At 41.4% G+C, this 72,089-nt stretch overlaps 2 protein-coding genes across 2 annotated transcripts; one reads left to right on the forward strand and one right to left on the reverse strand.

Annotated features, from left to right (window-relative positions):
• Positions 1–30,863: 30,863 nt before the first annotated feature.
• Positions 30,864–36,326, reverse strand: LOC110520047 (nuclear receptor subfamily 4 group A member 2). The gene is made up of 8 exons (XM_021597025.3): positions 36,134–36,326; positions 35,437–35,542; positions 34,332–35,203; positions 33,592–33,721; positions 33,263–33,426; positions 32,678–32,880; positions 32,336–32,514; positions 30,864–32,220 (listed from the first exon to the last, which is right to left on the reverse strand). The coding sequence occupies exons 3-8, from the start codon at positions 35,199–35,201 to the stop codon at positions 31,964–31,966; spliced, it is 1,803 nt and encodes a 600-aa protein (XP_021452700.1). The 5' UTR covers positions 35,202–35,203; positions 35,437–35,542; positions 36,134–36,326; the 3' UTR covers positions 30,864–31,963.
• An 8,784-nt stretch (positions 36,327–45,110) lies between these two features.
• Positions 45,111–56,886, forward strand: LOC110504153 (glycerol-3-phosphate dehydrogenase, mitochondrial-like). Its single transcript, XM_090230592.1, has 6 exons — positions 45,111–45,228; positions 48,589–48,713; positions 51,071–51,164; positions 54,577–54,741; positions 55,771–55,915; positions 56,741–56,886. The coding sequence occupies exons 1-6, from the start codon at positions 45,111–45,113 to the stop codon at positions 56,874–56,876; spliced, it is 783 nt and encodes a 260-aa protein (XP_090086718.1). The 3' UTR covers positions 56,877–56,886.
• Positions 56,887–72,089: the final 15,203 nt, after the last annotated feature.

Genomic DNA, 72,089 nt, shown 5'->3' on the forward strand with positions numbered 1-72,089 from the left:
ATTAAAAACACGTTTATAAATTAATGACTAATTACATGAGCACGCCACTCTTTTTGTTCTAGTCAGTACTAATATTACCATGAACCAAAATGAGTCCTAGGCAAACTCTGTGTAGAAAAAAAGTGCTGAAAATAGAAGTTTAATGAAAAATGAAGTTTAATGACTGTTGTGTATTTATTTGATTTCCTACAATCACTTCCACCTGTTGATCAATGACCATCACTACTATAAAGTGATATGAACAAACATCGTGTTCTTTAGATAACACAACAGCTTAACAATGTCGACTAACATTGTACGTGGATAAATACCTATCAAAATACCTTACTTATACTGTAGACCTGCTCTGCTTAATGTTATCAAACAATAGACCGCAGCGAGACAGTCTCTCATCATTGTCAGTGTATGTTCCCAAGTTAAAATGTGATCAATATGGGTCAATTATTCAATTAAATCCATGAGCTTTATACCCTTTGGAGTTTAGTCTATCATCCATTAAAGAAATTGATTGCTCATTAGGGATATTCTAAGCAAGGAATATTATTTTGAGTTTAATAAACCTACGTGACTTTTTCTAATTACTCTAACAAGAGGCATGCCAAAACCTTTCAGAAAATGATCCGTTTTTTTGATCTCCACATAACATGTTTATATTTCTTTTTTTTGGGTCCAATTACAATGATCACTGTGGTCCCAACAAAGCGTTTGTATTAATAAAACCGGATATGGTTGCAAAGCATTATGGGTACTGTAGTACAGGGTTTATGTTAAAACCATAGCAATTATTTCTCCCAATGACATTAGAGAATCATTTCCCCGTTGTTAATATGTCTGTTGCAAAAAACTGTCAAGTACAACGTTTTAGCAAACTTCCACAGACGACATACGATGCAAGAACCTCAAAGGGTTCAATTGCGATTATTATTATTATTTTTTAACCTTGCGCGTCTATTTGCATGTGTTCCTTTTTGTAGGTTGTGTTGCGGAAAGTTGCTCAAGCTCATTGATACTGCTAGTTTTTACTTGTCTGGCGTTATAACTTCAGTGTAACACTGTCTTCTTCAGTTGGTCTCACATAACCTTGTCTGTTAGCCTCAGAGAGTCATGTGATGTGTTACAGTTGTGGCATGACAGAGTACATTTTGAATCAAGTTTCCCGCCATATTGCTAACTTTCATGCTCCTTATAAACATGTTGCTTCATCGGTTTCGCAAGTTTAGCACTACCTGAAAGATTAGCGGAATGTGGCTAATTATAGCACCACCGTTGCGCTCTGTTGCTTGTGTGTGTGGGGGGGGGGGGGGGTTCTTTCATTTTGTGCTGTCTGCATGAGTAATTACCTTGCTGATTTCTCAGATGCAATTGCGTAGCTTCCACATTAGAACATTCCTAAGATTGATAGAGGCCTCTCTCCTAAAGGCCCCTCTCCTCTCTCCTGTTGTAATTCCACTGTGCAGGTCATTCAAATAGCAAAATGCTAAAAAAGTTGGATTTGCTTCTGTATTATTGGATGGCCAGCACAGTGGCACCTTTTCCGATAAGGGTGACGGGGTGAGAATCTTCATTTCTGTTTTTCCTCTGCTCACCTCCTGTCCTGAGCTCTTCTTTGCATGCAAACGTGAAATGACAGATGTGTCTGTCTGCGTGTGTGTGTGTGTGTGTGTGTGTGTGTGTGTGTTTGTGTGTGTGTGTGTGTGTGTGTGTGTGTGTGTGTGTGTGTGTGTGTGTGTGTGTGTGTGTGTGTGTTGTGTGTGTGTGTGTGTATGTGTATGTGTGTGTGCATACGCTCCTGTGTGTATGCCCGTGTGTGTGTGTGTGTGCGTGTGTGCGTGTGTGTGCGCGTGTGCGTGTGTGTGTGTCTGCACGCTCCGCGATAAAAGAAAAACTAGTGTGAGGTGGAGAATCTGTGACTCGCACTGAATAGTGTTGAAGCCAGGACAGACAAAGACAAATGATGAGTTCTCCTATCTCCATAGTGTTGTACATCTTTTAATCATAATGTCCAAACAATGGACAACACTAGGCCAATGGGGGAAGAACAGGAACAGGCGAACCAACAAAAAAAAAAGTGGTGTAAAAATGTTGCCCCAAAGTCAGCACAGTGACACTTATTGTTTGTCCTGTCATGTGTCACTTCCCTGAAATGTCATATCTGACCCTTGGTGCCCTTGTTTTGTTTTTAATTTAATCCCTGGTGTGACAGAAGGATCAGGACTGTGCTGTGATCCCGATGTGTCAGATTACTTTGGTTCGGGCTTCAATGCAAAACTACAGAGACAATGTATGTCTATTTTCTCCCACTCATTTCACACTGTCCATTTTGCTTTCTGAATGTATCGGTTCCCTTGATACACTCCTTACTCATATTTCACTGTCATCCATTACATTGACACACTAATTCCTATTTTTGTATTACAGTCTATATGCAGCAGTGGGAAGAATATCATTTTCTGAAAATGTGTTCTCTGTACATTGCAACTCTATCTTGATGAATATAACAGTAAATACCTTTTTTTTGGGGGGGGGGGGGGGGGGGGGGGGGGGGGAATTACCTAAGCCTTTCCTGTTCAGGGATTTACTTGAGGGTATAAATCTAGCATAATGAAATAGAGAGGGAGGAAACTGTTAGATACAAAGCAGAAGATGGGAAAGCCGTTATAAATTAGATTTAAATGGGAAACTGCATCAATCACAGCTTGTCATATTGTTTTCCCTCTCGACCAACCTCTGCTGTACAGAGGAATATATATCTCTATCTCTATCAATGTTGGTATTTCTATCCATACACAAAAAAAAAACACATCTTCTCAACATCCAAAGATAAATAGCTGTGTGTGGTTGTGTGTGTGCGCGCATGCGTGTGTGCGCGTGCATGTGTGCGTGTGTATGTGTGCGCGTGCGTGTGTGTGTTTGTCCATTTTCAACATGTTTACCTTCCCTTCCCTGTTTGTCCAAATAATCAAACGCCCTTTTCAAACATTGTCCCTCTAAAATTGCTCATGCAAATATTACAGTATCAAACACCTTTGAAACGTCCTCGAAATCCTTGCACGGTTGTTACACAGCAAAACAAGCAGTGATGGAGTAGCCTGAATCAGCATTACACATCCATATTTATAGGCGATGAGCTGAATTCAGGCTCTTTGAAATGAATTCACCATCTGTAAATGACAGCCATTTGCATAGCGGGCTCAGTGTCTCTAAACCAGCTGTATGGATCATTGCAATAACACTAGCCTGTAGCTAAACATCTGGAGCAGAGGAGCTGGGCATTCCCTAAGCAGGAGGAGACAGATGGCATGTACTGTGCCTGGTTTTGTGAAATCTGTGGAAAAGGTATTGCACTAATTGGTTGCTGCAGGAACTTCACTGTACATAAACTACACAGTTGTACGCACGGGCCTGTTTTGAAATTTGAAATTTAGATGATGTTTGCATGCTGTCTGAATTGTGATCAAGGTATGGATTTGGTGTTGCTTTGTTACTGTGTTAATTCCACACCTGACTGACAGGGAGGAATATGAAGGAGCTTTATCAGGGTCATCCCTTTGTAGATCTTTCCCTGGTTCTGGAGCTTTTCTGCACAGATAGCAACACGAGCGTTCCTTATAACGAGTGGTGAAGGGGTGGGGGGGCTGTCTTAGTTTCTTGTATCATGGCTTAGTTGTGAGAATCAGTTCAATATACAAATTAACACTCGGGGACATGTTCCACTGAGGAACTGCAAATTGACATAAATGTCATTAGTCCTCTTCATTGTGTTTTTCACTAGTATCATTTGCCCAAGGCATAACAAATGATGGGCTTGTGTTTGTATGAAGGTATTGATCAGTGCAATATTTGGGCAGAGATCCCTCTCTATTTGGGGTGGCAGGCATGCTAGCAGGCTAGCATGCACTAAAGCTGTCTCTCAACCTCACGCGGTGCCTTCTCCTTTTTGCCTCACTGGCTTCCCTAACTGCCCTGCTTTATTGAATAAATTCAAGCTGTCACTTCCGAAGCTGGAAGAATAACTCAAACACAACACATAATAATGCAGGAAAAGTGGATACAATAATCTTGTCAAGGCTGTAAAAGTGATTGTTTGAAGCCATAGTGTGCAATCAATACACTAATTCCACAATTTATACTTCCAGCGATTGAAAAGGAAGGAAGCTCTGATATGGTATTTCTTGGCTCACTGACCAACTTTGACCTTCTATATATGTGAGAGTAGGATTAGCGTGTTGTTCTGCTTTAAGAAATCACCTATAAGAATTGGGAGGCAATGTCTGACATTTCCAGTTCAGGTCCGAAACCTAAACTGATTAATTCCAGTGAGCAGCAGCTCTTGAGCTTTCACTATCTTTACGACTGCAAATCCCTGACACTCAGCTGACTGAGTGAAACATAAAAGCTGTGCAGTGATTTCCTCAAACTTCTTTCTTTTATCCTTTCTTTTTTATTGGGGAAGTGGTTTTCTTTCTCACCCCAGGGCAATAGGTATTTTTCATAGAGGCAAGACCTCATCGTGGCCTTACACATTCCTGTATGCTTATGCTTAATTTCTGACAGGTTGCCAATCACAAATGATTATGTTCATCGTGTCTCTTGATGGGTCATGTTTGCCAACACTTTATAGGTATGCAAAGGTGACCCGTATGCAAAAGTAAAACCAAATAGCGCCTTCACGGAGCACCTACGCTGATGGTAAGACATTAGAGGTGACATCTAAACGTTAGAAAGACATTTTGTTTGTTATGTTTGTGTCAGGTTGGCAACGTTGTAGCTGTAGCTAGCTGCGGTTACCGTAAGATGAGAACATAGAGGAAGATCCATGAAATCCTTAGTCAAGACCTATAAGCCTCCGGAAGCCTGATTGCAATTTGCGCGGAAATCTTTTCAAATGTTTTTCTGTCCCCTCTAGTCTTGGTAATAACTTAATGATCACAGAATAATACAAGCAATTTACCTCCATTTAATTCAACCATATGGCATGCACATTAGCTAGTGATTTCCGATCACAGAAAGACACAGGGACAAATGTTGAACTATAGTTTTTTTTTTTAAATAAACGCATCACCATTATTCAGCAGCAACAAAGGGAACCACACATACTGTTTGTTTGTTCTTTTTTTCCCAGTTCATTTCCAGAGACATTACAAATATTAGGTGGCTCCAAACCAGGCCCACATCACAGTGACTTAAACTTCTTAAATGAAAAAAATGGTCAAGGAATACTTTAATTCATGAAACCAGATGATCATCAGTCTTGGTTAAAACGCCAATTTAAATCCAGCAGTACGCCTAATCTGGGTCAATGGAATAGGTCCAAATGCAATCAATCTGTCTACACAGCAACTGAAATGATTTTAATTTTACATGTCATGAATCTTGCCTGTTTTGAAGTACTTGGATATAAGCTCATACATTATCTGATCTGTCCACAACATGTGAAAGGTCTCTGGTCCAAATCCCAGAGCCGACTAGATTAACATTATGTCGATGTGCCCTTGAGCAAGGCACTTGACCCTAGTTGTCGATCTGTAAGTCGATCTGGATAAGAGCATCTTATCTAAATGACTCAAATGTACAAATGTAACATTTGAGAGGCTGTGATTTTCAACTCATCTATACAAACGTCAACTCTTCTAAGAAATCAGGACACATAATTACAACTACCATACTGCGATTACAGCAAATTGCGGATTCTATCCGTTCTAGTCAATTACCAACCAGATGTATGTTATATCATCTCCTGTTTGTACACAAGTAATGGGAACTGTTGGTAATAGGAAAACAGCGATTTGTAGTTCCGAAGGGACCACAGTTCAGATGGGAGGTCAGTGAATGGCAGTTGAGGTGTGGCACCTTCTGGCAGCAGGGTAATCGCCAGTGATCTGAACTCTGAACCACGTCAATGGCCCTCATCCCCTCATCCATCCATCTATTCCTCCATCCTGTCAGCCAGTCCGTGACAAGACAGCCCACAATCCCACCGTCCAATGAATCTAACTGGCACCAATGGAGCTGGCCAATTATGAGCTCCCATAGAAAATGGCAGGGCTCTGTGTGGTCTGTCACTTAGAGGACGATCTCAGTGAGAGAGGAGGAGAACAGGGGACCCCTGCCATGTCACGGAGGAGAGGAGGGACAGGGGTGTCATAATGATCACTAAATGTCTGTGGTGGTCATTTACAGCAGGAGATTGGCAAGGAGACTCCTGACTTTTGCTATATTGACATTCTGGCCCGAACTCCTAGTGGAGTGCAATAACAACAGTGGACATGCTAATCAGGAAGAAGGAAAAAGTAGAATACGGGTGTATTCTTTTCTTTCATTGCAGACACATTTAGAAATCTTATACTTAAAGGGCAATTCCAATGCTTTTCATCCTGATTTTCAATATCTCCAGCACAATACCAGTGTCTACATAAGTAAAGCTGTGCATTTCTATGTTGAAAAATATATACAGTTAAAAAGTTTTGCCCAATGAAATCATCAAAAGTTTAATCATTTTAAAAACAGTGATATTCAAACACTGTGAGATGACGCTGTAGATAATGAACATGAGGTTTAAAAGTGCCGCAATTGCCCTTTAACCTCTCTAGGGTACGTGGGATGCTACAGTTGTGTTTTTTTGTGTCTAGGAGCAGACCTAACATAATTGCATGGTATGCGCCCTGCACTTTCACTGGATGCTGGTCAGGTGGGACGTTAGGCGCCAAATTCAAACAACAGAAATCTCATAATTAAAATTCCTCAAAAATACATGTACTATATACAATTTTAAAGATAAACTTGTTGTTAATCCCACCACAGTGTCCGATTTCAAAAAGGCTTTACGACAAACGCATACTATGCAATTATGTTAGGTCTGCACCTAGACACAAAAAAACACAGCCATTTTTCCAGCCAAAGAGAAGAGTCACAAATAGCAGAAATAGAGATAAAATTAATCACTAACCTTTGATGATCTTCAGCAGATGGCACTCATAAGACTTCATATTACACAATACATGTATGTGTTGTTCGATAAAGTTCATATTTATAATCAAAAAATCGCTGTTTACATTGGCGCGTTGTTATGTTTTGCCTCCAAAACATCCGGTGAAAGTGCAGAGAGCTACGTCAATTTACAGAAATACTCATCAGAAATGTTGATGAAAATACAACTGTTATGCATGGAATTAAATATATACTTCTCCTCAATGCAACCGCTGTGTCAGATTTCCAAAAAGCTTTACGGAAAAAGCACACCATGGAATAATCTGAGTATAGCGCTCAGAGACCAAAACAAGCAATACAGATACCCGCCATGTCAACAAAAGTCAGAAATAGCATTATAAATATTCACTTACCTTTAATGATCTTCATCAGAATGCACTCCCAGGAATCCCAGTTCCACAATAAATGTTAGTTTTGTTCGATAAAGTCCATAATTCATGTCCAAATATCTCCTTTTTGTTCACGCATTTAGTACAGTAATCCAAATGCGCAGGCACTAGGACAAAGTAAAAAAAAGTTATATTACAGTTCGTAGAAACATGTCAAAATATGTATATAATCCATCTTTAGAATGTTTTTATCATAAATCTTCAATAATGTTTCAACCGGAGAATTCCTTTGTCTTTAGAAATGAAAGGGAACGGAACTAACTCTCACGGGCGTGCGCCTGACTGAGCACATGGCCTTCTGGCAGACCCATGACTCAATCAGCTCTCATTCTATCCCACCTCACAGTAGAAGCCTGAAACAAGGTCCTAAAGACTTTTGACATCTAGTGGAAGCCTTAGGAAGTGCAATATGACCTCACAGACACTGTATATTGGAGAGGCTAAGACTTGAAAACATACAAACCTCAGATTTCCCACTTCCTGGTTGGATTTTTTCTCAGGTGGTTTTTGCCTGCCATATGAGTTCTGTTATACTCACAGACATCATTCAAACAGTTTTAGAAACTTCAGAGTGTTTTCAATGCAAATCTACTAATAAAATGCATACCCTAGCATCTGGGCCTGAGTAGCAGGCAGTTTACTCTGGGCACGCTTTTCATCCGGACGTGAAAATGCTGCCCCCTACCCCAAAGAAGTTGATGTAAATTGTAGGCTAACATATTTTTTTTATCAGAATGATGGTCCTCTGGACAAATACAAGAGAGAATAGTCCAAATCTGAGACATTTCACTTCTATGGAGCAAGAGAGGATTTTTTTTTAATAAGCAGGCATACATCCAAATGTGCACTCATGCAAAGGGTTGCTGGGTTCACAGTCATGTCAATACCACAGTGGCTTGGGCATCACACATATTATTTGTGTTCGTGAGCACGAAAGACAACTTCTTCAACGTTGTACCTGTGAAATGTGTGTGTGTGTGTGTGTGCATGTGTGTTCATGTGTGTGTGAGTGGGTGTGTAAGTGGGTGTATGTGTTGGTGGGGGGGGGGTGCGTGTGCACGTGTGTCTAAGTGTGTAAGTGTGCTTGTATGTGTGCATGCAAGCGTTCTTGCGTGAGTGTGTTGAGTGTGTGTGTGTGTGTGTGTGTGTGAGAGAGAGAGAGAGGGGGGAGGGGGGGGGGGGGGGCTGTTGTTGTGACAGACAAGGGACAGGGTAGCTCACACTCAAGGTCCCAAATAGATTAGAGGAATTTTTCCCAGATACTGCTGTCCTTTCAGTGCCCCAAGCTTAATGAGCACTTCTGAGGATAATTAAAATTGATGATATAGAATGACACAGACATGATTTCTGCCCGCAGCAATAAGTCTCCAAAGAAAATCTAAGCAAACTGTCATGTCACCACAGTTATGTTTTACATGATCATTTCACCTCAAGGAGAATATTGCAAGTAAAGACACTACCGTAGATTCAATTAAAACACTATTGCTTCAGACCCAAAGATAGTAGTCTGTTATTTGAACTTGTCTTCTTGTAACCCACCATCTTGGTCAGGCTAAACATGTTTCCATTTCACTATTCAGTTTTCATGTTAGCCTAGTGGTAATAAATGTAATCTATTACTTCAGCTCACAAGGGGAAAGTGTTTACTTGGATTCTAGAACCTAAATAACTCTCTTGTTTGAATCATTAGCATCAACATGTACTTACTACCTGAACTCGAAAAATGCTTTGCGAGACACTAATCTATGTAAGACTTATTACATTTACTCTTGCTAAATTACACAATTATAACATTTACTCAGTGACAGACAGACACCCTGTTTTGCAGTGTGGTGAACCTGCCAATTCTACACAGGTGAAACGTCTATAATGTCAAACTAATTACAGCAGAGTACCATGTCAAAGTAGGAACATGTTCAAAAGCTTAAATTTTAATTAAGAAATTACAGCCGTTTTATCTCAACGAACAGATTCAGGTGAAAAGGGATAGATTCGCAAGAACAGATCTGACATTCTTGTGAATTGTAAATTGTAAAAGGACAAAAATGATCCTTTCTCAAATAGACTCACAAACAGAAGATCAGTGACAGAAGAGCAAATGATCCTCATGTTACACTACAGTTTAATACGACATCATTTGTTCAAATTAAACTGTTTGATGACTATCAAACAAGCACTGGAATGTCTATCTGTCATTCCAGTGCTTCAGTGTGCACAGCTTGGCCCAGTGTTTAGCCACAGCAGTAGTAGAGGTTCCAGACCCAGACAGCTGTCTGACAGGATAGTGTATGGACAGAGGGCCAGACAGAGGGCCAGACAGAGGGCCAGACATGGGGATAAGAAGGCCCTAAACCCCCTCCGGGGCCTTCTGAAAATAAATATTGATTGGGGACGGTTTTAATTACTTCCTTAAATTGAGCAATTTTGGTATTCCCACTCGGCTCCTGGTGGAAAATCTATGAAGGATTCCACCCGGACGAAGAGGAGAAGAGTTGAACATGGACCACCATAAATCAAGAGGGATACATAATTCATTGAAAGCGTGTGAAAAGGACAAGACAAGATGCTTTGGATCATTGCAAATAACATCTCTCAATGAATTGACATCTCCCTCCATGTTAAAACAGGCCTTCTGTTTTAAATCAACCTTAGATGCTCCTGTTTGAAACCAGCCACACAGGCTCTGTTTTAAACCGGCCTTACAGCTCACACCGGTAGGATTGTCAAACATGCATTTGCCTGCCGACAATACTTAGCACCTCTGAACAGTGTCGGCTGTCAATCTCTTTTGTGTTCAAGTAGCAAAGACCTCGAAGTCATCAGCCAGGTTAAAATACTCCAAACCAGAAGGTGGCAGTAGTGTTGTTTGTCAATGCATGTCCGTGTGATGCTTAGTTTATGGTCTATATTGAACTAATGTAGCAATTTTGTAGAAAGCCCTTGATGATACTATCCAGATGGCCCAGCTAGATAACTACCTAGCAAGATGATGAAAAAAAACAATTTATTTCACTCTCCATAATCCCATGAGCCCATAGCCAAATTTTTTGCTAGCTCGCTAATGTTAGCATATTCGCAAGCTAGCACAACATAGCTAGCCATCTAGCTAAAGACGCTGCACTAAATCGGTAGGTAACACAGGCAATACTAGCTACAGGGGTTAGCTAGCTTGGAAGAAGTATTTATCCCAAAGCCTACATTGCATATGAAGTGTGACTGGCTCATGACATTTAACCGTGGATGTACGGAGAAAATGCAACATTTTTCCTTTTTGTTGTCACTCCTGGTGGCTCCCCCATGTGTGGGTTTGTGCTCTCTGATTGGCTCAAAGTCAAGTTGTTGGCCACTGACGAGCACTGCGGTTTTAAAAGCAGAAACGGCAGGTTCGGCGCTAACGGGTCGGCACACAACCGGGACCGCTTTTGTTCTAGCAAGAGAAGGAACGGCCTCCCACTGGGATAAGTACCTATCGGCAGTCTATCGTCAGAGAGATTCTCGGTGTGTTTCACGCTTTACGTGATCTGTTTTAAATCAGCCTTTAAGCGCTCCTATTCGGCAATTCATCTCATCTGGACAATGTCTATGTAGCTACCAGAGGCTGCATTTCTGCATTTCATCAGGCTTCATATTCTCACCAAAAAAATGAATAACAAGCTTGAATTTTTCCCCTCTGTGGACTAGTGTGGATGCATTGTGAGATGATCAAGGCACATCAACCACATTGTGTCATTGAATATAATCAGTTCGATGTGGTGTTTTTGGTCATGTCAGTGCCTGACTCAAGCCCGTATTAGCAGTGCCCACTAGTGCTTCCAGGCTGACCCGCAGGCTGACCCGCAAGCTGACCCGCAACCAGGCAGGTCCTGAGAGACAGAGTGAAGCCTCCTTTCACTGATCTGCCCTAAATCCACACAGAGACGCCCCGGTCCCCTCCCAGGAGACTAAGCTCTCCATATGGCCAAATAGATTGGTCACTGGAATGGCACAATTGAAGTTCTTGAACAAGGAATTATTCTGTTGTATTGTATAGACCTCTGGACTGACCTGTGCATGGAAGCATAGGGAGAGAATTTTTACACTCCATTCATCAGAGATCCAGCCCCAAACAATTGCCTTGCTGTTCCCTATATCCTGTATTAAAGAGAGCAGACTGAGAAGTAGTTGGCCAGAGCGCTGACCTTAATCTTGAGGGTTGTGGTAACATAGGCTAGGGGTGGGTCTGGTCAGCTGCACTACACTGGCCCATGATGAACTAATAATACCAATGTGTCTTGGGAATGCATACAGAGTGAAACAGTAGGTAGAGTTACTTGCAGGGGCGCAACTGTGACTGGGGACGAGGGGGGGGACATGTCACCCACACATTCTGAAATTGCAGTTTTATCATTGGAATGTGATACAAAATGAGGCAACGGTGTGCTTTAGGACCATGCGGACGCCTCAGAGCAGTTGAGTAGGCTGTTTGGAGTGTTTATCCAACTGGATAAAAATATGTATATTCATGTATATTACAATATTATGCCCCCCCACTTCTAAAACCAAAGTTGCGCCCCTGGATACTTGGACTGGAGCCACCCACTTGGGAAGGAGGAGAACGGTTATACAGTTTCAGCCGTGGATTTTGACCGTTGCTCTTTAATTTTCCTCAAAATGTTTCATTGAGAATGATGCAGATGTAGTGTGAGCACATGTACGATACTGTATGCTGTAGAGTGGTAGCCGTTAGAACTAGTTGTGTTTTATTAAATTCTGCCAATGTTTTCAATGGGTCAGATTAATTGACCATTTCATCTCTGTTAAGGAAGTCTAGGAAATACATGATTTGATTAGCAGCAAACACCTTTGTGCTTTTGATGAATCTGTGCTGATTGCTTTTTTGTTGGTGTCTGTCACTGGGCTGTCTGGAGGGCTGCTTCACATTTTTATTCATGCGACTGAAGATTGGCATCCTTACATCAATAGTGTCAACAGACGGAACACTTTGCGTCATCCTGCAGCTAAATGAGGATTGTTCCTAAACAAGCTAAAAATGAATAAATAACATATCAAGGAGTTTGGAGAATCAGATCCATAAATTACCTGCGGTCAGTCCCTGTCCTGTCCTGGCATCAGTCTGAGAGAGAGTGCTGCCTCTGATTATGGTTCTGCTTTTCATATGTACCAGACTGACATGCCATGTAGAGAGATGGGAGGGGCGGTGGGGGAGTGGGGGGGGGGGGGGGGGAGACAAGCCCCCTCTGTCTGACTGGTAATGGATGATTGGAGGCAGGATAGGAGGCTTCATCTCTCCCCCTTTCATCCTGGCCTGCTTTTGACCCGACGAGCTGGCAGTAATCGGCCCAGAGGAGGCTAATCATTCCCCGCATGTGGACTCCGATAAGTTGGAGCACCTTCCTCAGTTAGCGGAGAGGGGCTCCCGCGGCCTCCTCGGTTATCACCACCTCGGCCCCCTTCTTCAAGAGGCAGCCTTGCCTCCTCCTCCTCCAGCTCAAAGCCTCCCTCCATTCTCCATCAGCACCACTCTCTACTCCTCTTTCATCTGACAGAGCACGTAAGCCCGTGAAAGGAAGGCGAAATAAACTGGGTTCTATCTCTCAAGTTGTGATCTTCTGAATTTGATTCAGCCACTTTAAATGTAACCGCACAATTTGCTATTTTCCTCCGTCCCTTTCACTTGTAATATCTGTGGCAGTAGATTGCTTCGATTGACAGGCACATTTCTGCGGCTCTAAATTTGCGACACACCGGTATACCGTGGTCACCTGAGCCGGCCTGAAAAGTTCTCTGAGGTTTGGGTCCTGTTCCTTTTACGACAGCTTTCATGTCAGCGACTCTGAAAATTGTCCGGCTCCTTCTGTTGTGGACGAAAGACACGTTGTCTTTGATGACATTTTGTCATGGTTTCCTCCCGTTTTCAGGAAGCTCCCTAAGCCAACAGAGATGAATGTTTAATAGGGATGATATTGTGGTGGCTTTATTGGATATTAGCAGCTGCAACGTTTCCTCATTTAATAGCCCTGACATTGTAAAAAGGGATTATGCAGCTGCTACACCCTTGTGTACAGAGGGCCTTTGCTGCGAAAGAAAATTGGCTAAAATGAGAAGGTAAAAAAATGACATCTGGGTTGGTTTGTCTAAAATCACTGATCTAGCTAACATGCTAAGGTTGTTGTAGCCCGATACTCTCTGTCCACGTCTGTGGTTCCCCTCAGATGATTTTTCTTTCCCATGTCTGTGACCTTTTGGTGGCTGAGAGGCAGTACCCAACATTGATTACATAAATTGATCCAACACATGCAAAGGATATCAATTGGTAATGGGAAACATTTGAATGAACACAAGTACCACTCACTTGGACAGCAGCAGCCAATACAAGACAACAAGCTTCGGAAAGGGAAACATGAGCCACAGAGTTAATTGATGTGATGTTGAGATAGAAATAATAGACCATAAGTATCCTGTGAAGGTTGTGGTTCAATATTCATTGTCTCACTCATACAATACTTCAATATTTTGGCCCAATTCAAATTGCGCTAACTTTTTAACTGCATTGTATTGTATGATTTGTCCACATCCCTGCTAACTGTCACTATTCCACATTTTATATTTGTCAAAATGTTTGTTTCAGAATATTATACGCATTACATAATCATATTTCCTCCCGTTTGGATTTTTTTTAAAGCACTAAATGCACTGGTACCGTAATAGCATCCACATCAATACAAGTGCTTTATCTATGTGAACATGCCTTGTCCTTTGATCCAGGATGCATGCTGGGGGATATTATACTTTAGTGGTCTGTGACTTTTCCACTTCTCCTTGTCACTGGCAGCTGCCACATAGACAGGTTTCAATCCAGGGGGCAAGAGGCAGAAGTGCCAAAGCTAACAGCTGTTAACTACACAACCTGCAGGCTACGAACTGCCATGGTCTCTGCAGCCCATTGTCAGTCTCAACAGTTAAATATTCCAGGAGGAATTTGTTACAACATGGCCATACATAACGGGCTGAAAACCCTTTACACCAATATTGCTCTCAAATTGGCAGCGGGAGAACTGGGGACATGAGGGATGCTTGAGTGTGGTAACCTATCCCTCTCAACCTCCTGGGAGCCACTTGGCCAGCTTTCATCCACATAATTATAATAAATTTGACATTTCATAGATAATATTGATTTCTTTATTTTAGCATTTCACCATAGGTGACAGTCTAGCGTCAAGAATGAAATTTATATTGATCTTCCGCGCATTAATCCCTCATGTGTATGTGATCATTTTTATAAGACCTTTTACTGCACATAAATCAATATTTGATATTACCAGCCATGCCAGAGGAGATGTCATATTTGTAAACTGCGTCTTGACACTAGCAATTCCTTTCTTGTTCAGCTGCAACTGTGCAAGACCAGTCAATTTGGGGTGGTGGGAGTGGGGCTTCTGGGTGAGAGAAGGGAGGAGGGGAGTGGTGAGGGGGAGGGGTATCTACAGTATCCTGCCTCATTTTTGTGGGGAGGGAACAGGCCCTTTCCTGGGACAATTATTTCAATATTGATGATGAAATATCATTTTTGGAATGAATTAGCTTCTGCTGTGGTGGTGGCGATTAATGATGAAAAGGAATTGGTGAATCATACAAACTGATGAGCTCAGCCCTACAGTCACGACAGTGACGACGTCACAAAGTGGCCAGTTCATTTCTCTAATTTGCGGCTGTATTTCTTCTCAGAAGAAGGAGCATGTTTAAGTCTCAAAACTCAATTGCGCTGTATTTATGTTTTTTTAAGAACAGTCCTTATTTCACGTTTGATATTTTTCCCCATATTGGTCACAAAATATTACTGTGTTGTTGAGATATGATTGTCTCATGGGTTTTTACTGTTACAAACGTATTTAATCAACGAACGTTCATCAGATTTTACTTCTACGTTTCTGAGCCTAATGACTGGAGCGTATTCAGAATGTTGAATGAACCAACTGTAAATGTCTGTCTCGACTACAATTTCATTTTTTTTTTTTAAAGTGCTGTCTTGGAAAATAAAATTGTCCGAAAATGTGTTTTCAAAGTGAGTGCGTTTGTTGTTGTGTTTTTTTTTTTTTTTTTACCAAGAAATGTTCTTATCAGCTTCAATATGACATGACAATAGCCACTGAGAATGCACAACTGTTTTGTGAAAAATATGATCACCTGAATGGTGCAGACACATGACCTTTTCTCAGTCTCCCTTAACATGTCCCTTCCACAATCACTGTGGAGCGAGCGGCAGAAGAAAGGCCAGTCCATTAAGAGAATATGCTAATTTTGCCTTCCACTCCTAATTGATGCCATTTTACCAAGTAAACAAGACTTCTGTCTACAATGGATCTGTTTCTGCCAGTTAAAAGGATATTTCAGATCCACTTTTTTTTTGGTTGTAATTTCCCTCTATTGGCGTGCCATTATTGCAAATTATAAGTCTCTCCTTATACAGAGAGGTGCTACTCTGGCTGGTTTTCTTAAAGGCCAATCCTCCATTTTTTTACTCAAGGATCTTCATTCATGTGAAAAGGTGTCAGTGCCTGATTGTTTGAGCATGATGACAGACACGCCGTGGAAGTGTGAGTGATGGCGTCACGCGGCGGAGGTTTGTCAAGGGTGTCAGCCCAACTTTGGCAGCAAGCATGATCATCTGAGACACTCGAACAGGACTGGACCACAATACGGTGGCCCAGACAGACAGTCTCCGTGTGATGGGTATCTCCTCTCCGCTACTCGCTCATACTTCAGTCTGTTTCACGGGCCACGAGGGGCTATGAGGATTCGTGATGTGCCGCCGTGGCGAGATTCATCTTCCCTGTCAGCCATGTAATGCTGTATGAGCTTGTTCCTCCATTCAAGTAATGCTGATGAATTTGCTGTCGCAGATGCTTTTGTTCACGTATTGGCTTTCCTCTTTATCGAAAAGGGGATAGACCCATCACAATGTACCTTTTGGTCTCACTATGTTTCTCAGAATCATTTCTCCTCTGTGCAGACACTTTGAGAGAAGGAGGAGGAGGAGGAGGAGGAGGGGGGGGGGGCAACGATAAAGACTTGACTGGCACTAAACACATAGCTGTCTCGCTGAGAAAGGGATGTTTAAAAGGCAGGAGTTGGCAGCAGTGCAGACCTCTCAACTGCCTGTCCAAATACTGCTTCTGTGTGACTGACAGTGTGGCAACAGCAGAATGGCACTATCCTTTGAAACACACAACAGCTTTTTAACACTGACCAGACTATCTTGAATCCCACTTTAAAGGGCTGAGCATACATCATTATGTTTATGGAGCAATGATTCACAATCTTTCAAACAATATGGCACGCTATGAGTTAATCACCATTATGAACGTTTTTGTAGTGAGGTGTCACAGACGTTAACTTAATAATAGGAATTATAACATACACATTTCTACTTTTATTGCTGCACTGCATATAAATTAGTTATTGAAAACCTAACGATATGTACTTTGAATTTCTTCTCAAAGCATCGATGCAAGCAAGTTGCAGCTTTGATTTATCGTAATTTGTTAAGAGTTTGACCTTAATTCAATTTCTAAAAGTATCAAATGTTATTTTTCCTTACAAGGGAGACAAACAACAGCAACCAATGGGCAAAAGCGACATCGTAAATGTTGAAATCTTTAGTAGTGCAGAATTAACAACCTATGTGGTTTGGTCAAATGGAATTAGAGGGCTATTTTGCTAGCTCATGATGCATTTAGAAATGACAAGGTACAGATATAAGTATTGATTTTTTCTCTCTCGATAACCGAATAAACAATATGTATATGTATTTTGGGGCAAAATTCAATCAAAATGCACATATTACATTGTGGGCCCTAGAAGACTGACAGCAATTGAATTTGGCAGACAGGAATTCAGTTAAAGAGTTAAAGACCTTTGAGCTACGGTTCAGCTAAATAACAGGACTATCTAGAGTAAAATATATTTATGTCTTTTCTCTGTGGTTCTTTGCTTTGTTTTTGGCGGCATCCTCTTTTTCAAAGTACATTTTGATTCCTTTTACTGGCGTGTGTGTGTGTGTGTGTGTGTGTGTGTGTGTGTGTGTGTGTGTGTGTGTGTGTGTGTGTGTGTGTGTGTGTGTGTGTGTGCGTGTGCGTGTGCGTGTGCGTGTGCGTGTGCGTGTGCGTGTGCGTGTGTGTGTGTGTGCCTCCAAATGGGAAAGCAGTGGTGAAGACAGGCAAGTTTGTGAGGATTAACAACTATTAATTCTCCCTTTGACTGTAATTGATGCTTAAATTCCAGATTTCCTCCTCCCCTCCGTGGACCTCTTGTCCCCCCTTCAATTCTGTCCTTCTAATAAGGGCATTATTCCAAGGGGTTTCATGCATTCTGATAAATCAAATTAGAAGGCCACTGACTTAGATAGATTGCGGCTAGTAATTAGAGAATCTTCAATGCCTTGGTCCCTGCCACTCATTTACAGGGACTCTTTGTTATCTACCTATCTGGGCCCAGCATGCGGCGGTGTGTGTTTGCCTCACTATCCCCCCTTAAAATTCCTTCGTTATGTCACCGGAGAGACAGATCCCAGACCATTTCTTGTCACCCGCCCAAGCACTCTAAGCAATGGACAGCACAGTGGGACGGCCCTTAATTGGAGCAACTTGGGGTGGTAAGTACCCACGTGCATGTCAGCTACATGCAGGAACAGGGAGATGGGCTGACACGAGGTGACAGGGGACACCCTGGTCGCCCCCCTCGCCCTCTCCTCTCACCCTCCCTCGCCTAACAACACCATGTTCATGGTACACGCTCTGCATGTGTGGTCAGTGGTGGTGTCAGCTCTGGAGTGCTGTTCACGTGTTGGAAATGTTGCACTTACTTCATGTGTGTGAATATATGTGTCTGTGGATTGGTTCTTCTACCCTTGTGTCCTAAAATTCCCAAAAGTCCCCACAAGGATAGTAAAACAAGGAAAATTCTCCCTTTTCTGGACATTTCCTGCTTCTTCATGAGGACAATGGTTGTGTGTGTGTGTGTGTGTGTGTGTGTGTGTGTGTGTGTGTGTGTGTGTGCGTGCGTGCGTGCGTGCGTGCGTGCGTGAGCGAGCGAGCGTTGTGCATGCGTTGGAAATTAATACTAACAAAAAACATTGAGGAGAAAAATGTTTTCTATTTTTTCTACATTTTCTATTTAATTTATTTACAGAACCTCTAATTCACTGATGACCCAATTGGGTTTCCTGAAACTTAAATAAAATGACCAACTAGCTCTCACAGTCTCACATCAGAATCAAACATAAAATGTCAAAGTTTTGAAGGTTAAGTTTAGGCATTAACTCCAAATTACTAAGGTTTGGGGTTAAGTTTAGGCATAAACTTCAAATTACTAAGGTTTAGGGTTAATTTTAGGCATAAACTCCAAATTACTAAGGTTTAGGGTTAAGTTTAGGCATTAACTCCAAATTACTAAGGTTTAGGGTTAAGTATAGGCATAAACTCCAAATTACTAAGGTTTAGGGTTAAGTTTAGGCATAAACTCCGACATTTGAAGGTTAGGCATTACATCTAAATGGTTAGGGTAAGGGTTAAGGTTTGGGATATGGTTAATACAAAATACAAAATGTTGTTATATCACTGGATTCAAAACTTCCAACCTTCGGAATCAGAGGAAGATGCTTACGCCCACACACCATCCCAGTCCCCAACGCCCTAGCAAAACCTAAACCCACTTGAAGGTAACAGCGCTCACTGTTGCCCCTAGTGGACGTTTTCCACGTCATGTCCCAACGTCCTCAGACATGGATGGACATTGAATACTGACTTGTATTACCTGGCTGAGAAAAAAATACAGTTTAAAGGTGGTAAAGCTGTGATGTCGCTGTACAACCTACCCTAGCCCAGGCATTTTGCAATGTGTTATTTGTGTTCTTTGTGCTCCTATGTATCAGCTCTCTTTTTAAAAGATGACTGAAGATTTTTTTTTTAAACAGACAAAATGGAGCATCACTTCCTGTGATTAGACAATGGCTGGGAGAGGAGTCCGCCGGCAGTTTTGCCGAGGCCTGCCTCCACTCTCCCGGCGAGTAATGGAGAGTTCCAGAGCACCACAGTGACACTGTCAAGCCATCAGGAATTGCTGATTACGACGCTAAATATTGATCTCTGCTTCACATGTGTCAAAATTCCCTCCACCCTTAATTAGAATTTCCCCTCAGTGCCATACAGGAACTAACCGAATATATTACCTCACTTCATGAGACGGAGGGGAAGAGGAGCGGGCGGGATATAATTGTGACCTCTTGTCTTCTGTCTTCCCTCCTGAGTTTTGAGATGACTCCCAACTGTCTGTCTGTTGCTTCCAGCCTTCTGTGATAATCAGACTTTTTTTTACACATCTTATCACACTGGATGATCGGCCTGTCTCTCCTATTCTCCCGATCCCTCTCTCGTTTGGTCCTCCCTTTCCTTCCCCCCCCCTGCTCCTACTCTCCCTCTCTTTCCCTCTGCTCCCCCATCTCTGTCTTACCCCTCCTTCTCCCACTCTCTCTCTCCCTCCCTCTCTCCTCGGTTGTGTCTGAGGCACAGGTTTTCGTCACAGGGACCTGGCAGGCTTGCAGTCGCTGGTGAAAGTAGAGTGCCACAAGGTGCCTTTTTCTATTTGTTTGTTTCATGGTACACTGCACCAGCCACTGACCTGTGGTAGCCATGCCACGCGAGACGGAGCCAGGTTCACCCAATCAAAGAGGGCCTGGAAATTAACACTGATCTTTTCATTCCTGGAAGGGGACATTGGGAAGGGCAATTTCATGGCTACTATACTGGACGCAGATGTCTTATATATATTTGATTGATTCTGTTAATTTTTTTTTTTCACCTTTGTTGGTTTCACAAAAAAATATTTTTTTTAACCATGAGTATTCAAAAGTGATTAATATCAACACATTTACTTTCAAAAATATATGTAATAGCTTAAACTGACAGATTTTTGTGGGGATTTTTTTATTATGCTAATTAGACGTCCGTGGGGTCGCGGACATTGACTTTAGGGGGTTAAGAAGTCCTCTTTCAAACAATCCAAAAACAATGAGAAGCGTACAAGTATGTAACTCACACAGCGTATGAAACAGACAATAGAAAAATACAACGATAGATAAATATGTATAAATCATTCTCCCAAGGTAACAATATTGAAGATTTTTTTTTTAAAGAAGATATTTCTACAGAGCCATAAACCACAGGCCATATTTTTTAAGGATATATATATTTTTTAATATATTTGCACATTATTCAGTTGCCATTCAAATTTCTGTGAATACGATATGAGTGCTGGCTGCATAGGTCTATGCAATATTCACAGCTGAGCCACTGACTGTTATTCAAGCAGGAAGTATTTGAAGAGTAAAGTTCATGTGCATTTTTGATGGATTGTGCATGTCTCCTATACTCTATATGGAGGGAGAGCTTGTTTGAAGGTCAGTGATTCTAGTGTTCTCTCTGCACACTTCTTTTGTCTTCTTGTTGGGAAAATATCTCCAGCCTCTAGTCCATATTTCTGAAAGACCTTCTAGATTAGCTAGGCTCATTGAGCTTGATCCTGCTCGTAGTTGGTACTCGTTGAGACCTCCTCCTTCTTGTTCTCCTTACTTTGAATGGAACTCACTCAAGTAGAACAACACTTGGGGAACTTGTGTTCATAGGCTGACCGTTTTTTGTGTCAGCCCTCTTCACCGGCTTTCATGTAAAATATCCAGTTTCCCATCAAACCTCACTTTCCTTTTCCATATGGTTAATATTTCCTGTGATGGATTTTTAAGTTAAATGAATGAGTATTTGAAGTGATCTGCTTTTGTCTTGGGACCATTTTAACCATGTTCACAAGATAAATGACACGTTAGCATATTTGTCCCATACTCTTTCCCCCCGAGCGACCTACTTGAAGATGACTCTAGTCTCAGTGGTGTCCTTGTTACCTGATCTATATCAGAACAACCATTGTAAAGCTGTGGTGTTAGGCCTTGTGGTTTAGGAACCGTGTGTGGTTCTGGGCTGGGGTTGAGCGGATCCAGAAGGTTGGCCGTTGGCAGGTGTTTTATTGCAGCAGGCTCTGCGGGGTTTGACATGTGTCTGTCCTTAATCTCCTAGTGATATGACAAAGCTCTGGTAAAGCCTGCGCTGGATCTCCCCTGTCTGCCGTGACACGCGCTCCCCTGCCCCCCTCGACCCTCAACCCTGAGAGGACTCAATGGGGCCCTCCACAAAGGATCAGGCAGAAGAGCAGCCACAACAGAAGCTGAACTCTCAATAGTATCATCCTTCGCTGAGACATGAACATAGCTATATATACAATGTGGAAGCCTGTGTCCAACCCAGCATGCGTCATATAATGCACTTGTGTTTGCATAACAAACGTTCTCTTCATGCTCACACACTCAAGTGCGCGCACACAGTCAGACGCCGCAATACACATAGGCAAAACAATCCAACGAGTGGGAGGGGAGAACCCTCCACTCATGCAAAATCTATGGATGTATTTTATAAATAATTTCAAGCATGTGTGCCTCTAGCCGTGCAGTGGCGAAAAACACTTGGGGGTGTAGTTGTAAGCTTTGTTTGATGAATTGGACCAGGGCTCCTGTGGGATAGATTACTTTAAACCATGCTCTTTTACTTTCTAATCCTGACTTGATTTGATCTGTACTAGAATGCAGCTGCTTGGAAACTCAACAGCAAACAGACACTATTAATATGATATCCAGTGTTGGGTGGATAGCTCCACCAGCTATAAGCACTGGCTTACTGCAAGTCTTATTTTCCATTTTCTCTTGTTTTATTATCTATGAGTGGCATCGATAGGCTTCGGGCTTTGCGCTGCTCATTATAATTGGTTTTCTGCTTGAACTTTCAAAAACGGTCATGTCAAAACAGGCAAAAATATTTCCTCTGTTTTCTTTTGATTTGGCCGTAGGCCTTGCATTTGAATGTGCCACTTGACAAAGTTGAGGCAATATCTGCGGGGCATTGTTCTGCTTTTGTCCTAAAAAAAAAAAAAATGTAAAAGCACAGAACTTCAGCTGTATTCTGACAACTGACCGGTGTCATATGCCCTCTGAGCTTAAGCTTGAATACCGAATCTGTAACTGTTTTTCGGGATTTGCTTCACCCTGTATCCACAAGATGACACTGATGATAGCAATATGAGTTAGAACAAGACAAACACTAATAGCTAGGTCAGTCACACTCAAATTGTATTAGCGCTAACATTGTCCACGTTTCATAAGTTATCTCAAAGCAGAGATTAGCTGTGCCAGTGGTGTTTGTCCCTCTGCCTTGGACTATGAAGTCTAAGGAGAAGAAAAAAAACATGCACAATTTACATGACAAACATGAGCAGATTATATGCGCTTGGATGTGTTAAAGACATTCACTACACATGGTGAAGCAGAAGGGGGAAAAATCAGTTCACAGGTTCAGGGTAAATTCTTGTTGGTAGCAAGCCAATGCATCTGAGCACATTGACATTTTGCATGATGACATCAGACAGTGATAGTTTGCAGCCAGGCATTCAATCTAATCATCAAAATGTGCTGGGGTGTAAATGAGTGGTGCCTTCTTTTCTTCTTTTTTTTTACAATCATTTACATCTCACAAACGTGAGTATGTGAACATTTGTTTTTACACAGTTGAAGTCGGAGGTTTACGTACACCTTAGCCAAATACATTTCAACTCAGTTCCTGACATTTAATCCTAGTAAAAATTCCCTGTCTTAGGTCAGTTAGGATCACCACTTTATTTTAAGAATGTGAAATGTCAGAATAACAGTAGAGAGAATGATTTATTTCATATTTTATTTCTTTCATCCCATTCCCAGTGGGTCAGAAGTTTACCTGCACTCAATTAGTATTTGGTAGCATTGCCTTCAAATTGTTTATCTTGTGTCAAACGTTTCAGGTAGCCTTCCACAAGCTTCCCACAATAAGTTGGGTGAATTTTGGCCCATTCCTCCTGATAGAGCTTGTGTAACTGTGTCAGGTTTCTAGGCCTCCTTGCTCGTACACACTTTTTCAGTTCTGCCTACAAATTTTCTATAGGATTGAGGTCAGGGCTTTATGAAGGCCACTCCAATACCTTGACTTTGTTGTCCTTAAGCCATTTTTCCACAACTTTGGAAGTATGCTTGGGGTCAATGTCCATTTGGAAGATCTTTGACTTCCTGACTGATGTCTTGAGATGTTGCTTCAATATATCCACGTTATTTTCCTGCCTAAAGATGCCATCTATTTTGTGAAGTGCACCAGTCCCTCATAAAGAAAAGCACCCCCACAGCATGATACTGCCAACCCTGTGCTTCACGGTTGGGATGGTGTTCTTCGGCTTGCAAGCCTCCCCATTTTTCCTCCAAACATAACGATGGTCATTATGGCCAAACAGTTCTATTTTTGTTTCATCAGACCAGAGGACATTTCTCCAAAAAGTATGATCTTTGTCCCCATGTACAGTTGCAAACCGTAGTCTGGCATTTTTAGTGCGGTTTTGGAGCAGTGGCTTCTTCGTTGTTGAGCGGACTTTCAGATTATGTCGATATAGTACTCGTTTTACTGTGGATATAGATAATTTTGTACCTGTTTCATCCAGCATCTACAACTTTGCTGTTGTTCTGGGATTGATTTGCACTTTTCGCACCAAAGTATGTTCATCTCTAGGAGACAGAACGCGTCTCGTTCCTGAGAGGTATGACAGCTGCGTGGTCCCATGGTGTTTATACTTGTGTACTATTGTTTGTACAGATGAACGTGGTACCTTTCAGGCATTTGGAAATTGCTCCCAAGGACGAACCAGACTTGTGGAGGTCTACAATTTTTTTATTGAGGTCTTGGCTGATTTCTTTTGATTTTCCCATGATGTCAAGCAAAGAGGGACTGAGTTTGAAGATAGGCCTTGAAATACATCAACAGGTACCTCCAATTGACAGGTACCTCCAATTGACTCAAATTATGTCAATTACCCTATCAGAAGCTTCTAAAGCCATGACATCATTTTCTAGAATTTTCCAAGCTGTTTAATGGCACGGTCAACTTAGAGTATGTAAACTTCTGACCCACTGGAATTGTGACACATGGAATTATAAGTGAAATAATCTGTCTGTAAATAATTGTTGGAAAGATTACTTGTGTCATGCATAAAGTAGATGTCCTACCCGACTTGCCAAAACTATAGTTTGTTAAGAAGAAATTTGTGGAGTGGTTGAAAAACGAGTTTTAATGACTCCAACCTAAGTGTATGTAAACTTCCGACTTCAACTGTATATGCTATGCCTATTTGTGATGAAAATGTGGATTACACATCAATTTCCTGATTTCAAGTCTAATTTTGCTGTTTTGCTCATTCCTTAGAATTGGGCCCTTCACAAATCAGCACGTTTACAGTCTTGTCCTCTATCCTTTTTTTCCCCTCAAGTTTTGCCCTAGAGATCTAATGCATCTTTGATGGTTATACAATCCACTGCCTCTTCAGCCACTGACTTCGACCAGCTGGATGGACACAGTTTCCCGCCACTTAGAAATACACATTCTGCACCCTTCCCTCCTCAATATCTCCTATTTTACCATCAAGCATTTATGGCTGTGCTTTCTCCTTCAGTGACCAGTGAGCAGTGGGTTCATTAAAACCAATTGAATTGGAAACATGTCTGCCTTGGGAAATGTTAACTCTTTCCATGAAGGAAGTTTCCTCTTTTATTTAGTCAATAAGGTCAAAGGGCGAGGTTCAAATGTTCAGTGAGGCTGCATGTTGCTTCTCACTAACTTGAAAATGAAGGCCTTTTTTCATGTTTTTTTCTTGGTTATGTTTGTGATAGCTGTTACATGTATATTTAGTAATTATGACATGTTTATCCAAAAGAACGGTGATATATCCATGTTATTCATATAAATATCTTAAAAACATTTGGGAACCACCTCCAGACAGATAATTCTATCAATCTCATTGCATGAATAACTCCAGTTCAAGTATTTTATTAATGGATTTCTTCTGTGTGCTGACCACACTTGAAATAATAATTTAAAGGGATAAATCACCCAAATTACAAAATGACACATTGGTTTCCATACCCTGTAAGCAGTCTACGGACAAGGTATGACAGCAATCCATGCTTTGGTTTAGTTCCTCTGGCACTGTTTCCACATGCTAACGTGTTAGCATTTGTGGCACAAATTCTATTCAAGTCATGGGACCGATGTTAGCATTTTTCACGCATCTGGTTAAAATCTGCTATAAGTGACATTCTTGAGATTTACAATCAATCGGTCCCATGACTTAAATGGGATTTGTGCCACAAATGCTAAAACGTTACCATGTGGAAACAGTGCCAGGGAAACTATACCAAAACATGGATTGCCGTCATACCTTGTCCATAGACTGCTTACAGGGTAAGGAAACCAATATCTAATTTTGTAATTTGGGTGAACCATCCCTTTAACAACATCCATCAGAAATCCATCAGAAATCAATGTGCAATAACAGACTACCCACAGCTGTTAATAGGAAGTAAATATTTATGAGTGATCTGACTGGGCATCAAGTCCAGTCAATCTTCTTTAAAAGGATCTTTGCAAATGATTAACCTCATTTTACTGGTCCTGTCTCGCTTGCTGACGGCCATTAGAATTGAGGAGGACAGAGGACTTTGATTTTTGGCTCTTCATCATTCACAGCTTGTCGCTTCCCTTCATTCGCCATACATGGCTGCTGAATTGATTGTCTGTTTAGTCCTATGAATGATAAAGCCGCTGTGTGTCAGGGTGATCCAAGGCCTCCAGAGGCTCCATTCCCTTCTGTGCAAGGTGTATTTTGTCTTCACTCTCTTTCTTGGAATGCAGGGTTGTACCCGTTTTTGTGCCAGATGTTTATCACAAACTTTACTCAATACCATTGAGAAACGTACGAACTCTTCCTCAGTATACGGCAATACATTTTAGCAATAGATGTGCTTATCCACGGTGCCTCAATACTCGTTAAAAAACACACATTACCAAATACTACCATAATAAATGTTCAAGTAAGCTCCCAGTATAGGGCGTGCATTGAAGGGATAACTATTTGCAAGGAGTCAGGGCAACCAAACACAGTTTAACAACATGGTGGGCCTGTGGGCTGAAGCAGAAGAGTCTCGTTCAACTCCGATGTTCTTACATTTTTACATTTTTACATTTTTTTTTTTACATTTTAGTAATTTAGCAGACACTCTTATCCTGAGTGACTTACAGTAGTGAATACATCATTTTTTGTTGTTGTTTTTTTGTACTGACAGCACTCACAAGTTCATTCCATCAAGCAGCTGTAGCAGACACCGGGCCGAGCATCCATTAGCTAGACCCTTGAAACATGTGAGAAATATTTTTGTTATTGTGTTTCAGAGTTTGTATGATTATGTTAGGGGCCTTATGAATCAAGCTTCTCAGAGTAGTAGCTGGTCTAGGATCAGCTCCCCCCCCAGTCCATGTAATTGTATTAATATTGATCGAAAAGGCCAAACTGATGCTAAATCTCCTACTCCTACTCTGGGATACATGTGGCCCCTAATTTTTTTATTTTACTAGGCAAGTCAGTTAAGAACAAATTCTTATTTTCAATGACGGCCTAGGAACAGTGGGTTAACTGCCTGTTCAGGGGCAGAACGACATATTTGTACCTTGTCAGGTCGGGGATTCGAACTTGCAACCTTTCGGTTACTAGTCCAACACTCTAACCACTAGGCTAACCTGCAGGATGTGGGAGAGGGAAGCTTCCCTCACGGCACTTTAAGTAGACTGTAGTCTGTAGGCTAGAGTAGAGAGCTGAAGGGAAGTGTGACATGGGAAAACGTAAGAAGAACATTAAATGCTATGAAGTGCTAGGAAGTGCTATAAAGTTCTATGACGTGCTATGAAGTGTTAAAACGTGTTATGAAGTGTTGTGAAGTGTTATGAAGTGCTACCGAGTATTATGAAGTGCTATGAAGTGTTAAAACATGTTATGAAGTGTTGTGAAGTGTTATGAAGTGCTACCGAGTATTATGAAGTTCTATGAAGTGAAGAGACTGCCTGGCCTTGTTCTCCTAACTGAAGCTCACTCACAGTCAAGAGCAGGGCCTTGACCGACATCTTTTCTCAAAGGCACCAATGGTCAAAGATTGAACATGAGTATTGACAAGAGTTGTTTAGAATACTTATTTGCTCAAGTGGAGCTCCTATTTTGTCAAATAAAAAATGTGAAATCTACATAATGGTCTTGTCACATAAATATGAGATCAAAGTACACTCATTGTGGTACTCCATAAAACTACCTTATCCAAATCCACATTTATTCCATATAAATATTTTTGCTTTTGCAAGAAGGATTCGTGTGACTAAACCCATCCAAAACACCAGAGGTTCATAAACCAAGCAGAACATCATAACAACAAATGGTATTCTATTGGAATATTTTACAACATCATCTAATGTTAGTTATTGGTAGCATAGGCCTAATACCTCCAGGGGGAAATAGATTACACTGTATGACGTCATCAAAGTTAAGATAGCATCTGTCCTAGATTTTATAACACAGGTTAGTCTAATTTCTGTAAACTTGTGTAGTTTTTCTAAATCTATAATTCCCGATCAGGTGAGGTTTTTGACTATTGCACGATAGCATTTCACCTGTGTTGCGACGCATTCTGGGGGACACGGAATAAATTGGGGGAGGACGAGGGAATACATGGAAGAAGGAAAAAACACAGCATTTAACTGGCATAGGTCTGCAGGAATAATAGAAGCCCAGTGAACTAGCATCACTCTTAGAGAATGAGATGTACCCTTTTCTCAGAACAGGTGCATGCACTTAGCAGAGGACGTTTGGGTACAGTCTCTTATGGAGACCATGCTATTTCTGTCACTCTCTCTGTGCTGCTTTCTCCTTCTTCTTACTACAGACCATGCACTTGCATAACCCTGTAAAGGTGCTATAATGCTATAATCCTATAAGGTTATAGTGCGATAATGAAAAATAATAATATTGAGACCACGTGATGATGCGTCATATTGGATTACAAAATCAATGTATAAAGGGTTTTTTTTCAGTAAGAATGTCCCGTCAAAACCTTGTATTGATGTTAAGTATGCTAGTAATTAAGCTAAATGGGACTTACGTATGCAGCCACTGTCAAACGCGTTTTTGCCACATACAAATATCATATTTCATTGTGCAGAGTCATTGGAGTCAACAGAAATGAACTTGAGACATTGCAAGCATCCTTTTCAGCGGATCTGCTAAATGTCACCAAACCGGTTCGGAATGTAATCACAATTAGTCTTGGAATTAGCACTTTGCGGTAAAGATCTAATTATTTAGACAATTTATAGCCTTCTGCTAAGAACTTTAAAGACGAGCTATACTGCTGCCATGTTGATCATGTAATACATCTTGTATCATTTGTGGATAAGATCCAGACATCGCCTTAGAGCCACACATCACTTTCCTTTTAGGGGAGAGTGATGTGACCAGCAATGACAGTATAGTTGAATTGCCTGTTTGGGTTTTTGCCTGTGGTTTCTTAATTGCATCTGTAATGTAGCAGTACAATGGTGAACAATGTCTCAACTACTTTTATGTGACAATGTATAGGCTATGTGTAGGCCTACATGTGAAGCTATATATAATTCAGTGCGTTCATATGCAAACTATAAATCATTGCAAATGTGAAAAATGCGGGTTAAGCACAACGTGTGGTCCTGCGGGCAATATTATTACATACACTAAGACATATTTACTTGATGAGAAAAGCATTTGTCTGATGTCAAATATCCATCTGATATCACAAGACATGGCCAATTGAAAACCCCCTAATTACATAGATTCAACGTGATATTAAACGATTACAATGGGCTATATGACACCTTTGTGGGTCCTTTCTGAGTTTGGAGATGACGGACTAATACATTGGTTGATCAGGGTCCAATATCAATTTACATAGTCAGAACGGCTAGGTCTGTATCAGATCCATATCCCCAATCAGCAGAGGGACACGAGCCTTTCCGCACTCCGTACAGTATGTGGCTACGAGCAAGTGATAGTTGGCGGTAAAGGTGCTTTATAAAATGGTCATGGTACTTGAGCACAAACAGCTTTCATATTGTTCAGAGTAGTGCCCTAATGAATTAACTTGATGCTATCTCTGTTTCAATTGTGGCAGTTTTCTTGTTTGGTATGTAGGCTATAGCCTACCGGCATAGGCTACTGCTCTGGAGTGTGTTTGCACACCTCTGGAACTGACAAAACAACTTTTTTTAAAAACGTTCACTTCTAAGTTTAAAAAAAAGGACAGACCTATTTTAATGAGGAAGGAATAACTCATTTACGCGCCTCTGACGTCATGTAAGCAATAGTCTACTATAGTTTAAACTTAAATGTTTCAGTAATTATTATATAGGCCAGTCATAGTTTATCTTCAAATTAATGAGACTGATTAAATTGAAATAAGGATACTTTATTTAGTTATTTTCCTAAATCATATACGCCATAACTCCAAAGTAGATACCTTAATATACCTTTCATAACTTGAATTGCTCCTGTTTGTCTATTAATTTCGTTCCAAAACGCCTTTTCAATTATATTGTCCATTATTTTGTCCAGGATAAATCAGACTTCGGACAACTATGTTTTTTGACAGATATTCTACTGTTGGTTATCAAATATCAAAAGCTGTCAGAAATGATGCAAAATGTACCGTGTCGATCCAACTGTTTTGAGACGGTTTTACTTCTTTGGTTTGATAGCAGCCTCGTCCTTCTGCCGTGATTGCATAAATAAAGACAGGGACATTTTCTTTTATTATATTCTCGGCTGTCAATTTATCTATCAATTTAAATGTAGGCTATGGGCCTTATGGATGCAACGTCAGCATGCCACTTCTCTTGAAATGTCAATATTCCCAATACTTGTTGAACGTGTCTTTTGGTTATGTAGGCTTATAGGCTACAAATTACGCAGTCTCCATAAGAGAAAATAATGAACAATGTTTATCCAATTATTTTGAGTCCAAGACCGTTCCCGACTTTTTTAGTTTTTTTAGCAAACTGCTAATGTTCCCCTCTTTCTTGCAAATAAATATCAAATACATTGAATCATACATATCCTACCTCAATGAAACACTTACATAAACCAAACACCTTTCAAGCATTCATGCCAATTACTGAGGGTTATCTATTTTTGATAAACGATTTTTTTTTGTTGCGTTAATGTAAATTGTACGTTATTTTACTGTAATCAAAAATCCACTGTAATCACAGCCTAACTAGTAACATCTTATTTCTGCGTAGTCTGAACAAACAAACAAAATATTCCTTAAGACATACCGAGAAAGAATTTCGTCAAAATGCTCACTATATTTAAAGGAAAGCAATAATTCACTAAATTAATTTGGGATTGAATGATTTCATTTAGATGCACCTGTAAACTATTTGTAAAGGAAAAATCAATTGTGAGGAATTGTTTTGCAAGAAAAAATGATTTAAAAGTTTTATTTGTAAACATTAAATATCTCTTTCTCTCTAAACGTTTGGAATTCGGCACCGAATGCATTGCAATAGCCTACTCAAATACACCAAGAAGGCAAAGGATGTACCGCACACTTATTTATCTTTTATATAGGACGAATTGTTCATTTTCTAATGTGTGAAATTATAACTATCTAGACGTCTATAAGACATAAAACATAGACAACGTGCTCAGCATGAATTATGATGGTTTGAAATCATTTAAACTGCTCCCATGCTTAATTTAGCTTTTGGCAATAAAATAATAAATATATAAACGTTTATATTCAACAGCAACAATACTTACAACACATACAAACAAGGAATGTCTGACAGTTTTACAAACACCATGGATCCCTCTTTATCTATACAGATGGAGATACTTTTTCACATATGCGTCATACATAAAAGGTGTGCCAATACTACGAATCTTTATAAAATCTAGCAGACTACATAGTGTCCGGTATATAATATAGACATCTCCTCGACAGCAAGTGCCTATAAAACCTACAACATGCGTCGTCTTTTCGAAATACTTCCATACCTCTGGGATCCTGACAGAAACACATATAGGCACAAGTCATAAAAGAAAAATGGCATTTTGTCATTAACGAACTTTTTACACGTGTTATAAATTGACGCATTGGACGCGTCACATAATCTATCATATATGTGCATATTTATAAATGAAATATATTACATATCAGTATGCGTTATCAATGGAACAGATGTTTGGTCAACAACAAGGAAAATAGGCTAAGAGTTGCAAGAAAGTTTTTTAACTTGGTCGAGAATTGGCCTTGGAGACTTTCCCCGAATGGCTATACTGGGGATTAGGCCTATAAAAAAATCGAACATCAGTGGGTTTTCTGAGGCCAATTTTTTCTCACTCTTCTTTGTATCTATTTCATGGATCCTTGATCAGGATGTAGGGGATTGTACTAGGGAGCTTGGAAATATTCAGAGTTAAAATCTAAAAAAAATGTGTTAGGCTGACTCAAACAGAGTCTGTGGAAGTTCTTTGAGGTCTCATTAAAAGTCCGTTTTAAAGTCCATTTAAAAAGGTAGAGTGTCGAGGAAAAGTTTGTCAATTATTGCTGGCGGAGGAACCAAGTCTTCGAGTTTTAAGTAGAAGATACGCTGCAGACCTTGTGTACATAGCGTGCGAAGTTCAGGGAGTTTTCCCAAAAGTTTTGACAAGTAGTTCGGACGAGTCAAGCCTCCGCCATTGAATGTCACTTGGTCTTTGAGGCAGTTCACTATCTTGTTTTGAAGTTCTTCAACCCTCTTGGGTTCCTTAAGCCCATGCCTCTCTGTAACATGAAAATAATAAAACATAATTACCAGAATGTGAATACAAGAAACACATTTAAACAGTCTAACACTTGGGAGAGTGATTCAATTGAAATATGTCCTATATTTGTTTACCTGTTACCATAGCAAGAGCGGCGATGCAGGAGAATGCTGATATGTCGATGTTCATGCTCTGCAAGCTAGAGGAAAACTCCACAATCGAGTCTATCCATTCCCCAAATCCTCGGACGCACTGCAGCCTGTGCAAGACCACCCCGTTGCAAAAAATGAGTTTGCCTTCCACTGGGTTGGACCTGCAATTAATAACAAAGTGTCATTAATTACTATGAGCAATAAATGGGGATTTAAGAGGCTCCTAATTATTGGGTGGCTAATAAAAGCCAAAGCAACGGAGCTTGAAGGGGGGGTGGATCTTTATTATAGTCGAGGTTATTTCATAATTACGAAGAGGCTTACCTGTATGCCAGCCGCAGAACAAAAAGTTCCAGAAAGGCTGATTCGAAAAGGAGATCTTGATCCTGCTTCGGAAGATCAGAAAACCCAGGGATCTTTTCCGCCCAACCTCGGATAATCTCCATGGAACCCGTCAGGAGATCATAGAACTGCTGGATGTGCTGGGTGTCGTCTCCACTCATTTGGTAGTCAGGGTTAGACTGAAACTGGAATTTAATTTCAACAGGGCTTAATGAGGTCCTTTAAAATATATAACCCGTGAAATTGCAAAGCCTATTTCTAGGAGGGGAGTGCTTTCTTACTATTAAATTCATGTCTTCTTTTTATTGAGTTCTCCGTTTCAAAGCGATTTACTTAAGTAAAATATGCCACCTTAAAAGACGGACAAAGTTTTGAATCCAGACCTGTCTTACACAAAACTTTTGAAGTCCATAAATTGTGTGACAAATGCACATCGAAACATCATCAAATAAATCCAGATATGGTTTGTTCAAACGTTGTATTTTCACTCGAATTATATTATAAATCAGAAACACAGTGTTTATGTTCATACACAATTTATTGAAGGGAATTAAATGGTAAACTCACTCTTGAATAGTCCAAGCCAGACATGGACGGGTTGGAATCGACATGGGACCTAACAAGGGCACTTATGAGACTGACAGGCGGCGAGGGTGGTGAGGCGTCTTGGGGACTTTTAGGTTTGGAGGGAAGACGGCCTCTTCGACCCTTTAGATTAGCAGTCCGGACAACTGTGTTAAAAGGAAGACAAGAGAAAATATAGAATTGTATTTAACTTTGATTGTTGTGCGTAAAGTTTCAACTTGCTTTACGCGCAAACTTTACGCGCAGGACCGCAGGTGCTTTATGACCATGCACGGACACAAACAATCAAAGATACCACAGTATGTCCTTACCCTCTTTGACCATTCCGACAACCATGCACTTCTGGAAACGGCAGTATTGGCAACGGTTTCTTCGGCGTTTATCGACAGGACAATTTTTGTTCGCTAAACACACGTATTTAGCATTTTTCTGAACAGTGCGCTGCAAAGGTGAAGACAACAGACGTTTAGCATGGACATCAGTGCCTGTACAATGAATACAAAGCTAGCACTCATTGAGCAGCGCTATATAGGATGATTGATATTGTAACAGCACATCCATCCTTCCAGTTTTGGGCTGTTATATATGCGAGGAACCGAAGAGGTAGACATTCAGTAAATACAAATCCGTGGGCATTCATAATTTTACGGCCCTCTGAGACCACCTCTATTTAAAGAGGTAAGATTAGGCCATTGAACAGGGGTTCGAAATAAAGTGACCATTTAATTTGACCATGGGGAATATTGTGACACTTTCTAGTCCAGAGATGACTGTCATATCACAAAAAGAGCTCACAACACTGAGAGTTTTTAATCACTTGGTGAAAATGATATCCAAATGTTATTACAATTGTCATAATGGTTTACTGGGCATACTCCCACCACCAATAATAATAAGAGGAATATTAAAATAACAATACGACAATTGTCTGACAAAAAAACAACAGGCCTACCAATACGACAATTGTCTGACAAAAAAAACAACAGGCCTAATAATACCATTAATAATTGTAATAATTGAGTTGCATAATTCACAATCAACAAAAGCTCACCTTAAAAAATCCTTTGCAACCCTCGCATGTTCTCACTCCATAATGCTGGCAAGCAGCGTTGTCCCCACACACTGCGCACAGACCCTCATTTGACGGTGAACCGCGGGACGGGGGCGAATGGACTTGGCTGTCCATCAACTGGTGTCCATGGCCGAGCTGAAGGGAGTGGGGGAAGGCTAAGCCGGCCTGTTTTCTTAGAGCACTGGGTACCGCGAAGCTCTGGCTGTCTAAGCCTCGGTGTGCCCCTGGGTTGTCGTGGTTCATGGAGACGTGCAGTGGACCATCGAATCGCATCTGGCAACTCGACACAGGGGTACCAGGAGGGGACTGTTTGAAGGAGAATAGTGACAGCCTTGACACCGGGTTTTTGCGCTGGTCTATCATATGAGAGGTCGCAGCCACATAGTTCTGGTGGAAACTGTGGAGGGACCCAGGGTCCTCCCACATGTGATTGGGCTGAACCTGGAAGTTTGGTGTGGTTGGGGCGTGAGGTGAGGAGGGTTTGAAGTAAATTGACCCGGAGTGGGTCATCATCTCTTCCGACTGAGGTGGCAAATGGCTCTGCTGATGATAGCTGTGCATCTGGACGTCCTCGACTTTGATGGAGGACTGCTCTCCAGAATGCGGCATTTGATATAGACAGGGCGGTTTAACGTCGTAACTGGTGCTATAGTTGTCAATGAATGTGCTGAAACTAGGGAGAGAAGTAGTAGCTGTGATCTCAGTGTTGGTCAGGTCCATACTAAACTTAACAAACTCAGGTGTTAAGAAGTCGCAGTTGTATTCTCCAGCGGTGTGGTAGCTGTAGCTCTGCGAAGCGGGGCTGGCTCCTTGCGGTGATGACCCATACTGAGCCTGAACGCAGGGCATGGCTGAAAACGAAAGTGACAACATGTTGATGTTAAAATCCATTTATAAACTACAAACTATAGACATGCCATATCATCTACAAAAGAACAATAATTCTAAATAATTTAGATCCGGATCTGATCTTATGTTCAGATAACTTATTTAAATCGCATTGCTTTAAACGGGACAATTTCGAAATACTTCGGAACTATTCATAATCATTCTTTATAATATAATGTAGAATTTACTCTCCTACCTTTGGTCTTGGGACTGTTTTTTCGGTGACACTTGAAATAGACAATGTTGTCTGGAGGTGTATGGGGTCAGGATTCAAGAAAGAGTCTCTTTTCTGGACTCGTCCCCTAAAGAAATAATCACTTTTACTTACATTCATTTAGAAAACGCATCAGAGAAGTCAATGTGTACTCCAAGAATCGGTGAGAAACACGCTAAGCAATTAAGCACAATATCGCGACATGTTCACTATGCTTTTACTTATGCGCGCCTCACAGCCTAAGCTATAGCCTTATAGACAAAGGTTAGATGATGAACCGCATGGATGAGCTTTAAAATCACACAGTGCTTCGCAGTTGCCCGTTATATGTTATACACACGCATGACATTTTGAATGAAGAATTTTGAAGTTCTTCGCTGAACATCCACCCTCCACGGTATTGACATCAATGACTTTCGGAACTTCTCCTTTACAAAGTAACGTTGAACAATCCATGTCAAATGTAACAATTCTACATCCGTAAGTACCATTCCCAATATGTACAGTAACAATGCTTAATTAACAGGACACAATGCCTGAGAATTAATCTGTTACAGAAAAACAGTTTTTTCGATGCCTCCCAATCATTTTCTACAAAGCAAGATGTCACAACTAAAAATTCAGACACAGCCCGCTTATTAAAAATAAACATAACGCTTATTAAAATAAACCAACCTACCTTCTTTCACACCAGAAACGTGGTTGTCAATCCATGCATAAAGCATGTAGATAGTCTTCTTCAATTCTGTAAAAAGCTCCAATGTGTGAGCGAGCGTATAGCCTACAATACCAAGCAATCTATACGACTTCCTCAGAGCACTGCGCGCAATACAACCATCGACTACCCCGTCTGCCAATGTGCCTTTGTTTATGTGAGCTCTGGGCAGCACAGCCCACGTGTTTCACATCACAACGTCATCTGCGTCGCCAGTGGCCTGCACCAATCTCTTTTGGAACATGGTCCAGTCAACACGCCGAGTCCGTTGCATAGCCTGTGTATATGTACACCTGAGACAGCTCTCCTTACTGATTGTGTACCATAAAAAGTATAGGAAAACATTATTGACATATGGAAAACGGGTTAATGAACAGAAATGTTAATATCTATATATATTCAAGCCAAGCTTTACTGTGCCATTATGTTTAGACTGAGTTCATCACCTGTTTGTGCTGCACATCATTCTCATCGTTAGCTTCAACCAGCCAGGTGTCTCATCTTAGGTATTTCGTAGCCGCAGCCAGCTATTCAAAAGAGCCTAGGAACGACGCACAACAGGTCACAGAGGTTCACACGAATTGTACAGGTAAAAGCTCTTTTGCAATATGTCAGTACGCGTAGAAGCCGTTTTTTGAACACGAATAGCGTATGCCTTCTTTTTTTGCCAAGTGAAATATTTGCTCAACATTCGATCATGTTTTAGTGGCAGTGATTTGTTTAGCCATGCATGTCATAATCAACCTATGGTGGCCTCCAGAGCGGTTCACCACTTTGTTTGGTTAGATAGGCTAATGGGCGGTGGGTCAATATTATTCCTGGCTATCTTTAAACTCAACTAGTAGATTTCAATTGGACTCCAACAAATCCATAATGGCGTGGGTGTGTGGTCTACCTTTTTCACAAGCCGTCAGTCATGTTCTCTGCTGCTCACGAGCAGACTATAGAACCGTGGGCAGGGCTCATTATTACGTGTGGAGAGCCAGTTGTCACGGGCGAGCCAATTTCATCGAGAAAGGGAAACGCGATAGGGAGATCGCACGACGGCTTTGACAAACGACGGCGTTGACGCAGTCAACAGACCTCCAGTCATAGTCTTGTCCCTATTGTTATTGTGCTGTAACAGTATTGCTGGTCTTTAGTTTAGACCTACTTGCATGTGTGTCCACTACACAGTCTTTGAAAAAAAGGTTCAGGATATAACCAAGGGTTCTATTTCTTGTTTCATATATGGCCCCTCCTAAGGGTTCTATATAGAACCCCTTTGTGGGGTTCAGGGGGTCAGGTTTTTTTTTGATCAGGGGTTCTTCTTCACTGAACCAACATGGGTTCCAAATAGAACCCCTTGGTTCCATATAGGGTTCTATAGAAGAACCTTAAGGGGTGTCATTCATGAACCCCTTTTGGTTATTTTTCTCTACGAGTGTAGGCCTATTCCACAACTGCTTATTTTAGCAGCATGTATCTGCCACTGAGGCTAAGGACGATAGGGTGTGAATATTCTGCCACAAACTTATGCAGCTTTGAGAGGGAAATTAGTAGGTTTAGGTCAACAATTAAATCGTCTTGTACTCACTAACACATAGCCTGTGTCTTCATCTAAATTCATATTTCCATGGGATTATGAACCCACGGTCCACGATCACTGAGCTTTGTTATAGTCATAACATAGTGATAACTAAGGGACAGGGGGGGGGGGGGGGGAAACCCAAACAACACTTCATGGTTGCACTCACCTCTAGAGGACACTATTGTTCATCACCCATAGATCATGCAATCCCTATTTACCTCTGACTTGAGTGAACTAAGGCTACAACATTACGCTTTAGGAGCGTATGAAATCACCTATACTGACATGGAAAATCAAACGTTTTGTAAACGCAGACTTCACCGTATTCCTGCTCAGTGGAATTTCAAAAGTTGTTAGCCTAGACCTAGATTCTGTACGAGTCTAGGTTAGTCAAGTCAATTGTTTTTAAACGGTGTTGTATTTGCAGGGAGTGCTTGGAGAAACTAGATGGTGTCTACATCTCATTCAGTCTACCCTCTGAAAAAGTAGATAGGCCAAAGTATGTGTTCAAAACAGAATAACAAAATACCTTCTACCTTTGTTGTAGGCCTAAAGTGCATCAGTTACAGTGATTTACATGTGTTCTTGTATGGTGAGTCAATAGCAACGTTGCTCAAATTATCATAGGCTTGGCATCTTATGACAGTGGGACCCTACAAAATGGGAACATTTCAGGTTTTGCATATACCTACAGATACTCCCATATTATTAAGCGGTGTTGCTTTTGTCAAATCAAGGAAACGTTTTCCTCTTTATACCCCCAATGCAACGTAGTTTATTAGCCAAACACCATTATGTCACAACAACAAGCACGTTGCATATTTTTTCGAACAAGGATGAGTAATGAAGCCCAACAACTTTATCCTGAAAGTCTCAGTTGTTACGGTGCATTATGAGCCTACTGCTGTTCCTTAATCTACTGTTATCCGTTTACCAATTAAAGTTTCAAATGAAAATACAATTAGCAATTTAATTGCCCATTTTACTGTAGAATAACCAAGTACCTCATTTATATGCACAATTAATTGACAATCATTTGGACGTGGGGCGCTAATCATATATAATCAAATCAGAGCAAAGATATTTTCTAAAAATGATAGCTGTTAAATCTGTGGTGGATGGAGTTTAGACTGGCATTGCTAATCACTGTCAAATGTGTGTGTGCATGCGTGTTGCGCTCAGTCTTTTATTGACCCGGGAGTATATTAGAACTCATTAGATGACAATTGTACAGTGTGTGTGTGTGTGTGTGTGTGTGTGTGTGTGTGTGTGTGTGTGTGTGTGAGCGTGAGCGTGCACGCGTGATTGTGTTCTGCCCATAGGCAGACTGTAAAAACAAAAAGTTGCTGTCCATGGTGCTGAAAAAAAGTGTGCGTTGTCATACAAAGTTTAAAAAAAAAGAAAAAAAGAAGAGAGATCTGTCCAAGGTGCTGAAACAAGTGCTGTCCATGAACCATCATCACTGCTTATCTGAACACTAGCCCTGACAAGGTCAGCATCTGTTAAACTGACCTCTGTCACAAATAGACCACCACGCATGGCCATGGTCTTACTGTACAGTAGTCTACTTGCTCACATAGAGGGTCGGTCTGAGGCAAGTGGTGTGCAGTTTCTCTCCTTGATAAAATAGGATCAATCATGATTGGACAACACTCTATTATCTCTGTTTCGATTGGTTTACTGGGATGCTCATTATATGAATATACTTCTTGGTTCGACTGCCAAGAGGTTGTTGCTAGCAACCGGTCGCCTACCGGGCTCTCAAGTTGTTGTTTTCACGCTTTGCAATCATTGATCCTGGGGTCTGTGCAGGTTGATAGCTGCCAGAGACATCAGAAGAACTGTAAGTTCATTCATTTTTAGCACAAGATCCCCCATGGCATACACATACCAGCATACATAATCACTTGTCAGAATGCACCCAGAGATTCTGAACCATTTTCTTTGACATGCATTAGGAACCTGTGGTTTTCTCTCCGTAACTCTAGCTAACCAGCTCAGCTAACTAACATTAGGCTACGAGGTGACAACTTTTGACTAAGTTGCTCAAGATGCCATTGCAATTACTGCTAACTTTAGCTAGGGACACTGTACAGCTAGGGACACTGTACAGCTAGGGACACTGTATTATTCGCTAGAGTAGAAATACTGCAAGCTCCAGAAGCTGCCCTGCCCTGTCATAACAACCATGTCAGTGTCAGTGCTAAATATTAGCTAGATTAACCAGTTGTTTATTGTGGCTAGCTAGCTAGTAGACCACCATAGTAGACCACCAGAGCTAGCTAAACGGATAATGATAATACATAATTGCTTTACCATAGTAAATGTCCTAGCTAGTATGGAAATGCCTGCATTTCCAGGTGTCCACCCAGAATTATGCACAGGTCAGGGTGAAGGGAAATGTAGGCTAGCCGTAATTATATTGAAATCGTCTTTAGGATACACAAGCTGCAACTTGCTCATGCAACTCACGAGTAGGTGCGTTCCACCAATTCTGTGTTTTTTGAGAAGTGGTCAAAAAAAAAAATGTTTGATTTCACCACATTTTATCATTCTGTCGCAAAGAGCTCATATTCAACTTCATAAAAAATACTTTTTCCCATCTCAAGAGGTTAAATTAAAAATATATACTAATCCACTAAACACATGAAATAAATAATTATCTTTAAAAATGACTTTGTAAAAGCAAGAAAATAACTAGGGCTTTATAATGATGGTACGTACACAGAACTTGGAGAAATGTTGGCATTTAGGGGGTTAAAATCTTCCTGAAAGTCACAGAGGGTGCACTGAGGGACATGTCAAAATGCTGAATTCTTACACGTTAGCAAGTCGTTATTCATATTGAAAATCAGGTTGATTGCATTCTTCATGTGATCTTTATTAAAGGGCACTTCATTGAATATAACAGGCGTTTAGAAAATTCAGAATTGGCGCGCAAATTTCGACTTCAAATATCAAGGGACGCAAAAAAAGGCACTCTTTTCATGGAATGGCCCAGGTAACCTATTGATGTCTTAACCGTCACTGGCAGTGTTATCCAGTATCCACCTTTCTTACTACAGTGCAATGTTTCAGGTCAAGCAGTTTTTAAATAAGATAAAGGATTTGGTCGCATACTGATACATAGATTTAGCCTAGTTTAGTAGCTCAGGGTAAAACAATGTTCCACAGTAGCCTATTTGATATATTTGTTGATAGAACTGACAAACTTCATGACACGGACTGTAAGGAAACTTAACTTTCCCGAGCAGGCTCACACTAAAGGTGTTCCATTGCCCTGTCTTTTTTTCCCCCATTTCAACATTCCCACATTACAAGCTTAAATGTCTACTTAATATGCTTTAATGCGTGCTCTTTAGAGCCAAGGAGCACTTCATCACTTTAATACACTTTTAAATAACATACTGTTAACTAGCGATGCCTTATGGAACAGCTTGTCTTGCAGCTGGAAGGCGCCGCCATGGTATGATGGAGGTACCTGTTCACCATTCACAATGAGACAGTAAAATGGGGACAGAGGCCTTTGCATAGCACTGCCTCTATATCAGTCACTGATGAATATTCATGAATCACAGTGTCATGACATGCTCTGTAATTGGCAGCAACATTAGTAATGACACTGCTGGTATCGAGGCCCTGCATATTCATGTCGTGCGGCAATATTTCCAAGTTGGGCTGTTTTTTCCCCAAAATGTATTCTGAAGCTGCAGGTGGCCTTGATGCCACAATCAATTGCCTGTTGGATTGAAAATCAGGGAAACCAATAGTTTCTTTGTAAATCTTTTTGTTGATGATTAATCTAGCTGTCCTAATCATTGTGGAAGACAACAGGATCTAAATGGGCAAATTTAGGTCCACATCTCACTGTTGGGCTTTGTATGAATTTAGGTCTAGCCTGTTTTAGGACAGTTTATTTACTTGTATTACAAATTGACAGGGTTTGATTAGATGCGATTTCATCTTACTCTCAAATCACGTCTCTGTTATTTAACTAGGCTAATTCTAATGGATCTATATTAGAACCAGAAATAGATGAAATCACGAGGCAACTTTGTATCTGACTCTGAGCCACTGCCACTATTTACTGTCATTCCATCTTTGCTTCATAATTTGCTATGTTTCCATTTCGGTCCTTCTAAAGTCTCCTAGAATGGATGAGGGAATTGGCTCAAGCTTTGCATAAGCTGCATGGCTTTCTACTTGAGCAGCTGGATGGCAGGATTGTCTCGCCTCGTGCCTGCTGCACACTCCAACTTGTGGTGCTGATGAGGAGGCTGTCCTGGCAACAGTTGAATAGGCCAGGCTCTGGTTGAAATCGACGGTATCAGGAAAAAGTTGCACACCAAACCACCACTGTTGGTCAGGGTAGAATAGCGACCACAACACTAGCGCCCTTGAGAGCAATTTCCTAAACCTTCAGTAAACTGAACAAGCAATGAAAAAGGGGTAGGCCAATTCTAACTGCTTTCAGAGACAGATCATGATGATGATAGGCTAGGCCGATAAAGACCTGTGTTTTCCTTTTTTCTTCTCTGTGAAAGTTGTATTTTGTCTTGCAGGAAGCATAGCGTTTCCGAAAGGCAGACAAAGGAACTGCTGTCATAGCAAGTGTAGGATTGGTAGCCTTTTATGGCCTTACACAGCCGACTGGACACAGAGAAAAACAGGTGAGCCTCTAGAGTCCACATTGTTGAAATGCTACAGTGAAACTTGAAAACTGCATGTCAGCCAAGTCAAATATGTGCAGAAACCAACTAGGCTTAGAGACCGTGGTTACTTTTTGGTGATCTTGGTAATATTTGGCCTTGTAGACCTCAATTTGAATGGCTTGATGTAATAGACCTATACAGTTTATGTTTAGAAATGATGAGATATCAGGAGATGGTTTGACAATGTTAATCCTGTCCTTACAAAGACTTTGCTTATTCTTTATTTGTTATAATGCCATCTTGCTCATTGTCATCATCCCAAACTATTAATGGGTAAGCAACTTCTAAGCAGTTTATATAAAATGTCACTCATTATGCATGCTGCTAAGAAATTAGGCTAGTTCTTCACATCTCCTTACTGATGACCTTTGAGTGACCTTTGAGTGACCTCTCCTGCAGTGTTTTGTCTGTTTGTTCTGTTGTAGATAATCTGGCCATACTTAATGCTACTGTACCATACTATCAATACTTTTTAGTGTATTTAGGCTTCTGTATTAGCTTTTCTTTCTTATAGTTTCTCTGCAATATATTTTTTGTACTCAGTACAAATTATCTTAACACATATGCATGTGGCATGCAGGTTTTGTCATTAATCTCAAAAGACAATATTTGGAAATGGGGTGGGGTATAGGGTTTATTATGAATTAGCATGTTATTTATTATTTTTTTATTCCTTCGTGGGGGCTGCCATTTTTTCACACAGATAATACATGGTTTATTTTTTACAAAATCCATCACAAAGAATGTGAAGACATATACATACTAATGAAGTACATTTATTCACATGCACTGTCCCCTGGAGTCATATGACAATGAAATGGATGACTGGTTTGTTTGTGCTGATGGTCTAGGCCCGACTCTCTTTGAACTGCCGAACGTGGCCCTCCAAGACGAGCTCCGATCCAGGCAAGCCCAGCTAACGGCCTTGCACAACACCCAGGAGTTTGATGTGCTCATTGTGGGGGGAGGAGCCACATGCTCAGATTGTGCCTAAGACGCTGTGACACGGAATAAGCTGCCTTTTGCAGTCTTTGTCACTTGCAGTCTACCAGTTGTTCCTAATGCTTTATCTGTCCATTCCTTGCGCTTCTTTTGCACGTGGATCATTTATTTGCAGCACACAGGATAGGCTAACTGCTGGCTTGAAGCAAGACGGGAATTTACACTGAGTGTACAAAACATTAGGAACATCTGCTCTTTCCATGACATACACTACATGACCAAAAGTATGTGGACACCTGCTAGTCGAACATCTCTTTCCAAATCATGGGCATTAATATGGAGTTGGTCCCCCCTATGCTGCTATAACAGCCTCCACTCTACTGGGAAGGCTTTTCACTAGATGTTGGAACATTGCTGCGGGGACTTGCTTCCATTCAGCCACAAGAGCATTAATGAGGTTGTGCACTGATGTTTGGCGATTGGGCCTGGCTCGTAGTCGGGGAGTCCAATTCATCTCAAAGGTGTTTGATGGGGTTGAGGTCAGGGCTCTGTGCAGGTCAGTCAAGTTCTTCCACACCGATCTCAACAAACCATTTCTGTATGGACCTCGCTTTGTGCACAGGGCCATTGTCATGCTGAAACAGGAAAGGGCCTTGCCCAAACTGTTGTCACAAAGTTGGAAGCACATAATTGTGTAGAATGTAATTGTATGCTGTAGCATTGAGATTTCCCTTCACTGGAACTAAGGAGCCTAGCCCAAACCATGAAAAACAGCCACAGACCATTATTCCTCCTCAGTTGACACTATGCATTGAGGCAGGTAGCATTAGCCTGGCATCCACCAAACCCAGATTCATCCATTGGACTGCCAGATGGTGAAGCGTGATTCATCACTCCAGAGAACGCTCCAGAGTCGAATGGCGGTGAGCTTTACACCACTCCAGCCGAGTCTTGGCATTGTGCATGGTGATCATAGGCTTGTGTGCGGCTGTTCGGCCATGGAAACCTATTGCATGAAGCTAAAAACGAACAGTTCATGTGCTGACGTTGCTTCCATAGGAAGTTTAGAGTGTTACAACCGAGGACACAGGATTTTTACGCACTTCAGAACTCGACGGTCCCGTTCTGTAAGCCGTTGTTGCTCCTAGACGTTTCCACTTCACAATAACAGCACTTACAGTTGACCCGGGCAGCTCTAGCAGGGCAGAAATTTGACGAACTGACTTGTTGGAAAGTTGGCATCCTATGACGGTGCCACGTTGAAAGTCACTGAGCTCTTTTATTTTATTGCCAATATTTGTCTATGGAGATTGCATGGCTGTGTGCTCGATTTTATACACCTGTCAGCAACGGGTTTGGCTGAAAGAGCCAAATCCACTCATTTGAAGGGGTGTTCACGTACTTTTGTATATATAGTGTAGATTGACCAGGTGAATCCAGCTGAAAGCTATGATCTCTTATTGATGTCATCTGTTAAGGCCTGTTCAATCAGTGAAGATGAAGGGGAGGAGACAGGTTAAAGAAGGATTTTTAAGCTTTGAGACAATTGACACATGGATTTTGAATCTGTGCCATTCAGACAGGTGAACAGGCAAGACAAAATATTTAATTGCCTTTGAATGGGGTATGGTAGTAGGTGCCAGGCACACCAGTTTGTGTCAATAACTGCAATGCTGCCAGATTTTTCACGCTCAACAGTTTCCTGTGTGTATCAAGAATGGTCCACCACCCAAAAGTACATCCAGCCAACGGCAGGCCAGTGGTCGAAAAACGGGTCATTGATGAAAAGACAAAGGAGGCTGACACAAAAAGTGCAGAGCAACAGACAGGCTACAGTTAGTCAACTGACAGTCCAGTACAACGTTGGCGCCCATAAAAGACCCATAAAAGAATGCACAACCCGTCATACCTTGACACGAATGGGATATGGCAGACGACGACCTTACAGAGTTCCACTTCTTTCAGCAAAAAAACATGAAACTGTGGTTGCAGTGGGCTAAGGAACGAAAACACTGGACAGTGGAGAATTGGGAAAACATTGCCTGGTCTGATGAATCCCGGTTCCTGTTGTTTTACGCTGATGGGAGTACTTGGGTATGGAGGAAACCACATGAGAACACGCGTCCATCATGCCATGTGTCAATATTGCAGGCTGGTGGTGGTGAGATTGTGTGGGGTGTGTTTTAATGGCACACATTAGGCCGCTTGTTAAAAGTGAGGCAACATTTGAATATCTGAACATCATTCACGATCAGGAGCATCACAGCAGTGTATCCATCTACAAATAGATTTTTTTCAGCCGGATAATGCCCCATGCCACAAGGCTAGGATTGTCCAGGAATGCTTCCACGAACATGACAGTGAATTTAACTAACTACAGTGGCCTGCCCCGTCACTAGATCTCAATCCAATTGAGCATCTGTGGGGATGAGATGGAACGAGCTATTTGGAGTAGAGATCCACTACCAGCCAACTCGGCACAACTGTGGGAAGCATTGGAGTCAACATGGGCCAGCAACCCTGTGGAATGCTCTTGACACCTTGTAGAGTCCATGCCCGACGAATTGAGGCTGTTCTGAGGGCAAAAGGGGGTGGTGTAACCTCAGTATTAGGAAGGCTACTATTCTATAGGCTATACTATACTATGTACAGTGCATTCGGAAAGTATTCAGACCCCTTGACTTGTTCCACATTTTGTTACGTTACAGCCTTATTCTAAAATGGATTAAATAAACACATTTCCTCATCAATCTAAACACAATGCCCCATAATGACAAAGTGAAAACAGGTTTTTAGAATGTTTGCAAATATTTACAAAATAAGAAACAGAAATACCTCATTTACATACGTTTTCAGACTCTTTGCTATGAGACTCAAAATTGAGCTCAGGTACATCCTGTTTCCATTCATCATCCTTGAGATGTTTCTACAACTTGATTGGAGTCCACCTGTGGTAAATTCGATTGATTGGACATGATTTGGAAAGGCACACACCTGTCTATATAAGGTCCCACAGTTGATAGTGCATGTCTGAGCAAAAACTAAACCATGAGTTCAGAGGGATTGTCTGTAGAGCTCCGAGACAGGATTGTGTCGAGGCACAGATCTGGGAATAGAGCTCCAGAGTTCCTCTGTGGAGATGGGAGAAGCTTCCAGAAGGACAACCATCTCTGCCAGACGGAAGTCACTCCTCAGTAAGGCACATTTGGAGTTTGCCAAAAGGCACCTAAAGGACTCTCAGACCACAAGAAACTAGATTCTCTGGTCTAATGAAACCAAGATTGAACTCTTTGGCCTGAAAGCCAAGTGTCACAACTGGAGGAAACCTGGCACCATCCCTACGGTGAAGCTAGGTGGTGGCTGCATCATGCTGTGGGGATATTTTTTGGCAGCAGGGACTGGGAAACTAGTCAGGACCGAGGTAAAGAGGAACAGAGCAAAGTACAGAGAGATCCTTGATGAAAACCTCCTCCAGAGCGCTCAGGAACTCAGACTGGGGTGAAGGATCCCCTTCCAACAGGACAACACCCCTATGCACACAGCCAAGACAACGCAAGATTGGCTTCGGGACAACTCTCTGACTGTCCTTGAGTGGTCAAGCCAGAGCCCGGTATTGAACCCGATCGAACATCTCTGGAAATAGCTGTGAAGTGATGCTCCCTATCCAACCTGACAGAGCTTGAGAGGATCTGCAGAGAAGAATGGGAGAAACAGGTGTGCCAAGCTTGTAACATCATACGCAAGAAGACTCGAGACTGTAACCGCTGCCAAACGTACTTCAACAAACTGCTGAGTAAAGGATCAGAATACTTATGTAAACGCAAATGTTTTAAAATATTTTTTTATATACATTTGCAAAAAAAATATATGTATATAAACCTGTTTTTGCTTTGTCATTATGTGGTATTGTGTGATGAGGGGAAAAAACGATTTAATACATTTTAGAATAAGGCTGTAATGTAACAAAACGTTGAAAAAGTCAAGAGGTCTGAACACTTTCCAAATGCACTGTATACATAATATTTTAGGGGTATCATCAACAGCCAATATTCTGGGCTCGTGATTTGATAGTGAAATAGTCTGATTTCTCTACTAGTACATAAACTATGAACACTTCATTGTGGATATCACACACTATTAAGGAAAAACTCTTTTGATTACTCTCACATGTTCTCTCTCTTAATTCTGACGAATCCGATTTATTCAGCTAGCACCACAGATGCAGTTTGTAACCGCATTTTGCAGGGATTCTGAGTGGCGGCACACTTTTGTTCCAGTCCCCCCTCACAGCATCGGGTGGGGGGATATTCTCCATCCCGATGTTGCATAACCTCCTAGTCATTGTGCTGAAGCTGCCTCCAAGCCGTCTCCCTGGAGCTCAGACTGTAAGGCGCTTCAGAGGCCAGCTCCAGAGGATGGAACTGCAGAATAGCTAATAGGACTTGGAGGACGTTTCACTGGAAAAGACCAGGGGGGCAAAGTCCACTCACCAAAAATGTGAAGATGTCTCTTTTGTTCCCCCTGATGAGGGTTCCTCTTGCAGTTACCATTACATCCTAAATCAATTATCTATGCTGCTGGTTAGAGGTTTCTTTAAGCAGTTTTTCTCCTTTATCCATTTTGACTGTCTAATGGTGAAATAGGAGGGTGGAACCCCCCCGCCTCATCCCCCTTTCCTAATCCACTTTTACTTTCCCTTTCTTCTTTTCAAAATTGGGATTTACAGTGTTTATCCGTCAGGGACAGAACACAAGCCTCTAATGGTGGGAGTGACGAGCGGTTTCAATGTTAAATCATTTTATGGAAGCCAGACAATTTCTCCTGCAATATAGACCTACTTTCATTTTTAGATAACAATATATTGACAAAAACACGACAAAGTAAAGTGCATAGATTCTTTTTTACATTTAAAAAATATATTTTTTTCTTCTTTACTTGTTGGGTCCTTGAATTATTATCAAAACCTTTTTTACTTGTTTTTATGGTTCACACAGTGAAGAATTATGAAAATGCTTGCCGTTTTTTCCCCAATGGAATACGTGTGCCTGCACAAAATGTCTCCAATCATGAATTATTACAACAGAAGGACATTCATATGAAAATAATATGTGATGTATTCTAAACATTTGGGACAATAAGTAGCCACATATCAGCTTGCTGTTGATCTGTTGCCTTGGTTCCCTTCCCTCTGTCAGATCTTAAAACTGCCCTGGTGGAGCGAGACGATTTCTCATCTGGGACCAGCAGCCGGAGCACCAAGCTCATTCACGGAGGAGTCCGATATCTACAGAAAGCCATCGTGAAATTAGATTACGAACAGGTAAATGCTTCATTTTTTCTCTGCAGCTGACACTTATCCGGTGAATTCCTGGTCCGTCTGGTCATATTGCTTTATTTACCCTCCGTGATCATTTTTCATTCAGAAGAAGTCTTGACATGCTCTCTGAGTTACTGCCTGTGATTTTTATTTCAAAGTTATTTCAAAGAATTCCTACAACTTGGAAAGAGAGGAAGGAGTAACTAGTGCCCCACTGTCATTATCAAGATGGGAATTAGGCTAATACAGGAAAATTATATCAGAGTAATGGGAGGAATAAAGCATTTAGGTGTTCTTTTGTCGATGTATTGTTAAGAAGAGACACCCAGGTTCAAACTCAAATGTCACAGTTTTCTGTTACATTTCAGAGCACTTGAAGAATCTCATTATTTTAGGCCTGTGTTTTCTCTGGGAGTCTTATTTTCCTATCTGTTTGAACATGCTGGGGTCTTGGAGGTGAGCTGGAGAAGGGGCCAATTAGTGTGATTGCAGGAAACGTAACTGCAAAGTCAGCAGCAGTGTAGCAAAGTACAGGCTTCTCACCTACTCTACATGCCAGGGAGGAAACGGAAAGCAAAAGAATGAAGGCATTGCCATTCCGTATTTGTTTTGGGACGGCAACTTTGGTCATCCATGACAACAATAACTTTTACATGTTTCTACTAATAAACTAATAAACAATTAATCACCATTATACTATTTAAATCCCTGACCTAACAAGACATTACCCATTTTATATATATATATATCTTGAGAAAAAGAAAAAAAACACATATATATATATATATATATATATATATATATATATATATATATATATATATATATATTTATTCTCAAGAAAAACATTGACCTTACGTTATTTCACAGGACTCCACTAGCATGAATGTATTAAATAGTTATTGATTCACATGGTTCTATAAGCTACTCTGATAGGAGTCAGTGTATTTCAGTATTTCTTCTAAGGTTACCTCAGTACTATTGTATTAGGATTGAGAGAAACAGTTTGTAACCAGGCTTCAGGAAGGGCTATGTGGATATGATTGAGCTTGTACTATGATTTTATTCCCTGGAAATATTTTTGTATCTTCTTTTCTCCTCCAGTATATGATGGTGAAGGAAGCACTACATTAGCGTTCCAAACTTCTGGATATCGTAAGGACACCCTCCCATCTCAGCATCTTAGACAGGTTCTCACTACGTACACCACGCGAAAATACCACATGAAGCAGTAAACCTTTCCCTCTGTAAAGACATGGGGTTTTTGAAGATGGAGACAAGTTCAGCTGAATGACAATAAACTTTAAGAGAGGTCCATCGTGGTTGAGGGTGAAATGGCTGATGGTCCACCGTTCCTGATCACCATCTTACCATCTCACCCCGGCTCTCTGAGCCTTGTGTGAACTTAGGGGCTTGATTTGATTGGTGCTGCCTGGTATCATGAGCGTTAATTGCACATGACATTTAAGATCCGTCTCTGGTATTTAAAGGAGTGTACAGGTGTGCCTCATTACTGAAGGGTGTGAGAAATCTGTATTGGCTTCCAGTGCTCTGCCATGCATTGCGTAAGTCATCATGCCAACACAAATCCTATATCCATCACACACAGGAGTGCCCATTTTACACCAACCTACCTTCCGAATTCCATTGTAATCCATAAAGCTCATAATGTGTTATTAGTTGTTTATTTGACATGTACAGAATGATACCTAATAGATTCATAGTAAATCTTCTGGATTTGATGACATCATCAAGAGGCACTTTCTTATGACCTTTTCTAATGATCTTTTTGATTACAGAAAGTAGAAATGCGCCTGTTTCACATATGTAGTACCAGCCGGGAAGGTACCCAATCAGATTGAGCAAAAACATGCAAAACACCATGAGATAGAATTCATAGCAAGCAGTGCACTGGAATGACATTCAGATGAACTGTAATGACATTCACTCTCATGGGATGGGTGGCCAAAATAACTAACTGAAAGCCACACCCCCAAAAATCCATGAATATGACCGCATTGAGGCATGTCACTGTGTTTCTATGGCTATATGCACCATGCCACTGCCTACTTATTTTGTTCATTTAGCAATAACCCAGTGCCTTTATCAGTCAGCACACCCATATTTAAGCTTTAATTAGCTTTAAAAATGCTTAATGTTCTCTCGGATTCATGGCAAAATGTGTATAATTACAGGAAATGTGCTGTAAAACAGCAACATTTTCTCTCAGTCTCATGGCAAAATGTGTATGATAACATTAGAAAACCTATAAAACTGCAGTTCTCTTTGCCCCATGAGAAATGTGTAGAATTTTAAGAACCCTTTTGGTTCCAGGTAGAACCCCTTTGGGTTCAGTGTAGAACCCAAAGGGTTCCTCAGTAAGACCAAGGATTCTGGAGCTCTTTCCTATGTTGAAGAGGGACAAACTGCTGGGAGCCATTGTCTACTCTGACGGTAAGCTGCAAACCATTTCAACTCAGTGGTCCAATCAGTCCTATGTGCAAAAAAGGCCCTGCACCTTTTAAGATCCCCTTTTCTTTTCACTAAGAATCCATTAAAAAAAAAATGATATCTCTGTCACGCTAACATATATGATGTAGTCCCATGTAGAACACATTATATGTTATTATCTTTGTTATTCTTTTCCCTCCTTAATCTTTGGCCTTTTCGGGTTCCCTCGTAGAAATAACCCTTTTCATGCACAGCAATGTAATTGCTGGCCTGGCTATGTGAGCGTAAACAAATGAGAAATAACATGGCTTAAAGCAGAAAATAGCCAGTAGGCATTCCCTTGTTAGTTCCAACCAGTCCCAGGACAAATCTTTCTCCAGGCTAAACGTGCCTCGTGTTGGCATCAGAAAAACAAAGCATATGTTGATTGTTAGCCAGGGTGTACATAGCATGTCCTGTTTACTCAAGGTCTCCTCCGTAGCCTCAAACTCCCAACTTGGTTTCTCCAGGCTATCTGTCAGACTTCATTTAACATTTGAGGATATGTGGATTCCCATGTACTGCAAAAAGGCAACATATTTCTAAGGGAATGTGTCTGCGATCTGAGCAGTGATCTGTCAGCCTTACTCATTTAGCAGAAGTAAGTGGGAGAGGGGGCATTATGCTCAAGCTATTTATATTTGGTTTTTTTCAATGGAAAAATAGCTAATATGATTATATATTTTTAAAAACAATACGTTTTCTAAATATCAGATTGTTTTGGGAGAAGACAGAAAATTAAAAGCCACAAAGACTTGGATTGAAATATTATGTTGTATTGTATGTGTTAGTTTATACACTTTTTCCCTCAAGCTGTCATTTGTTTAAAATGCCATTATTCAATTGGGGACTATTGTGGGAATTACATTTTCAAAGCTGACCTTCCTTCTTGGGGTTTGGTCTTTGATTGCTTCAGTTCATCTCCTCAGGATTCCTCAAGCCATCATATTCACATAGTTTCAACATGTAGACATGCCTTAGATTATGGAGTTGTGACAAACGTATACGGTTTGGTCAGAAATTACTAAATATATTGTGAAACAACACACACACACACATGATGAGCTACATATCAAAACATTCTAATTGAAATGGATCTATTTCAAATTTGATGGCAGTGAATAGTATTATATCCTACGCAGAATTACAGTATAGCTGTCATAAGGTGATATATAACAATTATTACACTTCATCATTTTCACATGCATTTTTTTAGGAAATACAGTCTCTTTGTGTGTATTTATCTCTCCTCCCTTCATTGCCCTCCTCTCCTTTAGCCAGAGGAGTAATTCACAGAAGCGTCTGGGATAATAACTGTGTCCCCCGCTGTACCTGCAACAATTTAATTGGACAAGTCAGCCCAGCCAAGCATCTCTCTCTCATGACTGGGAGACATGAAATTCATTGTCATTATTGTCCCTGTCATTTTGCAGCATTTTGTCCAGCCGTGGAGTTCCTCTCACTTCAATGAGTGTTCTACCTCCAGGAGGCGCGGATTACAGTGGAGGAGGAGGTAGGGGCTTTAAGGGAGGGGGCTGGGCCTCCACTCAACTGGGAGACATGACGCTCGGAGCCCTATGCTCACTATTGATGGCTTGTGCTTTAATCCTCAGATTATTTGTGTTACATGTTATCATTATTAGCATCGTTATGATTATCAGATTATAATCCCATTGTCATTAATGTGCCATGGTAATAATCCCTTGTTACACCAGCTGATTTCAACTGGAATGAAATCACATTGAACATTGTGATGAATGTGGTCTGTAATCAGATTATTTTAACATTGTGATGGGTGTAGCTCTAATCTGGGCGCTGCTAATTTGTGACAGGCAGCAGAGACAGGCACATAGTGGCGAACTGTGAATCATGAGGTTAGAGGTCAGCAGGGGGCTCAACAATCATCCGGGATGAGACACACTGACTCTAGCCCCTAAGTATCTGATTTGCTGTGTACATCCACAGCACAGTGCATGTTAGCCAACCATACACTCTAATGGTCATATTCAGCCCACAGAGATTTGGAAGGGAATACTATGGTCTTTCTAATACATCATGGCTGGGTGCATACTCTTGTATATAATTCATTCTAAAATGTGGCCTTTAAATCTGATGTTTTCTTGTGTTTTACTTATTTGTTTCCAGTTTATTTATTTTTCTTAGTGGTGGAATGGCTCGGAGCATGCGGTAGCATTAACCAGCAGAGCCTACCAGTTACCTAGCCTCTGGTTGTTCAAACCGAAAATAAATCAGGGCACAAAAGAACCTGCTCATTCCTGCAAAGTAGCAACCTTCTCTCCTCCTCAAGGCCAACAATGAGGACTTGAACCCCGACCTGGTAAAAACAAACAGAAAGAAAGTCGTCCAAGACACCAACATTAAAAGTGATTCATCATCTCTATCCTCTTCTCTACTAGAAACCAACAGATTTCCCAGCGATAGATCTTCAAAGACGTACATGAGAAGCTCTTCCTAATGAAACCGGGCTTTGTTCATTTGTCACCTTTTAGACCCTTTCAATTTAAATGACAGAATGTATGACCTGCTGACTCTTGAACATAGATCTGGGTATATTCTCAAGCCAGAGAGGGATTCATCCATACATCTTCATACCAGATTCCTCTCTTCATTAAAAGGAATCTGAGGAGGGATCTTCTGCTTTACAAAGAGAATCCGTCCCTGTCAGAATCCCGCTCCTGATGCTGATGTATTGGAGAGCATGGCTACCAGGGACATTGCGAATGATTCTTTTGCAATTATCACTACCATTATCACCCCCCCCCCCCCCCCTGTTTTTCATCCATTTTGAAAGGGAGCAGTATTAGTGATTGATTTTTAAGTTGAGTCTATCCTCACTTGACCTAGTCTCCTGCGTTTCCTAACTGAGGTGCCTATTAAATCGGGAGCAACGTGCATGAAGCACACATATTATAGTGATTATGTTTCCTGTAACAAAATGAGTGTCATGCTTGCAGGCAGTGACGGCACACTTGCGGTCTCATGCAGTGCGTGTGTATAAAAATAGGCATGGGCTTTCAAAGAACAGGTTAGTAAACTCCTAGCCCTCAACTTGGTTGGTTTAACACTTTGAGCCCAGCTCACTGAGCTCAGCCCGCTGCTCTTCTTGTGGAGCCCCCTAGCCCAGTGCAGGGGAACGGGGGTTGGGGAGGTCAGGGCACGCGGACCCCACTGCACACACAGGCCAAAGGCCCACTGTGGCTTTAAGTGTCCTCCTTGTGTGGCCAGAGCAGCCATCCCACTGATACAAAGTGACAGGGACAGATGTGACATATCGGTTCCGACACACTTCCATACCACCAGTCACAGGCTGGGGGTGACTCACATCCGCTCCCCTGTTCCTGTCCCCCTGCTGCAGGACAACACAACGATGCTCGAATGAATCTCGCCATCACCCTCACTGCTGCTAGGTATAGGGCTGCCATAGCCAATTACACTGAAGTGGTGCACCTACTGAAGAGGGCAGATCCTCAGATGGGCACGGAGAGGGTCTGTGGAGTGCGTTGCAGGGACGTGATCACAGGTAAAACTACAGCTACAAAGCCGCTGCTTCTTCCTCCCTGCTCCCTAGCACTCACCACGAGGCGCTAACGCTCAGAGCCTGCCTGTTAGGGAGCCCTGTTAATCAGGGCTATTTTGCACATAGTCATAGCACATCTAATGTGGGGCTTTAATATTTTATAAGGGTTTTATGGTGTAAAGGGCTCTTTCAGATCTGCTAGCAATGTAATACGGAATGAGCGTTCTCCAAATGGCCTTACTTACCTTTTAAATGTCATGCATAGGAATGGCTTTGGAGGAATAAAGCTGTAAGGGGAACAGATGGGTTTCATGAGTAACCAAGATTTGAGGATCTCAATACATGACTGCCCCCTCATGTTTTTAAAGATGGAAGTGGTGCTTTTCTTTCTTTCCTTCTGAAGGAGAGGAAGAAACATTTCACATTTTCGTTTATGAGAGAGAGACCTCCCCATGGAAAGTGCTACTAGGAACACATTGAATCAGTATTTTGCTTTAAATTCTAACAAAATGTCATTTTTATGTCAGAGGTAAATGTCTCTGCTTTCATTTGGACACAAGTCAAATTAGGAGGATGGTCCATCATTCAAGCCATTGTCAAAACAGATCATTTAGTTTCATCATGCTACCTTTGATATGTGCCCCATTATAAAGGCTCGTCAACATCATGCAGCATATTAACAAACATTGTCTGCATCCCAAATGGTAACCTTAGCCATATATAGTGCACTACTTCTGACCAAAAGTACTTATCTTAATAGTGGACAGGATGCCATTTGGGACACATACATTTCCCTGTGCACATTAAAAGCACTCCCTCACACACTGCCTCTTGGGCTGCACTTTGACACAAAGAGGCGAGAGGGAAATTAGGTGTGTCTGTTTCCTATTAATTACAATCCTCTGAAGTCTCCCATGGACACACGCGAGCCACTCTATTACGGAAGGGGTGTCGGCTGATAAATTAATAATCCCGGTTGTCACTGGGTACAGATGAATGGCTCCTGATGATTGATGCTGTTTTCTTTCATAGGGCAGGAATTTGATGTCAGAGCCAAATGTGTTATCAATGCCACGGGACCTTTTACCGACGCACTGCGGAAAATGGATGATCAGAAGAACCCCAACATCTATCAGCCCAGTGCTGGGGTGCACATCGTCATCCCGGGCTATTACAGGTAACAAACGACGCCCCCTTCCGTCTCTGTCACATCCCCCCCCCCCCCCCCCCCCCCCCCGCGTCACTGCATCATTAGCGCCTGCCTGATCAATTCATTAGCACCTTCGGCTGGGCCACGGAGACAGGGACAGCCAGGACAAAACATAGGTACTCTTTAAGATTAAAGAAGCTCTTGCATGGATGGTTCAGAACAGGTACTTACTGCTGAGCGGCTCTGTTCAGGAGCATCAGGTCCTTTTGTGTATCTTCACACTTCCTGTTAGGTCGACGAGGCCATTTTCGAAGAGTGAAATCAAGCAAACAGATGGCATTGTATGCCGTTTATCTCCAGATGATTTCCGATTTTTGAAGAGAGCTTTTGGCCTACTCAACCAGACTTTCCTGTGACGCTGTTGCGAATTGACTTCCTGATTGGATTCCTCCCTTCTCAGTGCTGGTTTTCTTGATGATGCATGTTATTTGTGTTCACTGTGGAACAAAGCTAACCCCCCCCCCCCCCCCCCCCCCCCTCCTGCCACCTCTACCCCTCCACTGTTTCCTGTATTAAATTGAGTCAGTACCGTGTGCATGTGTTTTAAACAGGACAATATGTGGGCTATGGTGTGGCTGGAACTATACAGAAGCAGCGGCGTAGCTGGGATTGAAAGCAGCAGAATTAATCTCCTGGAAAGAGAGTTGACAGGAGCCTGATTATGGGGTGTCCCCCAGTTGGCCCTCTCACGCCCCCCAGCAGACCAAAGGTTAATGTAGTCTTCTTGTTTGCTTCCTCCCCTCTGCCTCCACCACTCCCCCCTCCACCACACCCCTGCCCCCCTACCTTCAGTCCAGACAACATGGGTCTCCTGGACCCAGCCACCAGCGACGGACGCGTCATCTTCTTCCTGCCCTGGGAGAAGATAACCATCAGCGGAACCACAGACACTACCTCAGCCCCGATGTCGAAGGTGACTATGACATAGGCCTAGGATTGAAAAATGACAGTAACTTTCCACCCAAAAGATATCCTGGTTGGAGGATTCTAGGTGTCCTGCTTATTTCTTCCTGATTCCAGGAATCTTCCAGACTTCTGGAAAACATAGGATTGTGCAACCCTACACGCACCTGCTTATGAGGGATTCACAGTGTAAAAATATAATATCTCTACCGATACAATTATTAAGATCATATTTATAACAGATTTTTTTGTACAAATGTTTAATAATGCCACATGTGTTGGTTATCTATATATTATACAATGGGTGGGTCTAATCCTGAATGCTGATTGGTTATAATCGCATGCCAGCCGGTGTCTATTCCACATCTGACTGTGCAATCCACTGTCTCATCAGCCCAGCCAGGCAATTTATAAACTTGATCTTCACTATAAAAAGCATCTAGATATTATCTCACATTTCTTTTAGACTAAGATTTCGTTTTCAACAGCGGAGATTGGAATAAACCTTGCTGTCTCTCCGACATTTGCAATATTGTTTCAATATTCAAATTCGATCTCCATCTGTCCCATAGTAATGAATGTGTTGGGATGAGACAGACAGACAGGCAGCATTTCTCAACTAGTCGAAATCATGAATCAGCTGGCACAATTTGTATGGATATATACAAATCAAATGTTATGTCAAAGAAAGTAATGTAAATTGTAAAAAAATGTAAAATGTAAATTGAAAAAGTTCAAACAAGATGAAGTGCAGCTAGTTTGCAGTCTTTCCAGCTTCAGTTTGAATTGATTGTGTTAGCTGTGTTGTTTGCACATTTTCTAAGCCAGGTGAAATCGTGCCTCATTAGCTCATTGTTATGGATGTATCCAAATAAATGTCACTAGAAAACAGCTTAAACAAAAGCAAATGCAGCTACTGTTGTTATTCTGTCTGCACTGTTTGACGTGACTGTAAGTTAGCCGTAGTTGGCTAGCTAACAAGCAAGGGATAAGAACGTTGCCAGCCAGTGTGGCAATGGAACATTTAGAACGAACGACTGGGTCGCGTCCATAGATACAGAACAAAAAAGACTGAATGACTAGATCGCGTCTTTGGCAACCGAACCGATAGAACGAGCGACCAGCCGGCTTGGGCAGCAACCCCTGTTTTGTGTCATGACTATATCTTGTGAAAGGATGAAATAGTATGAATACATTCATCAAAACAACATTTTTTTAATGAAAATATGTCAATCATTATTTGAATATGTTCGTAACCCTTTGTATAAAAGTGATAATGCCCTCGAAGCCGGTGTTTGGAGGATATATTGGCATGGTTTGCAGGACCTCGACTTCGTCTCGGGCCTAACAACACCCGTGCCAATATATCCTCCAAACACCGGCTTCTCGGGAATTATCACTTAAATAACTTCATTAGCCTGTATCTCCAGTGATATCAAACGTTTGGATCATTAAAAAAAATAAAAATCGATATGAGTGAAACGATCACATTCTATGCATCATCAAGTGAATCTTAAATGGCATTATGGAAGGGAAGGCCACGACGTTAAAGCTATAGCTTGGCAATGTCAAAACAATGTTTCCTTCACAAGCCATGAATCACCAGTGTGCTTTGCATTTACACTTACGGCATTATAGCCCTGACATTAGAATCATACCTAATTCATAAGACATTTATGATAATAAATACACGTCCGACAATCTCACAGTATTTTTTTTCCCCTCTCTAGTTTTACAAATAGCTGATGGAGCAAGCAACTGACTGATATAAATGGGCTAATGTGATGGCAGTGTAGCACAGTGTAGGACTTCCACCAGATATTAATTCATCAGGAGGGCACAGAGTACAGACAGATACAAATCCCTGCTTTAATTATGCATGGTACCTGCAGTCGAGAAACAGGAGACATCAACCAACACCACTTTGAGGATATCTCATAGGAACTTTATGAAGCCCTATTTATTTTCGTCCCCATGGTTATTTGGTTTCCTTCAGCTACAGTATGATGCCTTGCTGCCCTGTTGTTTCCCTGAACACTTAGGAACAAAACAGATGATCTCTTTTATATTCCCCTAAACTGTACCTCCACATGGGAGGTTTGATAATGAACCAATGAAAAATAACCAATATCACATTACATTATGTTGTTTTCGATTTGCGATTTTTATTTGGGGCCTCTGATGGTTTTACCGACTAACTGGTTTATCAAATCCCAGAGAGACTTGATTAAATGAAGGACTGGTGGGTATCTAAACAGAATGCGGTGCTATTGATTTTTGAGAAGTGGTCTAATTGTTTTCAGCGGACAAGGGGTTGTTGAGATTATTTGATTGATTTTCTTGGTTCTAGTCTGCCTCCACATCCTCTCTTGGCCAGCCAATCTAATGGCACGGTAATCCCAAAGCATTGTGTTCTCCATTATTTTTAATCTGTCATCATTTGCTATATCCGGCATAAGATTAGCCCAAAAAGCTTTTTCACATTTCCTACTCATTAGCTTCCCAGCTTTCCTTTACGTCTACCTCAGACCTTGAGACAGTGGAGAGGTGGCACCTGTACGGTACAGTAGCTCTGTCTGTATGGAGCGTATGGAGAAGGACTATGTGTCATGGTGGCTCTGCGGCTCAGACCAGCGTCCCAGGAGGCTCCAGGCTGCAGCCAGCGTGCTCTGAGCTCTGGACGACCGGCCGGGCTGACATGTGGCGTATGTCTGGGCGAGACCCTGTCTCCCCAAGTCCTGTGGTCACAGTCGGAGCAGAAGGCCCTGCAGCCCGAGAAAGACAAAAAGCAAGTGTGAAGTGATGGAGCGGGAGGCCATGAGGCAGCCGACTCCTCTCCTCCGTCTCATCTCTCCGTCCTTGCCTGTGGACGTGCTCCGGCTCCAGACGTGGAGTCTCCAGTCATCCGAGCAGCAGAGAAAAGGAGGAGAGGAGAGGTGGATCGTTCCAGGGGGGATTTGTCACATTGCGCGGTAGTGTCACCTCGGTGGAGACACAGTGGCCTGGAGTGGACAGGCAGTGTCTCCTCAGTCCTTCCTTCAGTCCTTCCCGATAGGTATGGGTCTCCATGGCTTCTCACAGTCACACCAACCTCTGAGTGACACCCAGCAGACGGCTCCAGATCCCTACTGGAACCAGACCTGGGTTCAAATACTATTTGAAAACATTTAAAATACTTTAGCTGGGCTTGATTGAGCTTTCATGTCACAATAGAACCAATAGAATAGTCACAGAGCTGCAAACGTCACGCTTCTGGCTCTCCAAGCAGGTTAAAGCAATCACTTATAGTATTATAAAGATTTCAAATAGTCTTTGAAACCAGGTCTAACTAACAGTGCTGTAACAGTAGCACACCACTGGCCTGCTGCTGCAGCTGAAGCACTGGGCCTGCTTTGTTCTCCTACTGCAGTACGGACTGACTGGACTTTCTGGCCTGGTGGAATGTTTCCACACCATTCCCTGATAATGACTCATCCCAACAAAGGACCCATCAGTTCAACTCATATTTTCTCATATTTAAAAAAATAAATAAATGGCACTCTTTTTCATATTGTATCCTTCACATCTCAGACAACCCACATCTCGGAATGGAAGAATGTTTTCTTTGTTCACGGCCATATTTTCTGAGGAAGGGTAAATGTATATGTTTTCAGTGTGAGTTGAACGATTTTGGGGTGTGGACTGAAACGCCTTACTCAGTCAGTCAGACTGAGCCGGTGAACTCTTGAATGCAACCAGCAGGTCCCCCATGGTTAATACAGCCAGAGATGGAGACAGAGGCTGCGTCCCAAATACCACCATATTCCCTATATAGTGCACTACTTTTGACCAGAGTTCTGTGGGTCCTGGTCGAAAGTAGTTCACTAAGTAGGGAATAAGATGCCATTTGGGATGCAGACAGAGATGTTGTTTATCATGCATAGATCTCACTTTGCACCGGCGCTACAAATGTGCATTGTATTCATCTGCTCCCCTTTTAGGCCATGTGAGGCCTTCAGCCCCAGAGCTACTCAGCTGTCATAAATGTTTTAAAAAATGCCCTTTGATAACGAGTTTGTCATTGTTTTATTCAGAAATATCAACCAGCCCATTATGTTGGCAGCAATTTTTTTCAATCGATACACAACAGCATATTAATATTTAATTCTTTATATGTCACCTCGATATAAAGAGAGAGTGGATTTTGTGGGGTAGGAACCTCAGGAGTGAGGTGTTATTTAGGCTTTCGTTGGGGCTGGGATGTGGTGGAATAGAGAGAGCGAGGCCGCTGGATTGCAGTAGCAGCATGCGATGATTTCACTAGATGTCCATCCCTCTCATAGCTGTGTCTCTCCTGCCATGTGTACTATAATGTGCGTGTAAGTGGGCTTGTATTACTATCCTCATGGGTACCGGAAATCCCCAAAAGTCCCCCCAAGGATAGTAAAAACAAGAAATTCTCCCTCGTAGGGACATTTTCCACATCCCTACGAGGACAAAGGCTATTTTAAACTTAGGGGTTAGGTTTAGAGTTAGAATAAGGTTTAGGTTTAGAATCAGGGTTAGGGTTAGGGAAAATAGGATTTAGAATGGAAATTCATTTTAGGTGCCCACAAGGATAGTAACACACATGGTGGGTGTGTTAGTGTTTGTCACGTATGTCCTTCTGCGTGCGTGCGTGCGTGCGTGTGTGAGTGCGTGCGTGTGTGTGTGCGTGCGTGTGCATGCGTGTGTGCGCATGTGCGTGCGTGTGTGTGTGTGTGTGCGTGCGTGCGTGCGTACGTGTGTTTGTCCATGCGTGTGCGTGGGTGCGTGTGTGTGTGGTCTCACTCTATCTGGTCTCTTTGTCCTGTGCAGTGAGGAGAGGAGATGTCTTGGCAGCCTGGAGTGGTATTTGTCCGCTGGTCACAGGCCCCAACTCCAAGGACACTCAGTCCATCTGCAGGAATCATAAGTTACATAATCATATTGTCCACATCAGTGACAGTGGACTGGTCACCATGGCTGGTTAGTCTGGACATTCAACTGTTTCAATGCTAATCATGCTATACATATCACTTTATTTGTATTTATTTTTATTTCACCTTTATTTAACCAGGTAGGCTAGTTGAGATCAAGTTCTCATTTACAACTGCAACCTGGCCAAGATAAAGCATAGCAGTGTGAACAGACAACAACACTCTGTGAGATGATATAGGCCTATACTTGAATTGCAGCACTAACTAGTCCAGTGCAGACAGTGTGGTAGTAACACCATGGCAGCGATTACAGCCTTCAGTATTCTTGGATATGCTGCTACTAGCTTGGCACACCTGAATTTGGGTAGTTTCTCCCATTCTTCTCTGAAGATCCTCTCAAGCTCTCTCAGGTTGGATGGGCCTACCATAAAGGCCTAATTGGTGGAGTGCTGCAGAGATGGATGTCCTTCTGGAAAGTTCTCCCATCTCCACAGAGGAACTCTGGAGCTCTGTCAGTGGCCATCAGGTTCTTTATCTCTCTGACCAAGGCCCTTCTGCCCCGTTTGCTCAGTTTTACAAGGGGCGGCCAGTTTTAGGAAGAGCCTTGGTAGTTCCAAACTTCTTCAATTTATGAATGATGGAGGCCACTGTGTTCTTGGGGACCTTCAATGCTGCAGACATTTTTTGGTACCCTACTCCATATCAAAGGTTCTGAATACTTATGTAAATTGGTATAAATTGGTGTACATTTTTTAATACATTTGCAAAAATTCTACACCTGTTTTCGCTTTGTCATCATGGGGTATTATGTGTAGATTGATGAGGAAATGCGTTTATTTAATCTATTTTAGAATAAGGCTGTAACGTAACAAAATGTGGAAAAACTCAAGGGGTCTGAATAATTTCCAAATGCACTGTATATAGTATAGTATAGCCTATAGAATAGTAGCCTATACTAACCAATAGTATTCTCATTTCACTTACATTTTTGATTAAACTACTTGTTATATGCATTTCAAATCAAATCAAATCTCTCACATGCGCCGAATACAATTTCACCTTACCGTGAAATGCTTAGCCCTTAACCAACAATGTAGTTTTAAGAAAATAGAGTAAAGAAAATATTTACTATATAAACTAAATTACATAAATGAATGAACAAAAAACAATAACACAATAAAATAACAAAAATGAGGCTATATACAGGGGGTACCGGTACCGAGTCAATGTGCGGGAGGATAAGGTTAGTCGAGGTCATTTGTACTTGTAGGTAAGGGTAAAGCGATTATGCATAGATAATAAAATGTGAGTAGCAGCAGTGTAAAAACAAAGGGGTGGGGGGTGTCAATGGATATAGTCCGGGTGACCATTTGATTAACTGTTCAACTGTTCTTATGGCTTGGGGGTAGAAGGAGCCTTTTGAACCTAGATTTGGCGCTCAGGTACCGCTTGCCGTGCGATAGCAGAGAGAACAGCCTATGACTTGGGTGACTGGAGTCTTTGACAATTTTTGGGGCCTTCATCTGACACGACTAGTATATACAGTAGGTCCTGGATGGCAGCAAGCTTGGCCCCAGTGATGTAATGAGCTGTATGCACTATCCTCTGTAGCGCAGTACGGTCGGATGCCGAGCAGTTGCCATACCAGGCAGTGATGCCTATGTGAGAATGCTGTTCATTGACTACAGCTCGGCATGCAACACCATAGCGCCCACAAAGCTCATCACTAAGCTAAGGAACTTGGGACTAAACACCTCCCTCTGCAACTGGATCCTGGACTTCCTGACGGGCCGCCCCAGGTGGTAAGGGTAGGCAACAACACATCTGGGACGCTGATCCTCAACACGGGGGCCCCTCAGGGATGCGTGCTTAGTCCCCTCAGATACTCCCTGTTCACCCATGGCTGCGTGGCCAAGCATGAGTCCAACACCATCATGAAGTTTGCTAATGACACAACTGTGGTAGGCCTGATCACCGACAATGATGAGACAGCCTATAGGGAGAAGGTCAGAGACCTGGCAGTGTGGTGCCAGGACAACAACCTCTCCCTCAATGTGAGCAAGACAAAGGAGATGATCGTGGACTACAGGAAAATAAGTGACGAACACGCCACCATTCAGGTCGACGGGGCTGTAGTGGAGCGGGTCGAGAGTTTCAAGTTCCTTGGTGTCCACATCACCAACAAACGATCATGGTCCAAACACACCAAGACAGTTGTGAAGAGGGCACGACAACGCCTTTTCCCCCACAGGAGACTGAAAAGATTTGGCATGGGTCCCCAGATCCTCAAAAAGTTCTACAGTTGCATCATCGAGAGCATCCTGATCGGTTGCATAATTTGCAGAGACATTCTGAAAAACAGTTGGTTCCTGTCAAGTGACATCAACACAATGGTCTGACACATTAGCTCAGTAGTGAAATCACATTTCCAGATGCCTGTGTCCTATGATAGTGATAAATAGATGAGTTGATTTGCAAGGTATAGGCCTATTCAACACTGAAATGTGCCGATCATAACAGCTAATATCATAATAAGGACACAGTAATTGTGTAATGTAAAATATGAGACACAGGGATGGATTGATCAGGGGAATGTTCATTCAACAAACAACCCGTTAGCTGTCCAACTCAATTCAGGGGAGTAGCAGAGTAGCTTACCCATACGTCTACCTGAGCAAATTATTTTTATAACATTTAAATAATCTAAATTCCAACCATTTTAAATCCATTTAATGTCCATTTTATTTGTATTGTATTAGCATTTAAGTATATTAAATACATTTCAAATAATCAAAATGTTGACACTTTTTGTACTTAAGTACATTCTTAGTATAAAAAGCAAAACAAATATACTTTGAATACACCTTAAGTATATTTTATGTATATTCTCATAAAGTAGAAGTAAACCAAAATGGGATTTGAATTCCTGAATTTTCTTTACAGATAAAGTGTATTTATAATCTGTTTCAACTATACTTTTATAATTGAAATAGACGTCTACTCATTAACCACATTAGCGACTGTAGCATGTGAAGGATACCTTGATTGATACCTTCTCAGCCAATGTTAAGGCTATTTACAAAGCAGATATGGCTAGAGAAGAAATTTACGAGTAAAATTTCGGAACATTTTTTAAACATTATGGATACAAATTAACATTTAAAAAAAATAAAAAGTACAACATTATTCAGTTGGAAAATGAACATCAAATTATTTGAACAAGCTAAAAAATGAGGGACAACGCCATTTTACAAATAAAAACTTCAGATGCAGAAAATGATGCTGGGTAATATGCCCAAAAAATGTATACATGCTTTTTTTTAAAAGTATACTTTAAATATATTTTGTGGCCATTTAAGTTAAATATACTTTTTGTATATCTTCTTAAGATATGAAAAAGTATACTCTCAGGGAGCATGTTCCTCAGCTGTGCATGTTCCCTTATGTGAAATAGACAACCATCATCACTAACCATGTTTCCATCCAACCATTTCATGCGGATTAATTACCTGACATATGAAAAAAGTTACGAACGGGCTGATGGAAACATGAAATGTCAGTACAATTTTATAAATGCCAACAGACAATTAGTTCGTTCGACATGGTGGGATCTTTTTCTGTCTGTAAAATGTATTATGTGAGAAATGGCGGTGGACACGCCTTGATGAGAAAATATTGATACAATAACCATCACATCAAAGTAAACTTGAGAATCACACGGTGATATGATAATTACATTTTTTTAGGGAACTCAGTCCGGCTTTCAATTTACTCTTGAAAGTTGTAATAGTAGAATGCATAACGGTAGTCCATTATCAGTTTTCCTCTTGTCATGTCAGTCATTGCATACCTTAGAGAGCTATTTATATATTGTCAGAAATGTCTAGATCAACTAACATTTTTAGTTAGGTTTTTTAGCCCATAGATTTTGTAGTAATGTTCAAGTCACTCAAATATCACATGAATACACATTAGACAGAGGTGGCCGCCTCGCTTCGCGTTCCTAGGAAACTATGCAGCTCACTCAGGATACGTCATCAGAATCGGTACGACCACCTGGCTTCTTCACGCATCGAGCCGACAGAAACAAACATCTCTCTGGTAAGAAGAAGGGCGGGGGTGTATGCCATATGATTAATGAGACATGGTGTGATCATAACAACATACAGGAACTCAAGTCCTTTTGTTCACCTGACCTAGAATTCCTTACAATCAAATGCACCGCATTATCTACCAAGATAATTCTATTCGATCATAATCACAGTCGTGTATATCCCCCCAAGCAGACACATTGACGGCCCTGAAAGAACTTCATTTGACTCTATGTAAACTGGAAACCACGTATCCTGAGGCTGCATTTATTGTAGCTGGGAATTTTAACAAGGCTAATCTGAAAACAAGGCTCTCTAAATTTTATCAGCATATCTAATTCTAGTCAAGGACCATATCACCTCCACCCTACCTGACACCCTAGACCCACTACAATTTGCTTACCGCCTCAATGGGTCCACAGACGATGCAATCGCAATCACACTGCACACTGCCCAAACCCATCTGGACAATAGGAATACCTATGTAAGAATGCTGTTCATCGACTACAGCTCAGCATTTCACACCATAGTACCCTCCAAACTCGTCATTAAGCTCGACCCTGGATCTCGACCCGCCTTGTGCAACTGGGTCCTGGACTTCCGGACTGGCCGCCCCCAGGTGGTGAGGGTAGGTAACAACATCTCCACCCCGCTGATCCTCAACACTGGGGCCCCACAAGGGTGCGTTCTCAGCCCTCTCCTGTACTCCCTGTTCACCCATGACTGCGTGGCCATGCACACCTCCAACTCAATCATCAAGTTTGCAGACGACACTACAGTGGTAGGCTTGATTACCAACAACGACGAGACGGCCTACAGGGAGGAGGTGAGTGCCCTCGGAGTGTAGTGTCAGAAAAATATCACACTTATTGTCAACAAAACAAAGGAGATGATCGTGGACTTCAGGAAACAGCAGAGGGAGCAGCCCCCTATCCACATCGACGGGACAGTAGTGAAGAAGGTGGAAAGTTTTAAGTTCCTGGGTGTACACATCACAGACAAACTGAAATGGTTCACCCACACAGACAGTGTGGTGAAGAAGGCGCAACAGCGCCTCTTCAACCTCAGGAGGCTGAAGAAATTTGGCCTGTCACCCAAAACCCTGACAAACTTTTACAGATGCACAATCGAGAGCATCCTGTTGGGCTATATCACAGCCTGGTATGGCAGCTGCACAGCCCCAAAACCGCAAGGCTCTCCAGAGGGTGGTGCGGTCTGCACAACGCATCACCGGGGGCAAACTACCTGCCCTCCATGACACCTACAGCACCCAATGTCACAGGAAGGCCAAAAAGATCATCAAGGACAACAACCACCCGAGCCACTGCCTGTTCAGACCGCTATCATCCAGAAGGCGAGGTCAGTACAGGTGCATCAAAGCTGGGACCGAGAGATTGAAAAACAGCTTCTATCTCAAGGCCATCAGTCTGTTAAATAGCCATTACTAACTCAGAGAGGCTGCTGCCTACACTGAGACCCAATCACTGGACACTTTAATAAATGGATCACTAGTCACTTTAAATAACGCAACTTTAAATAATGTGACACTAAAAATGTTACATATCTTACATTACTCATATCACATGTATATGCTGTATTGAGGCTCAATCACTGGACACTTTAATAAATAGATCACTAGTCCCTTTAAACGAAGCCACTTTAAATAATGCCACTTTAATATTGTTAACATAGCAGAACAAAACTTGAATTGTTGCATCTAGTTGTTGTTGTCCACCGGTGGCTAGCTAGCTAGCTAAAAGCATCCCTAAATATGCCATGGATGGAGATAGGGATTTGGCCTCATGGTTTTACTTAATTCTCTGTACTGGCCAATAATTGTAATGATGATTCTGTTCCAACCATAAATTCATACATTGTGTCCCTGGCCTGAGAGAATGGAAGTTCAACATGTAGTATGCAAATGTTAACTAGCTGGCCTGGCACATCATTGCCCATGAAAGGATGATAGGCTAGCAAGCAAGTATTCTAGCCAGGTAGCCGAGGACAACAAAAACGAAAAAGTGTGTACTGTATGAGAGAGTCATAGACCGTTCAGGCAACATGAAGAGGCATTGGCGTTTCTCTACAAGTAGGGTGAATCAACATGTTTTTTCTGCTTGCACGCACACACACCACAGACACACACACACAAATCAGAAGCATGGACAGCAAGATAATATTTAGCTTAAGCTGATTGGACTAAATCGTTATGATATATTTTACAGTAGTTGTCATGGTAGTTGTCATGGCAGAGGTGATTAGATGATGAAGTTGAAATGGTGCTGGAAATGTGGAGGCAGCTCCTGTTTTCTCTGTGATTTGCGGCAACTCTCTGTGGTTCTAAATCAATAGTTGTTTAGTGGTCCAAAAATATCGGAACCATTGCCTTGCTTGACCATGCTGTAGGTCACGTAACTGTTTGTTACATGCAATATGCTATTGTGGTACTTGAATGGACAGATGTTGCTCTCCAGTTTTGAAATGAAACAAATGTGTGGGTTGAATTTATTCTGCTACTTATTGTCTTATTGTTTATCTCAGCCTTAGGGCTATATACAGTATCACGGTGTCAAGGCACATGAGTTGACAGGTTGTAGAGCAAACAATGCAATAATCACAACACATTGGTTGTAGTGTGGCTTTTTACTGGATTGGCTTCCCCAGTGATTTTACCCACGCACTGCTACTGTTCGGTACATGGGAATTTAACAGTACATTTTTTTTTTTTGATGTGCACTACATCATCACGCGCAATCTTTTATCCTAAAAAAAGTCAGTTTGATGGAAACACATCTCTGGTGGGAAAAAGCACAGATTGTTTTATGCAGATTTTAAAATATTCACGTGAAAATCTGCCTCAAATTGGATGTAAACCTAGCTATTGTCAACTTTCTCTGCACTCTTCTGAACAGGAAAAGTACTTTAAAGCTCATTATTGGTACTGAAACTCTACTTATAATGTACTTGATCACTCACAAGCAGAGTTTCATTAAAACAAATCTATGCTTCAACTTAAGAACAACTCCAAGTGTATTTTGAATGAACATACTAAATTACAATGAAAGTGTATGAAACTGAAGTACACTTTTAATGAGTGTGTTTAAGTGTAATGACAGTAAACATATAGTATACTTAGACTGAAAATAAATTAATTTAAAGTTCACTTTTAATAAATATGTTGTAGTTTGATAATAGTATAATTATAGTATACTAAAAGCCTGAAAAACAATTCATTTAAAGTACACTTAATAATTATGTTGAAGTGTAATGATAGTACATTTACAGTTGAAGTCTGAAGTTTACATACACTAAGGTTGGAGTCATTAAAACTAGTTTTTCAACCACTTCACAAATTTCTTCTTAACTTAACAAACTATAGTTTTGGCAAGTCGGTTAGGACATCTACTTTGTGCATGACACAAGTCATTTTTCCAACAATTGTTCACAGACAGATTAGTTCACTTATAATTCATTGTGTCACAATTCCAGTGGGTCAGAGGTTTACATACACTAAGTTGACTGTGCCTTTAAACAGCTTGGAAAATTTCAGAAAATGATGTCATGGCTTTAGAAGCTTCTGATAGGCTAATTGACATCATTTGAGTCAATTGGAGGTGCAAATTAATTGCAAATTAATTACTTAAGAATCATACAATGTGATTTTCTGGATTTTTGTTTTAGATTCCATCTCTCACAGTTGAAGTGTACCTATTATAAAAATTACAGACATGCTTTGTAAGTAGGAAAACCTGCAAAATCGGCAGTGTATCAAATACTTGTTCTCCCCACTGTATATCAAGGCCTACCTTCAAACTCTGTGCCTCATTACTTGACATCATTGGATAATCAAAAGAAATCAGCCAAGACCTCAGAAAATAAATTGTAGACCTCCACAAGTCTGGTTCATCCTTGGGAGCAATTTCCAAATACCTGAAGGTACCACGTTCATCTGTACAAACAATAGTACGCAAGTATGAACACCATGGGACCACGCAGCCGTCATACCGCTCAGGAAGGAGACGCGTTCTGTCTCCTAGAGATGAACGTACTTTCGTATGAAAAGTGCAAATCAATCCCAGAACAACAGCAAAGGACCTTGTGAAGATGCTGGAGGAAACATGTACAAAAGTATCTATATCCACAGTAAAACGAGTCCCATATGAACATAACCTAAAAGGCTGCTCAGCAAGGAAGAAGCCACTGCTCCAAAACCGCCATAAAAAAGCCAGACTACGGTTTGCAACTGCACATGGGGACAAAGACTTTTTGGAGAAATGTCCTCTGGTCTGATGAAACAAAAATAGAACTGTTTGGTCATAATGACCATTGCTATGTTTGGAGGAAGCTTGCAAGCCGAAGAACACAATCCCAACCGTGAAGCATGAGGGTGGCAGCATCATGTTGTGGGAGTGTTTTGCTGCAGGAGGGACTGGTAAACTTCACAAAATAGATGGCAACATGAGGAAGGGGAAATTATGTGGATATATTGAAGCAACATCTCAAGACATCAGTCAGGAAGTTAAAGCTTGGTACCAAATGGGTCTTCCAAATGGACATACTTCCAAAGTTGTGACAAAATGGATTAAGGACAACAAAGTCAAGGTATTGGAGTGGCCATCACAAAGCTCTGATCTCAATCCTAAAGAAAATATTTGGGCAGAACTGAAAAAGCGTGTGTGAGCAAGGAGGCCTACAAACATGGCTCAGTTACACCAGCTTTGTCAGGAGTAATGGGCCATAATTCACCCAACTTACTGTGGGGAACTTGTGGAAGGCTACCAGAAACATTTGACCCAAGTTAAACAATTTAAAGGTAATGCTACCAAATACTAATTGAGTATATGTAAACGTTTGACCCACTGGGAATGTGATGAAAGAAATAAAAGCTGAAAGAAATCATTCTCTCTGCAATTATTCTGACATTTCACATTCTTATAATAAAGTGGTGATCTTAACAGACCTAAGACAGGGAATTGTTAGTAGGATTAAATGTCAGGAATTGTGAAAAACAGAGTTTAAATGTATTTGGCCAAGGTGTATGTAAACTTCCTTCTTCAACTGCATAGTATACTTCAGATATTCTAGAAAAGTACATCTCATTTTTGAAGTATATTATTTTTATTTGTTTTATATTTACCTATACTTGAGCATAATTCAAATGTAAAAAATTGTTGCTTGCTAACAAGATCTCATCTTAGAAAACATGCCATGGTCTCTGCCTAGTAACCTCCTCTGACTATTATTTAAGCTGCTATTGGAGGGACAGCACAGAGCACGAACAAGGCCGAGAGATAGAGGAGTTGGCAGCCCACAGGACCACTGGGAACCTGGGCTATATGTGCGTTCATTTCCACCTCTCAAAACGTAGGCTACTTCTAATAAAATTAACAAAGCACTCGCTAGTTTAGCTAGCTAGCTACTGTAATGAATAGCTAGATGCAGATATGTAGATTTCAGAAACTGCTAATCTAATGTGCCAGTCTAATGATTGAAGGGCCGGATGTCGCTTGTTATAGACTCGAGCTTTAGGCTACTGTATTGTGGGCGCAGTATTGACAACTGAAATGCTATGACCATTTCAAACTATCAATACCTAGCAATATGTAGTTCAAAAAGAGGTAGTCCAACTTTGGCTGTCTGTCATGTTCCAGCAGGCATAAATTAGTTAATGATGAATTTTTCAACTGTGATTAATATCCAATAAAGTAGGTCAACTTATCCGCCAATTTAGCTCCCGACTTTGCATGCATGCATTGCATGATCAACGTTGCAAATGTGAAGCACAAGTCATTGATCATATAGGCCTGTCGCATATGTGGACGCTCATAAAAGAGATGCATTTTTATTTCTAGAATCAGATAACTACATGAATGAATAGGCAATTCCATCTTAAATTCTGGCATTGGGCAATGTCCTATCGATTTCATGAAAACTATTTACCCTTTTCACGGTTATTTCTATGGTCTCTGGTATAGTAATATGCTGCAGTTGATTGACTGGTTCCTCGAGTGATGTCAAAGTCCATTGTTTCAGAACGCCAAACGTCCAGAACGTTCAAAAGTATTGCAAACCCTTGGTTTAAAATTCAAATTGTGTTTTTATATTTTTTTGCTATTCAATGTTAATAAATCAACTGAATAACAATAATATGGTGCCTGGTGAAGGGTTTCCTTATCCCTAACCCCTTGTTTCATATACACCCTTTAACTC

Source organism: Oncorhynchus mykiss, chromosome 3 (assembly GCF_057628025.1).
Source record: "Oncorhynchus mykiss isolate SJ-2025 chromosome 3, ASM5762802v1, whole genome shotgun sequence".
Classification (NCBI taxonomy): domain Eukaryota; kingdom Metazoa; phylum Chordata; class Actinopteri; order Salmoniformes; family Salmonidae; genus Oncorhynchus; species Oncorhynchus mykiss.

Excerpts from the sequence above, each read along its gene's own strand:
- LOC110504153 (XM_090230592.1), top strand. The coding sequence starts at position 45,111 with ATGGTCCACCACCCAAAAGTACATCCAGCCAACGGCAGGCCAGTGGTC. Across the intron at positions 54,742-55,770 it reads TTGCAGGGACGTGATCACAG|GGCAGGAATTTGATGTCAGA; the intron begins GTAAAACTACAG and ends TTTCTTTCATAG. Across the intron at positions 55,916-56,740 it reads GTCATCCCGGGCTATTACAG|TCCAGACAACATGGGTCTCC; the intron begins GTAACAAACGAC and ends CCCTACCTTCAG.
- LOC110520047 (XM_021597025.3), bottom strand. The coding sequence starts at position 35,201 with ATGCCCTGCGTTCAGGCTCAGTATGGGTCATCACCGCAAGGAGCCAGC. Across the intron at positions 33,722-34,331 it reads GTTGCAAAGGATTTTTTAAG|CGCACTGTTCAGAAAAATGC; the intron begins GTGAGCTTTTGT and ends TCACCTTTGCAG. Across the intron at positions 32,881-33,262 it reads CTGGCTTGGACTATTCAAGA|TTTCAGTCTAACCCTGACTA; the intron begins GTGAGTTTACCA and ends ATTAAATTCCAG.